Source organism: Esox lucius, chromosome 22, assembly GCF_011004845.1.
Source record: "Esox lucius isolate fEsoLuc1 chromosome 22, fEsoLuc1.pri, whole genome shotgun sequence".
NCBI lineage: Eukaryota > Metazoa > Chordata > Actinopteri > Esociformes > Esocidae > Esox > Esox lucius.
In genome coordinates this window covers 21,733,766-21,805,854 of record NC_047590.1, presented here as the reverse complement: position 1 = coordinate 21,805,854, position 72,089 = coordinate 21,733,766, and the positions used below count along the sequence as shown (strand labels likewise).

The 72,089-nt window shown below is 42.2% G+C and overlaps 2 long non-coding RNA genes across 2 annotated transcripts; one reads left to right on the top strand and one right to left on the bottom strand.

Annotated features, from left to right (window-relative positions):
• Positions 1 to 23,183: 23,183 nt before the first annotated feature.
• LOC105009680 lies at positions 23,184 to 29,808 on the bottom strand. The gene is made up of 4 exons (XR_827835.3): positions 29,577 to 29,808; positions 27,515 to 27,871; positions 27,272 to 27,369; positions 23,184 to 26,985 (listed from the first exon to the last, which is right to left on the bottom strand). It is a non-coding gene; the product is annotated as an uncharacterized LOC105009680 (long non-coding RNA).
• Positions 29,809 to 34,771: 4,963 nt separating this feature from the next.
• On the top strand, positions 34,772 to 46,841 carry LOC117593741. The gene is made up of 3 exons (XR_004575167.1): positions 34,772 to 34,816; positions 34,972 to 34,974; positions 46,760 to 46,841. It is a non-coding gene; the product is annotated as an uncharacterized LOC117593741 (long non-coding RNA).
• The last annotated feature ends 25,248 nt before the right edge of the window (positions 46,842 to 72,089 follow it).

Below are 72,089 nucleotides of genomic sequence, written 5' to 3'. Positions count from 1 at the left end.
GATAACATATCCCGGAAGGCCTCCTTCTTCAGTCGGACGGCTTCCCTGACCACCGGTGTCCACCAGGGTGTTTGAGGGTTACCGCCCCTTGATGCACCTAAGACCTTTAGACCACAGCTCTAAGACCATACAGGACTCACAAACAACCTTATTAAGATAAAGCCTTCCTCCACCTTGGTCAAAAATAAAAATAATTGTATCACCTCGCATCTCAAAATGGGACTCCTAAATATTAGATCTCTTGCTCCAAAGGCAGTTGCGGTAAATTAATTAATCTCTGATCATAAACTAGATGCTATTGGTTTATGTGAAACGTGGCTAAAGCCTAATGAATTCACTGCCTTAAATGAGGCCTCTCCTCCTGGCTATACTAGTGATCATATCCCTCGTGCATCCCGAAAAGGAGGGGGTGTCGCTAATATTTATGACAGTAAATATAAACTTACTCTCAAACATATCACAGAGTTTCATTCTTTCGAAGTTTTACTCATGAAAGTTAACCAGGCCGATAAATCATTTTACATAGCTACTATTTATAGGCCCCCCGGGCCATACACATTGTTCCTCAATGAGTTTCCAGAATTCTTGTCTAACCTTGTAGTCATGGTAGATAGTATTCTAATTTTTGGCGATTTCAATATCCATATGGAAAACCCCAATGATCCTCTTCAAAAAGCCTTTCAAGCCATAATCGACTCAATGGGTTTCATCCAACATGTCTCAGGTCCAACACATTGCCACAATCATACCTTAGATTTAGTCCTGTCACGAGAAATAGATATTGTAGATCTAATAATTTACCCCCAAAATCCTGGATTATCGGATCACTGTCTTATTACATTTACCGTTAATACAAGAAATCCACTTGCCCCCCAAACAATGAGTTTCAAAAGCCGTACTATAAATTCTCGGATTACAAATAAATTCCTTGATATTCTTACTAGTTCGCTCATAAATGACAGAGTAAATAAATCTGTAAACGATCAAATCGAGGATCTAAACTCAATACTGCGAAATACATTAGACATAGTTGCACCACTAAAGACTAAAGAAATACGCAACAAGAAACTTGCTCCTTGGTACACCGACAATACTAGAGCACTTAAGCAAGCCTCCAGAAAATTGGAGCGAAAGTGGCGCTCCACCAAGTTGGAAGTATTTAGACTAGCCTGGATAGACAGTTCACTACAATACCGAAAATCACTCACGTCTGCTCGATCAGCTTATTTCTCCAACCTGATTGAGGCGAACAAAAACAATCCAAAATTTCTCTTTGATACAGTTGCAAAGTTAACAAAAAAGCAAAGCTTAGCAAGTGAAGTGGGTCTTCACTTTAGTTGTAATGAATACATGAACTACTTTGATGAAAAGATCGTCACCATTAGAAAACAAATAAATGAATCCTTAAATAGTTATGGTCCTAAAAATCTCGGTTGTCCGGAAAATTTCCGGAGCCTCCCTGATCAGGTGTCAATGGGGACACTTGAGTTTTTTGATACCGTATCGCTCGACACATTTACAAAATTTGTAATGAGTTCTAAACCCACAAACTCTCAGCTAGACCTGATTCCTACAAAATTACTTAAGGAGTTATTTCCTGTGCTAGGTCAGCCAATGCTGAACATAATAAATTGCTCCCTTTCCTCCGGATGCGTACCAAACTCACAAAAAATTGCGGAAATTAAGCCTCTTCTAAAAAAATCTAATCTAGATCCCGACATATTAAACAATTATAGGCCAATATCGAACCTCCCGTTCCTCTCAAAAATCTTAGAAAAATGTGTTTCCCAACAACTGAATGCCTTCCTAAAGACAAAAAACATTTATGAAATATTCCAGTCTGGTTTTAGATCCCATCATAGTACTGAGACTGCACTCGTGAAGGTAACAAATGACCTTCTAATGGCCTCAGACAAAGGTTCCGCATCTGTCCTGTTGCTTCTTGATCTTAGTGCTGCTTTTGACACTATTGATCACTCCCTTCTCTTAGAGAGACTGGAAACCAATATTGGGCTACGTGGACATGTTCTAGCCTGGTTTAAATCTTATTTATCTGAAAGATATCAGTTCGTTAGTGTGGATGGCATATCCTCTGACAAGTCAAAGGTATGCTTTGGAGTTCCTCAAGGCTCGGTTCTGGGCCCATTACTTTTCTCACTATACATGCTCCCTCTGGGCGATGTAATCCGAAATCACAATATTAACTTTCACTGTTATGCTGATGACACACAGTTATATATTTCAATGAAGCATGGAGAAGCCCCTAAATTAGCTATTTTGGAAGCATGCGTTTCAGATATTAGGAAGTGGATGACAGAGAATTTCTTGCTCTTAAACTCAAATAAAACAGAAATGCTCCTTTTAGGACCCAAAAAACAAAGAGCGTTGTTAGCAGATCTCACTGTGAACCTCGACGGCTGCATGGTCGTATCCCAAAAAACTGTAAAAAACCTTGGCGTTACCCTTGACCCTGAACTCTCCTTTGAAGAACATATAAAATATGTCTCAAGAGTTGCTTATTTTCATCTTCGAAACATCGCAAAAATTAGAAACTTTCTATCAAAAACTGATGCAGAAAAATTAATCCATGCTTTCGTTACTTCTAGATTAGATTACTGCAATGCTCTTCTCTCTGGTTATCCAGACAAATTAATAAATAAACTTCAATTAGTGCTGCACACAGCTGCTAGAATCCTAACTAGAACAAAAACATTTGAACACATTACTCCTGTCCTGGCATCCTTACATTGGCTGCCTGTTAGGGTTAGGGCTGATTTTAAGGTTTTACTCTTAACCTATAAATCAATACATGGACTTGCTCCTACTTACCTTGCTGAAATGATCCAGCCATACATACCTACACGTAACCTTAGATCGCAAGATGCAGGCCTTTTAATTGTACCTAGAATTTCTAAACAAACAGTTGGCGGCAGGGCCTTTTCTCATAGAGCTCCACTCCTGTGGAATGATCTGCCAATTAAGGTTAGAAATGCAAACTCAGTGCAAACTTTCAAGTGGCTACTAAAAACTCATCTCTACAGCACGGTTTATAATTAGGTGTAGCCTGGCCCAGGGGCGTGAAGGTGACCAGTAGGCTTGATACTGTCCACCCTTGCTGTCTTGCCAGGTGGGCTCTCGTCGCCACTGGGATGCCCTCCCTCCAATGCCCTTCGGGGGAAGAGTCACTGGCTTGTTGTTGATTCTCTATTGCGCACTTGTGCAGTTGGGCTGTACGCTGCTAGCAATACTCGGCCCTCATTCAGGGGGGTTGCGGTTGGTGGGTGTCCCTTTGGTTGATGCCTGGCAATGTGGTTGGATTGATTTCCTGCCTGTTGGGCCCTGTCCGGGGCCTCCCCCGGGTAGGGCCACAGTGTCACCGGACCCCCCCGTCTCAGTTTCCAAGGTGTTACGCTGCTATATTATTGTGCTGGGGGACATGAGGGATGTACTACTAACTTTTCTCAGTTTCCTCCAATTTTAAATTTTAGAAGGAGATGAGGTCCTGATCCACACCTGCGGATTACCTGGTTTGGGGGGACCGTTGCTGTTCCTGTCATTGTTCACCTGGTCATACTTCTGACCTAGTCTAAAATCAAATATACTCTGGATTTAGCCAAGAGAAATGTATTTATTATTCCAATTGGACCCTTAATATTTCACCCGGCACAGCCAGAAGAGGACTGGTCACCCCTCTGAGCCTGGGTCCTCTCTAGGTTTCTTCCTAAAATTCGACTGTCTTAGGGAGTTTTTCCTAGCCACTGAAATTCAACACTACTGTTGTTTGCTCCTTGGGGTTTAAGGCCGGGTGTCTCTGTAAAGCACTTTGTGACAACTGCTGTTGTAAAAAGCGCTTTATAAATACATTTTGATTGATTTATTTTTTTTGACTCCATTCAGGGTCTCCAAGAAGGCCAAGTACTCTGAACTGCTGTTCAGGGCATATGCACAAACAACAGTCAACCCGTAGGCGTAGGGAGGCAACCCTCTCATCCACTGGGTTAAACTCCAACATAGCGGCACTCAGCCGGGGGCTTGTGAGTATCCCAACCCCTGCCCGGCGTCTCACACCCTGGGCAACTCCAGAGAAGAATAAAGTCCATCCCCTATCCAGGAGTACGTTTCCAGAACCGAGACTGTGTGTGGATGTAAGCCCCACCAGATCTAACTGATAGCGCTCCACCTCCCTCACAAGTTCCGGCTCCTTCCCCCACAGAGAGGTGACGTTCCACGTCCCCAGAGCCAGCCCCTGCCGCCCGGGTCTGGTCCGTCGAGGCCCCTGGCCTTCACTGCCACCCATATGGCAGCGCACCCGACCACAGCGGTTCCTCCCATGAGTGGTGGGCCCATAGGATGGAGAGGGGGGTGCCACGTTGCTTTTTTGGGCTATGCCCGACTGGGCTCTGTGGCAAGCCCGGCCACCAGGCACTCGCCGGCGTGGCCCTCCCTCTGGGCCTGCCTCCAGACGGGGGCCCCGGGCTTCCTCCAGGCAGGGTAACTCCTCCTCTTCCTCGTTTGTGCTTAGTTGTTTTTTTTAACCATTCTTAGTCTGGCTCCTACCCTGAGACCACTTTGCCATGGGAAACCCTACCAGGAGCACTAAGGCCCGGACAACACAGCCCTCAGGTTCATAGGAACACACAAACCTCTCCACCACGATAAGGTGATGGCTCCCGGAGAGGTATTCATAGAGCCTATGACAGTCATATAGACAACTCTTCTGGCAAGGAAGGTATGGTCAGGAAGTATGGATAGGATGTGTGGGGACCATCAGTAATGGGCCCACACCACGTCCTATCTATTGTCCTTTGTTCAGAGTTGGTCAGCACTTATGTGTTGTGTTAAGTTTCTCTTGCTCATAATCTCTCAGCACTGAGGTGTAGCATGTGTCCAGCTTCAAATTCCTGGGTGTCTACATCTCCAAGGACCTCTCCTGCACAACCGAAAGCATTCTATCAAACAGTGCCACAGTGTGGTTTCATGGCTGACTGGAAGGCCCGCCAATGGGTGATGAAAACAGCCCAGCCATCGTAGACCTCCAGCACGAGTGGTGTCAGCGTAGGGCGCGCATTGAACTGGATTTTGATTAATTTTAGATTCATTCCAAATAGTTAATTAATTAATATAACAAATGGATTTAATATATTAAGAGAGTATTACAATTACATTACAAATATCTAAGATAAAAGTTCTCCAGAGATTCAAGATGTTTGCAAGAGCAAAGATGCAGGCAGAAGCAAGGAAAATGCAAGAGAGAGCTTCCCCAAACCCCTCTCTGGTTTATATCCCCTAACCAAAGGTGTGAGGGTTGGTTTACTGACATAAGGATAACAAAACTAGTCCTGAACAATAGATCCCTTATCAAATAGGGACACATTCTGATCTGTTCTGGGGCATCTCATATGACAGAGTGGTGGTAAAAAGCTGTGATCAGCTCATGTCTGTCTCGGGAACCTCATTGCAGCTATCCCTGCACATGTGATGTTATACCTCCAATTTGCTTGACTACATAGTCAGAATTGTCATTTTGCACTTGCATTTGCCTCATTGCACAACTATTCATTTCCAACTTGTATATACATTATACATAATACTTACACTTTCTGCCCTCCCCTATTCGCCTTCATTGCGCATTTAGATGTGCCATTTGTACTGTATCTGCCTTAATTGCACACTAATATATTCCAGTTGTAACATATGCTATACTCAATACTTGTAAATTTCCTGCCCTCTTCTATTTGCACTTCTGGTTAGATCCTAACTGCCTTTCATTGTACTGTACTCGTACTGTTCAATGACAATATCGTTTAATCTAATCTATAGAAATAAGTATATTAATTTTCATAAAACTTATGTTAATGTCAATTTTGTCTTCCACAGCTTCAATAATACCAAGGATACAGTGTTTCAATGATTGTTGATCAGGGATTTAACTAAATTCTCTGATTGAGGCTTGCTTCGAAATTTCAACCCATTCTAATACATGCAAAAGGACCCACGGATTGCATCAATGTAATACCACGCGATTTATGACATCCAAAGCCTCATTTGATCACATGCTTGATCACATGACACTCTTGCCTTAATAATAAAAAAAATTACAATGGATACAAAGTTGAAAAGTACTACCTGGAAAGGCAAGAATGTGGGTTATGGCCCTGCATGCCTAACCATTGCACCACGAAGTCTTGTAAGATATTAAGGAAAATACTGTCTTTATAAACGTGAAAACGTAATAGTCATTCCTGACCATTGGTGTGACCACGGTGCAGTGAGTTCAAAAGCCTTGAGACAATGAATACTTTTTCATCCCAATATGATGAAAGCCTTGATTTCCAATCACTACCTTACTAACATGCTTTAATTAGCCTATATATCAGGTGTGCCAGTTCATACTGTTCTCTCCTGTCAGGCTGCATCTGGGGGTTGTAGTTTGTTTACTGGAACCATCTTGACTAGTAGTCCCTCAGCCAGCTGGAGGGAATGTAGTGCCCCTCGATTACCATGCAATTTGTAACACCACACCTTGATCACAGCTTTGCACACTCTTCTCTCAAGCTGCTTCATTTGGTAGTAACCTGGTTCCGATTTTCCTTCACTTTGCATTCCAACTTATTTCACACCTTCTCAATTGGTCAAATAGCTGTTATATTCCCTGGAAGTCAGTTTGGGTCATTGTCCTGAGAAAAACAAATGGTAGTCGTACTAACCGCAAACCAAATGGGATAGCATATTGCTGCAGAATGTTGTGGAAGCCATGCTGGTTGAGTGTGCATTGTATTGTGAATGAATCACATATAGTCACCAGTGTAACATCCCCACACCATCACAACTCCTCCATGCTTCACAGTGGGAACCACACATGCAGAGAGGTTTGTTATTGGTCAATGCAACAAAGTGACAGTTACACTAATCGCAAACCAAATAGGATGGCGAATCGCTGCAGAATGCTGTGGTAGCCGTGCTGATCGAGTGTGCCTTGAATTCTAAATAAATCCCTAACCGTGCCACCAGCAAAGCAACCCAATACCATAACACCTACTCCTCCATGATTCATGGTGGGGAGATCATAGAATATGGACTACTACAGTACAGTCATTATGGTCTTCTGTATACCAATCCTACTTTGTCACAACAGCACTGATTGGTTCAAATGAATTAAGAAGAAATTAAATGCCACAAATTACTATTTAACTAGGAACACCTGTTAACTGAAATGGATTCCAGGTTACAACCTCAGGAAACTGCCTGTGAGAATGCAAAGTGTGTGTAAAGCTGTCATCCAGGCAAATGGTCGCTACTTTGAAGAATCTACAATATGCAATGTATTTTTAAGTTTCACACTTTACCTGTTACTACATGATTCCATAGTCTTGATGTCTTCACTGTTATTCTACAATGTGGAAAATATTAAAGATTACGAAATACCTTTGAATGCATAGGTGTGTCAAGATTTTTGATTGGTACTAAATAGTAATGGGCCAAAACATTATGACCGTCTGCCTAATATGCTGTTTGAACTGAGATCTGGGGATTTTTGAGGCCAGGGCAACACCTTCAATTCTTCATCATGTTCCTCAAACCATTCCCAAACAATATGTGGAATGTGAAAGAGTCTTTCTCTGTAGGTCACGCTCTGCCAAACTCAGGAATGTGAAATGTTTACATTGACCATTTAGTTCTTAACCACATAATATTAAAGGCTGAATTCCTACACGTGTCAAAATTCAGAGAGCTCAGAAAAAGATCTCCAAATGCATTTCAGCCGGTAAATGAATCTGAATATAAATTGTTCTAAATCTGAGTATAAAATATGCTTGTAATTCGAGTTGAATTCATACAAATGTTTTCAACTTTGTATAAGCTTGTAAAGTAAAGTTTGCAAGCTCAAACTTAATGTACAAACTTGCAAGATGTAATTACAGATTTGAATATCAGACTTGCAATCACGGCCCTCTATATACAGTGAGGGGAATTAATTTTTAATCCCCTGCTGATTTTGTACGTTTGCCCACTGACAAGGAAATGATCAGTCTATCATTTTAATGACAATGTTTATTTGAACAGTGAGAGACAGAATAACAACAAAAAAATATTTTATGAATTGATTTGCATTTAAATAAGTGAAATAAGTATTCGACCCCTCTGCAAAACATGACTTAGTACATGGTGGCAAAACCCTTGTTGGCAATCACAGAGATCAGACACTTCTTGTAGTTGGTCACCAGGTTTGCACACATCTCAGGAGTGATTTTGTCCCACTCCTCTTTGCAGATCTTCTCCAAGTCAATAAGGTTTCAAAGCTGACGTTTGGCAACTTGGACCTTCAGCTCCCTCCACAGATTTTCTATGGCAGTGTTTTTCAACCCTGCTCCTGGAGGCCCCCTGCCCTGCATGTTTTAGATCTCTCTCTGCCCTCCCATACCTGATGTAGCTTATCAAGGACTTGATAATGAGCTGAACATTTGAATCAGGTGTGATAGAGCAGGGAGAGATCTGAAACATGCAGGGCAGGGGGCCTCCAGCAGCAGGGTTGAAAAACACTGTTCTATGGGATTAAGATCTGAAGATTGGCTAGGCCACTCCAGGACCTTAATGTGCTTCTTCTTGAGCCACTCCTTTGTTGCCTTGGCCGTGTGTTTTGGGTCATTGTCATGCTGGAATATACCCATCCACGACCCATTTTCAATGCCCTAGCTGAGGGAAGGAGGTTCTCACCCAAGATTTGATGGTACATGGCCCCGTCCATCGTCCCTTTGATGCAGTGAAGTTGTCCTGTCCACTTAGCAGAAAAACACCCCCAAAGTATAATGTTTCTACCTCCATGTTTGACGGTGGGGATGGTATTCTTGGGGTCATGGGCAGCATTTCTCCTACTCCAAACAAGGCGAGTTAAATTGATGCCAAAGAGCTCGATTTCTGTCTCATCTGACCACAAAACTTTCACCCAGTTCTCCTCTGAATTATTCAGATGTTATTTGGCAAACATCAGACTGTACATTCTTTCTTGAGAAGGGGGTCCTTGCGGGTGCTGCAGGATTTCAGTCCTTCACGGTGTAGTGTGTTACCAATTGTTTTCTTGGTGACTGGTCCCAGCTGCCTTGATATCATTGACAAGGTTCTCCTGTGTAGTTCTGGGCTGATTCCTCACCGTTCTCATGATCATTGCAACTCCACAAGGTGAGATCTTGCATGGAGCCCCAGACCGAGGGAGATTGACAGTTCTTTTGTGTTTCTTCCATTTGCAAACAATCACACCAACTGTTGTCACCTTCTCACCAAGCTGCTTGGCGATGGTCTTGTAGCCCATTCCAGCCTTGTGTAGGTCTACAATCTTGTTCCTGACATCCTTGGACAGCTCTTTGGTCTTGGCCATGGTGGAGAGTTTGGAATATGATTGATTGATTACTTCTGTGGACAGGTGTCTTTTATACAGGTAACAAGCTGAGATTAGGAGCACTCCCTTTAAGATTGTGCTCCTAATCTCAGCTCGTTACCTGTATAAAAGACACCAGGGAACCAGAAATCTTTATCATTGATCAAATACTTATTTTACTCATTATATTGCAAATCAATTTACTCAATCAAAATACTTTTGACATGGGTTTTTCTGGATTTCTTTGTTGTTATTCTGTCTCTCACTGTTCACATAAACCTACCATTAAAATTACAGACTTATAATTTCTTTGTCAGTAGGCAAACGTACAAAATCAGCAGGGGGTCAAATAATTTTGTCCCTCACTGTATGACCACGGAATTTTAGGTACAAGCGCACAAACATTTAACATGTTTAATATTCCATAATAATCTGCTCAGACCTTGACATGTGCTCTTGTTAGGAGATGATCAACGTTATTCACTTCACCTATGAGTGGTCATAATATTGAGGCTCATTTGTGTACATGGATGTAAGGTTTCTTGTTTTTCCCTTGTTTTGTTTTTCCTGTTGTTATTTCTAGTAGTTTGAATTTCTTTATTTTCAGTTACAGTTCCAGTATCATATACAGCTCCGGAAGAAATTAAGAGACAACTGCACTGTTTTCTTTCCTTTCCAAAAAGGTTAAAAAGGAAAGCTTTGAGTGAGGAACAGAAGCATTCAATTTGCAGTGGTCTCTTAATTTTAACCCTTCTGTTCCTCATTCAAAATCTTGAAAGAAAAAAAAAGGTGCAGTAGTCTCTTAATTCTTTCCGGAGCTATATCTATGCTGGGTCTTCATTTAGTCATGTCTGTTAACATCTCCATTGGTTTCACGTTTTTCCTTCACACCTGTTTGTAGTTAGTGTCTCTACTTAGTTCTGTTCAGCATTCAGTTTCATTGAGGTATTGTTTGTATGTGCAACTCCACTGAGCCTTATTCTTGTCATTTCAAGTATTTACCAGTGTACCAGACCTTTTCTTTCCAATGAGTGTTTTGACATCATATCTTTCCCCTAGTCCTTTTGAACCTTTGCTCCCGCCTATTCTGGCCTTCCTGTGTACCGACCCTTTGCTTGCCCTGCATTATGGTCTTTGTATTGCATTCGTATTAAACATTATAGCACTCTGCGCTTGGATCCACTTCCTTTGTCCGTGAATCGATGACAGTGCAAATACAGTACACACATAAACAGTGCTACTTGAGAGTATGTGAATCCTAGAGGTACGGTAATTATTGTTCTATAAAATATTATCATTATTCGTAATGAAGACATCCAAAAATAAAAGACTCAATCAAAAACATCTTATATATATTTTTTTTTAATTGTGTTAAGTGTTGTTGTCATTATTGAAGCATGCACAGTAAACTTTCCTTTAGCTATTGTGGGTTTTGCGTTATTATTTCAATTGAAAATCATTATTTCTAACATTGTCAATTACTACATTTCCTTTTCAAACTAATTTCATGTACGTGTTAATGGAAAACCAGAACATTTCTAAGTGACCTCACACTTTGGAACGGTAGTATGTGTATACAGCTCCGAAAAAAATTAAGAGACCACTGCACCTTTTTCTTTCCTTTCCAAAAAAGGTGAAAAGGAAAGTTTTGAGTGAGGGACAGAAGCATTCAATTTGCAGTGGTCTATTGTGTTTAACCCTTCTGTTCCTCACTCAAAACCTTCCTTTTCTACTTTGGAAAGAAAAGGTGCATGTGGTCTCTTATTTTTTCCGGAGCTATATATATATATATATATATGTATATATATATATCTGGCACCAAGATGTTAGCAGCAGACCCTTTAACTCCTGTAAGTTGTGAGGTGGGGCCTCATGGATCAGAGGTGTTTGTTCAGCACATCCCACAGATGCTCGATTGAATTGAGATCTGGGGAATTGAGGCCAAGTGAACACCTTGAACATGTTGTGTTCCTCAAATCATTTCTGAACCATTTTTGCTTTTTGGCAGGGCGCATTACCCTGCTGAAAGAGGCCAATGTCATCAGGGAATACAGCTGCCATGAAAGTGTGCACATTGCCTGCAACAATGCTTAGGTAGGTGGTACGTGTCAAAGTAATATCCATATGAATGGCAGGACCCAAGGTTTTCCAGCAGAACATTGCACAAGCCTTCACACTGCCACCGCCGGCTTGCCTTTTTCCCATAGTGCATCCTGGTGCCAGATGTTCTCCAGGTAAGCGACGCACATGCACACGGCCATCAACATGATGTGAAAGAAAACTTGATTCATCAGACCAGACCACCTTCTTTCATTGGTCCATGGTCCAATTCAGATGCTCATGTCCCCATTGCAGGCGCTTTCAGTAGTGGACAGGGGTCAGCATGACTCACTCATCTTTATGCTTGCCCAGTTTTCCTGCTTCTAACACATTAACTTTGAAGACAGAATGTTCAATTGCTGCCTAATATATCCCACCCCTTGACAGGTTCCATGATAACAAAATTATAAGTGTTATTCACTTCACCTGTCCGTTGTCATAATGTTATGGCTGATCGGTATATATATATACATATATATATATATATATATATATATATATATATATATATATATATATATATATATATATATATATATACACATAATGAGGCCCCTGGTGAATGGTCAATACATGTGAATGGTCAATAGTTGAAAGTAACCGCCATCTTCAGGAAAAAATATAAATGAACACTCTTGGCACCATCTGGTGGTTTGTCTTTGTAAACACTGTACTGGAACCAGCACTGAAAAAGTTGAAATTCACAAAGGATGTAAGTTGCATTTTTACATGCCTCCTATTCTGTCTTTCTGTGGCTGCAGTTAATACACTTCATTTACAGTTTTTTTCAGTCACTTTGGTACTATTATCAATAGTATGGTGCAGTGTTTCAAAACTTAGAACAAGTCTCCAAACAGATCTTATTTGTAAATCATTAAATATTGCAGTTGCAAAACAACAGATTTTGGTTTCATTTGGTTTGTAAACATCTTTCACCAGATTGCAGGGATTCAACCACTAAAGTTTTGGTCAAATACAATGAGAACATGCATTAAGTCATCAAAATATAACAGTGCAATACTTTCAGATAAATCATTGTAACAATCATTTAGTCCAATACCAAAAAATGTAAGACATGTGTTTCAAAATGACTCTTTGAAATGCTAAAGGTAATCTGTTACAATTTATTTCTCTATTTTCACATTAGGCATAACTCTAACAATACATTACCCATCACAATTGACAGATTTCAATTGACCATAATTTCTATCCCATAATCAGGCGTGATCATGAATTATCTCGTAGACATGACCTTCAATGTATATAATCGCTAGCAACAATTTTTACAGTGAGATCGATTGAACAAAATTATATCTATTTACAGAGGTTTCATTACAGACAAAAACTGTAGTTTGTCAATTTCTTTTGACTACAATGCATTATGAAAATGTTTCTAAGCTTGTTTTAAAAATCCCTTAAATGCACAAAACAAACCCAAGACAAATGCAGTCTGGATAATGAATGTTTTAAGAAGAAATAAATCACTTTTACAGTAATCCAAATGTGCATTATTTTCTAACTGTAAACAGAAGACTATATCCACAATATATTGAGTATAACTTGAATATCCTTTGAATGTTGAAATGTTGCCCTAATATTCATCTAAATATTCTGTACATCTGCAACAACCAACAAACAGTCCCCAAACGTTCTCATTAGCGTTACGCGTAAACTACACAATGTAGAACCGGTAGTCCACATTGATGGAATCATTCCCACTCACAGTTGTGGCAAGTGTAAAGGTTACTTCAATCAATCAATCAATCAAAATTTATTTATAAAGCGCTTTTTACAACAGCAGTTGTCACAAAGTGCTTTACAGAGACACCCGGCCTTAAACCCCAAGGAGCAAACAACAGTAGTGTTGAATTTCCTTCTATCTGTGCAGTCCTTGTGCGCCAAGGCATTATGGTACCAGCACTGGAGCCAGATATCCCTTGACCGAGAGTAGCTGTAATGCCTGCAAAACTGTTAGAAACAGATTCCATGAGGGTGGCTTAGGGGCCCGACGTCCTCTAGTGAGACCTGTGCTGATAGCCCAGCACTGTGCAGCTCGATTGGCATTCACCAGAGAATACCAGAATTGGCAGGTCTGCCATTGGCACCCTGATCTCTTCACAGATGAGAGCAGGTTCACACAGAGACAGATGTGAAAGAATCTGGAGATGCCGTGGTGAACTTTATGTTGCCTGCAACATCATCCAGCATAATCGGTTTGGTGGTGGGTCAGTGATGGTCTGGGGAGGCATATCCTTGGAGGGTCACACAGACCACCACGTGGTAGCCAATGGTACCTAGACTGCTGTTAGGTACCGGGATGAAATCCTCTGAGCCATCGTCAGACCTTGCACTGATGCAGTGGGACCTGGGTTCCTCCTGGTGCAGGACAATGTCTGGCCTCATGTGGCCAGAGTGTTTAGGCAGTTCTTGGATGACGAAGACATTGATGCCATTGACTGGCCCTCACGTTCCCCAGACCTGAATCCAATTGAGAACCTCTGGGATGTTATGTATCGGTGCATTCGACGCCGCCAAATAGCGTCACATCCTGTCCAGGAGCTCACTTATACCCTGATCCTGGTCTGGGAGGAGATCCTATCTGCTGTTTCATCAGGCGCATGCCCAGACATTGTTGGGAGTGCATACAGGCACTTAGGCCTGTGATTTCAATTGTTTACTTAGATTTTCAGTGTGAGTTTGAATCCAGCCCTCAATTCGTTGGTGATTTTGGTTTCCATTGACTGTTGTTACATCATTTTTCTCTCAACAAATTATACAATGTACTGTATAGATTTTGATCTTTAATATTTCATTCATCCATTTAGGTCTTCCCTTAATTCTTTTTTTTGTCGTTTATTTAGCATGCTGTAAGCAAATGTGTTTCCACTAACTATTAGCATGTAACTGATGATCATTACCTTAGCATTTGATCTAGTTTATGTAGTCCTTTGGGTTTTTCAAATATAAATGAAAGTTCAGGGACGGTTGTAACAAGGCATTACATGGCTGGTGATAACCGTCCCAGCATCACCAGTCATGTTTTCATCTCATGCGTACTAGCCAGACTCCTAGCTTGACACATGTTAGTCATGTCTATTTTTAGCTTACAAAACAGTGATTCTAATAATATTTGTTTGGATTCCTAGATGTTTGATATCAGGACAGTTTACAAAAATTACAATTGATAGAAAAGTAACATTTTGATCTAAAAAAACACTTTTGCTGTCAACTTTCTCATGGAGTTTCAAATGTCACTCCTTTTTTGTAAGCAAGAAGACAATCTAACTGAACATATTCAGAGTGGGTGTAATCACTCAAACATGTTTCTAATTGTAGGAATTCAAGGTGTTACAACCGTCACGTTATAACTGTCCCTGGTCTCCCCTACTCCAAATGTCTTTGTCTTTAATAGCATGTTTCTATTAGACCAAACCTTCAGCACATCCCCTCTACTATCTGGCTGTCTTCCAATCACATAAGTGTATTCTATATCCTAACCTTATATGGCCTAGTATAGTGTCCCCTCTTGAGTTCTTGGCTCCACACACAGTTGAGGTAGTGTGGGGCCCCTCAATAATAGATACCAAAGGTTTGCTATACGATATCTCATATAGCACAAAACAGCAAAGTACCATTCCTCTGTGCTGTGTTCTTCAACAAGAGTATGGAACTAAAATACACCTACATTTTCAGGAAAATACATACTTTCTCACAATGGTATGTCCCATGTTCCTATGATCCATGGGTCTATTCATAGAGTCTATGATAGTCAAATGGACAACTCATATCAGGAGGTACGGACTGGAATTATGGATAGGATATGTGGTGCCCATCAGTTATGGGCCCAGCATGTCCTATCTATTGTCCTTTGTTCAAAATTAGTCAGCACTTGTGTTGTGTTAAGCTTCTCAAAATATTTGATCCCCTGCTGATTTTGTAAATTTGCCCACAGACAAAAGTCTATAATTTTAATGGTAGGTTTATTTGAACCGTGAGAGACAGAATAGCAACAAGAAATTTCCGAAAAACCCTGCAGCACCCGCAATGTTCCCCTGCTCAAGAAAGCACATGTACATCCCCGTCTGAAGCATGCCAATTAACACTTGAATGATTCAGAGGAGAACTGGGTGAAAGTGTTGTGGTCAGATGAGACCAAAATCAAGCTCTTTTGTATCAACTCAATTCGCCGTGTTTGGAGGAGGAATGCTGCCTATGACCCCAAGAACACCATCCCCGCCGTCAAACATCAAGGTGGAAACTCTGCTTTTGGGCGTGTTTTTCTGCTAAGGGGACAGGACAACTTCACTGCATCAAAGGGACGATGGACGGGGCCATGTACCGTCAAATCTTGGGTGAGAACCTCCTTCCCTCAGCCAGGGCATTGAAAATGGGTTGTGGGTGGGTATTCCAGCATGACAATGACCCAAAACACACAGCCAAAGCAGCAAAGGAGTTGCTCAAGAAGAAGTACATTAAGGTCCTGGAGTGGCCTAGCCAGTCTCCAGACCTTAATCCCAAAATCTGTGGAGGGAGCCAAACGTCAGCCTCGAAACCTTAATGATTTGGAGAAGAGCTGCAAAGAGGAGTGAGAGAAAATTCCTCCTGAGATGTGTGCAAACCTGGTGGCCAACTACAAGAAATGTCTGACCTCCGTGATTGCCAACAAGGGTTTTTAGCCATTTCCTTTAAGTTACAATAGGACAGTAGAATTCATGTTTTACCTTCTAGTACTTATGCTAACAATAAAAATGTTTGGTCCCCTTTTAAAAAGCTGCCGTTTGTCATTGTCGGTAAGCTTGTCTGGTGTGATGGTTATTCCATCGATAGACACTCTTAAAGGACTAAGTACAGAGACTACATTTTCTTGGCACAATCAACAATTTATTTGCAAATAGAGAGACGTGTCAAATGCTTACAAATAATCCTCTGAGGAATCTCTGAGGTAGAAACATGAACAGTCCATATTTATGACAGTTAAAAGGGGTGTGCTAAGTTGCTGCACAGCGGACCTAACTCAATAGAACACATTCCCTTTGTTCTATTACTACCTACGTTTTAACCAAGGGGCAGGCTGTCCTTCCACACATGGGTAACTTCTTCAACTCCTAAGAGGTCTTACATCATCCGGACAGACAATAGATGCCCTGATGAGTTATACAGATGTGCAGATTAATGAGTAACCTTATAATTTGCTGATACCAGTCAATGATGCCCCCTAGGCAAATACCAGATCCCCCTCTCCTATATTCCTAAGGAACAAAGGACAGATACCCTTATTGGTCTAGGTAGATGAACAGATGGTCAGAGTGTGTGTCACAACCAAAGACCAGAGTTACATACCAAGTAAAAGAAAAGCAGACATTTCTGAAATGTACATTAGTTCAAGTATTTCCATTACAATCCATCCTCTTGATACCAAATCAAACCTTGGTATCAATCCTTGAACAGTTTACTCATTAAGATGTAGAATGCAACAAAACAGTACTCTTTAACAACATGACCCTGTTGATATCAATTCCCTAATGATTAGAGAACAGAACAAATCTGGAATGTCTGGACCCTCATTTACATGCTTCTTTTATGTTAAAATCATTGGTCAAAAGAAATGAATTCAAGTGATACATATATTGACAGTATGGGGTATGTGTAAACACCTATCACTGAATACATCCTTCAATTTGTTACTGTTAAAATGTCCTCTCATGCCAATTATTCGATTAACTGAAAAGTCCTCTTGTGGTTCCAATTAGATGTACTTCCAAAGTCATCACAAATATTCTGCTCCTCCAAATGTCAGACAGTCAGTTATGAACCATTTCTTGGCAGACTGATGTAACTGAACGTGAAAGTCAGATGTATATTCCAAGATGTTGTCCTTCATAGTTCAAATGCAGGTTACGATGACACAGCTCTTGTCATCTCCATTCTAGCTGCTTTATCAGCCAGGTCAGGAGAATCTGTGTGTTCTCCTTTGTGAATGTCAAGATGACCAGTTTTATCTAAGAACTCTATAGCTGCAGGCCGGGTCGGAAGTGATGGTTACTAGTACCAAAAAACTTTTCCCACAGTGACTTCAATTCACTGTGCCTAATCTTTAAACACCGAAGCCCTCATGTAGTATGTGTGTCTACGACCCCAGGCTCCTCTCTCAGCTACCTGCACAGTAGATGATGGACCCAATCAGTGTGGCATGATGTCGTGCAGTTGGTCTTCCGCGCCCCAATAAACAAGCTTTCCTTAGACTCCCCCCATCAGTTGGAGGTTGCCTTCTTCATCTCATGGCAGAATCAGCAGGACTAGAATTAGTCCAGCTGTCAGGAACCAGGCATTACTGCAGACTCCCTGCACCCTGGGAAGTAGAATCCGCTTGCAGCGGATTCTACTTCCTCCTTGAGAAGATTATTTGCAACTGCAGAGTACACAATCAGAAATATGTCCATTACAATAGCTTGTTGCATTTTGTTAATGCATTAGAACACAGTCCTACCAAACATTTAAACCTGTAGAGCTGAATATCAAATTTCATTCTGTTTCCTTTGTCAAAATAGATTAAAACAGTTGTAAACAGTAACAGTATAGTGGAAAGACTTCTGTTCCACTAGTGTATTCCACTATTTTCTATACCAACCAGTACCAAAACTGCAAGAACACAATTTCCTATTACTGTTCCTGTAGTGAACACCAGGACCAGAGTAGTGTGGGTCCAATTGCAGAAGTGCAATGGTAGGTTTTATTGTTTACGTCGCACAAGGGAGTAGGCAAGCACACAAATGATGAAGACAGGCAGAGAGTCGGAAACCGGGATATCAGTCCTTGAAGGCGAAGGCACAGGCAGGGAGGAGCAGAGACGCGAAACCGAGAAGCAGGCAAGTAGGTCAGGATGCCGGGTGATCAATCCGCGGAGGCTATAGTACAGGACGGGAGAGATGGCAAGGATATCCAGGGGCAGGCAGGGAGGTCGGTATTCCGGGAAGGCAGTCCGTACAGGCAACGACACAGGTAGAGTAGGCAGGGAGATACACGACGGGGCGGACAAGCAGGTCAAGACGCAGGGTTCTGGAAACGAGGAGAGAGGACGGGACAAGAGGGCAGAGAACACAACAGGCTGGGAATCTACTAGTAATGAGCGCGCGATAGAAGGCTTGGCAGGTCCACTGGGAACAATACCTCACGCTGGAGGGGAGGAAGAGCACAGGTTAAATAGAGGGGTAAACAGGGCACAGGTGTTCAATATTCAGGTGATTGGGATCTGGAGTGTTGGGTGCGTTCATGCGTGCTGGGAAGTGGACTGGTGGCAGGTGCAGAGTGTGGCAGGGAGGAATCGGACCGGGAGTGACGGGAAGACCTCACAGTTCCAATCAGTTAAGATAGTTTGCTTACATTGAAGTATCACTCTCAAAGAGTAGTTCATGAACAATTCTCTGTTCATCAGCTAACCAGATCTCAGTTGATATATAATTACATTTGATTGTGTTGTCTCGGAACTACAATCAAATTCACTTTTGTTTAACACAAATTATTAAAAGCCTTATTGCCAATATAAAAAATTAAAACCATCTTGAAGCTCAAATAACAACTTTATTTGAGCATTATTTAACCTAATTTCTCTACAAGATGAAACTCAGTGTGAATTTCTCCAAGCCTCTTATTTATCCTAGCACTTCAAAGACACTCTGTAATCCCTTCATAAATCATGACACCCCCCCTTTTTATGCCCTAGTAGGGGGGGATGGTTTACTTACATTAGGATATGGAACCCTAGTCTTGAAGAATATACCTCATATCAATTAGGGGACACATTCCAATCAGTTCTGGGACCATCTCATATGACAAACCAGCTAGGCAATAGCAAGCAAACATTTTTGTCCCAGCATTCACACCTTAAAGAAACATCTGTTAACCATTAACATTCTAATGATTGCCTAACAGGAGAGAAATTAAGTACATAGGTGTATAAAAAAGAATGAAGAGTCATTGAATATTTAAATAAACATGGAATTGACATTTTCTGGTTCCTTCAAGTCAAAACCAGAATAATGAACACAAAGTATTAAATTAAGCTGAATTAGAATACCCAATTTTTATAATGTCATCAGTAAATCTATTTCTTCTCTAAGGAGTTCAAGCGAGTCAAAAACCCATTTCAAGCAACCCCCCACCCCCCCACACTGGAGTTTGTGTGAGTGAGTAGTGCACTCCAGGGGGTCTGAACCTCTCTTTACAAATGTGACTATGTAAAACTTCTCAACTTGGTTCTTTTCTAATAGAACTTGATGCAGAATTACATTCTCAGTTTCAATTAAAACATGGCAAAAATTAGTAAACATGTAAGGAATAACAAAATTTGCTCCATGCACCTTTTTACCCACTTATTCCATAATGCATGAGATTAATATCACACATTCTCATAGTCACTATTCATCCCAACAAATTTGTTACTTCTTAGTTAAACCAAATCAAAATGGTAAGATGTATTCTACTCAACCATAACCATGTTAGATTTTGTATCAAACAAACAGTTTCCAAAAACCCAAATTAGACAAACACTGTGAATGGACACTAAAGGATGCCGATTTTAACAGATGCCAATTTTCTGTTATTACTATGAAAACAGGAAAATCCAAGTCTTCATGTAACTCTTTAAGTACCTATTTAATTTGCTTTGAACTCTCGGTTCAAGTCCTTTTCATCATAGATAATAAGTTCATACATTCCCCCCTGCATTTCATGTCATAAAGTCACAAAATGACTAATGAGAGGAAGCAGCACACAGAACGGACATGAAAACAGAAAATGTATCAATCAAACATTCATTCAGTAAGGAGTCGCATACTGAATATTCAGCAAAAACAAATGTGAAAATTATAAAAACACAACATCCACAAACAAAAGCAAAAACAACAAATGTACAACTTATTGAAAAAGTTGTCTTACTCTGTGAAATAAAATGTTGCATGTCCCCAGGCAATGGCCAAACTACATTGTGACAACACAAACATCATGTTTCAATTAACCTCCTAAAGTTCAGGGACTTTTTTCCATGTCGTTCAAAATAGTGGCGGTCAGCCAAAACCAAAACCACAAATGTCATGCATATTGCATGCATCTGCCCCCCTTCCTGGAGCCCAGGACTTTGCCCACTTCTGGTAGGCCATAAAGGCCAAATGGACTGTTCATGAAACAGAAGTTTCCACACAAAAATGTGACACGCACTTCAGGCTGTTTGTAGTAAGAGACGTCATGCTTTCAACTTAGCCGATATTCTATGTTAACTGAAGGTGCAGAGTTATTACCCCACTCATCTAATATCATTGCTGTTTGTAAAGATATTGCTTATCTTATAAACACAGTAACAGCATGGAGAAGAACACTCTCAAGAAAGGCCAAGTTAACAGAAAACAGACGCATGATGTCACTAAAACAATCAGGGAGTGATCCCTAGGATACTCCAACGAGACCTGTAAACACTTTTACAACAAAACCCTATTTGTGCATCAGACAATTTACCATTTCAGAATATAAACTCCAATAACGAGTATCAGGCGTTGGTCTTAAAACACAAGTATTATCCAAGTCATCATTGTAAATACAAAGTGAAACTGCATTACTTAACCAAACCCAATTCAACATTTAAAATAGGACATCAAATTTTACGGGCTTTGGCAATTTTACTCTCTGTTGCAGGCTATCACTATATTGGATGGGAATCCAATCTTCATGGAAAACAGTGTGTTTTCTTAACATTGAAGACTATTACCATGTGGTTTATCATTCTACTACTCCATGCAAGAGAGAGAAACAAAATATTTGAACTGGTTCTAATGAAACCACAAGACCATATTTTACCAAATTAGGAATGCATCATTGTACCAATTTCCCATCTATCACTCGGACTAAATTTAGGACATTATTCTCATATAGAATCCTATTATCAGGAGAATATGTCCACGTGTGCCAGCCACCAGCACAACACTGGAAGAAAAATTTCAATTTTGCGGAGTCGGCGCGTAGGCAAAAGCCAAAAGTGTGGGCCTTGCCAGAGAATCACATTAACGACACAATAAATGGGTTCACCAAACAAAGCAAAACCTGGCGAATTCAAAACTTCCAGGTTACCAACAATCTCGGTAAACAAGATCAAATATTCCACGGAATTCCAAGGATTACAAAATGCAACGAATCGGAACCCTTGTGCACAGGGAATACCAAGATGGAAAATGCATTGACTAGGTCAATCACAACATGATATTGACAATTCAACATCCCATTATATACAGGAGCAATCCCTACTCCATCTCACAGTCCAACTATGTAAAATCCGGTACGAATTGCCCTGCAATAGGCTGACAGCATGGAAGTGTTACTTGTCCTATCAGGACATGGAACAATGGCGGTTAACCATACTTTCTCAAATCCATTAATCCTGACATACTGAAACCAACCACCTAGTTTATTAAACCCTACCAAACAGGTATAAATCCTGTATGCTCTAAGTTTCAGAGAAAAACCAGAGTTGTGTTAAGGAATGATCTCACCGGTTGATGCTCTCTGGTCTGTCTCCTCTGACCGTCAGCACCCCTCCCTCAGGTGGTTAAACGTTCCTGCATGTCCCCGTTGGGTCATTCGCGGCGATACCAGCGAGGTAGCCGGAACGGTATCTTGCGGGAACACCTCATCTAAAACAGCTGTTGTCTTGATTTCCATGGGTATCTTCCCAAACCCAATGTCCACTCGAATGACTAGCGGTAGCCATCATAAATTTAAACTTAGCGGTTAGCATAGTCTCTTCCTCAACCCCAGGTCTGTTGTCTTCTTGATCTTAGCCGCTGTAAACACCGGCCAGGCTAACAGAGGTTACGTAACAGGTGTGTTCTTCTTCCCCCTTTCAAATCATTTCTTGACCCGTGTTGTGTGAAGGCAATTTCATCGATCAGAACTCATAAAGGAGTAAGGACAAAGATACAATTTTCTTGAACAATTTAATAGTTTATTTGCAAATAAAGAGATGCATCAAACGCTTACAAAAATAACTTAATACATGAACAGTTCTTATTTATAGTGGAAAAAACGGGGGAAGTTGGGGAAGTTTCTGAAGCCTGATGCATTCTTACTGATTAAAGGACTTGAGTCCCATTGTTTAGATAGGTAGAGGAATGTGGGGGATCTGGTATTTGCATAGGGGGCATCTATTGTCTGTCCAGATGCTGTAAGAACTCTTAGAATTGAAGAAATTATTTATTTCTTCAAAAAAGAGAGAGCTGTCCTTTGTGTGAAGCTTAGGTAAACACTACAGTAAACATTATGTCAGGAAGGATAAGGTGGGGGAAGATAGCATTTAGATAACATGAGACAGATGGCAGCATCTTACCACACCCCATTTTCTATGTGATATATACGGTTGAATGAGCTTTATTGAGTTAGAGACTCCTCAGACGATTATGTGTGTGTAAGCGGTTGACGCGTCTCTCATATGTGCCCAGGGTGTGGTAAGTTGCTGTCCTAACTCAACAGAACACATTCCCTTTATTATATTACTACCTAGTCTTCACACAAGGGGCAGGCTATCCTCCCCCAGATGGGTAACCTCTTCACCCCCCTAAAATGGGTTATATAGAAAGGCAGATTTACGAGTAACCCTTTAATTTGCTGATACCAGTCAATAATGACCCTCTCCTATATTCCTTTTCTTATCCAAACATGGGGATTCAGTACCTTTAACTAGTAACCCATTTATACATGTAAAGGACCAAGTATATATCAGTTCAAGAATTTCCACAACAGCTGATACTCACAACCCGCCTAAAGTGGAGCAAAACGCATCAGGGGCTATCCCAGTCAGCAGCGGGGTTGGGTACGTTGATTGTAGGGAAATGTCCCCCACCGATGCAGTGTCGCCGGGCCGGGAGGGACTATGCAAAAGTCCCAGTCCTCCCAGCCGTCTGCCTGGCGGAACACCGTGGGTGGGCTGGGGCCGTCAGAGGGACGATCCATCCAACCTGAGCAAAATAACTACAACACAGAGATCAATAAACCCCACACAAACTTTCCTAAAGCTTCCATCAAGTCCACACTTTCTACATACCGTAGCCTACGCCTTGCAAACAACTTTATATTATACCTTCTGCAACTTCTGTACATTACCTCGGCCATATTGCTCCAATCTGACCAGTAGGCCAGGCATCCGTCTCCGAACTAAACGCCATTAACCGGAAAACCTAACAACTCCCAGAGCGACAAAAGTTCACATGTCCAGACATCATAAACTTCAGACATAATTTTTGCTGGTCCACCGTAAACACGAAAGACCGGCAAACATTTACTGCCGCACTTGCACATCATTAAACCCAGCAAACCTAAGCGTGGCAAAAACGCCAGATCCAGAGCGAACAATGGTGTGGTCCAACCGTTGCCAGTCACCTTGGTACCTCGATTAACGTGCCCAGCATGCGTTAATAAGCTCGTCAGCCATTCCCGAGATATTCCTTACCACCTTACTGTTAACAGTTTACAATAAGGTCCAACCTTAACTGCAGATTTTAACAATAAGGTCCAACCTTTACTGCAGATTTTTACCCTGTGGTCTAACCGCAACTGTATTGTGCTCTTACCTCCTGAGTTCAACATTTGAGCCTGGGTACCTGTACTGATAAATCCCGAATATAATTTCATCCGGGCGCCCTGACTTTCACCTTTTTCGTAGCCAGCCTACAATCGGGGGAGGAATTAGGCTCCAGAGACCCAGTCTCCAGCTGTGCACGGTTGACCCGCTAGGATATGAGTTCAAGACACCAGGTTAGGTAACCAAAGGATGAGCCTCCAAAATGTGATGGTAATTCCATCGATAGACACTCTTAAATGAGTAAGTATAGAGACAAAATTATCTTGCCACAATCAACATTTTATTTGCAAATAGAGAGACGTGTCAAAAGCTTACAGAATAATCCTCTGAGGAATCTCTGAGGTAGATACATGAACAGTCCATATTTATTACAGTTAAAAGGGGTGTGCTAAGTTGCTGCACAGCTGACCTAACTCAAAAGAACACATTCCCTTTATTCTATTCCTACCTAAGTTGTAACCAAGGGGCATGCTGTCCTCCCCCACATGGGTAACCTCTTCAACTCCTGAAAGGTCTTACATCATCCAGACAGACAATAGATGCCCCAATGAGTTATACAGTAGCGCAGATTAATGAGCAACCTTATAATCTGCCAATACCAGTCAATGATGCCCCCTAGGCAAATACCAGATCCCCCTCTCCTACATTCCTATGGAACAAAGGACAGATACCCTTATTGGTTTAGGCAGATGAACAGATGGTCAGAGTACCTAGTGATCCTCTGATATTATGCATATGTGTGTGTCACAACCAAAGACTAGAGTTACAAATCAGGTAATAGAAAACCAGACATTTCTCAAATGTACATTAGTTCAAGAATTTCCATAACAGTGGCCAAAGCGCTGGGTGGTCCAAGAGAATGACAGCTTCACTCACCATCAGGTCATGCATACATTGTTAATGGAATGATTCAGGAAAGACATGTTCAGCTTCCGATCTAGCCGCTTGGAACATTAGCCGAAAATTGGTGGCGATTTCACAAGGACAAATATTTTGTTTATCATCTGAATTCTTTGCAGTGTTACTTTTTAAGTCGCAAGTGAGCTTCGGCAGAATTCCCTGTCATCTTTAACTTAATCATTTTTAAGCTCCACTAGGATATTCACGTTTCATTTGGCTATTTTCCAATGACTGAACCTGTCTTAGCTAAGCAGTTTGCTAAGGTAGATCAAATGTGTCATGAGCAGTGTTTTATTTTTGAAAAGATATGTTTACAGTTGTTATTTTTATTCTTTATTGCTCATTGTTCCCGAAAATGTGGAGGCACTTGCAATGCAAAATAATTTCTTGATTTACACATGAATCAAAGCACCTATATTCAAATAAAGGCTAAGTAATTTAATGTCTTACTTTTTACAGCAAGTAACTAAGTAAAGTAACTATCTACTTCATGGTAACTGAAACTACTTTTCAAAAAAACTTTTATTAGTTACTTTGAAAAGTAACGTTCCCCAACATTGGTCATGAGGCATGTTGAATATATATATATTTAAATAGGTATATGTGCAAACAGGGTGTGTGAGTTGTATTATATCTACGTAATCATGTATGAAACCGTGTCTTTAAAATATAAAGTGTATATTATAATGGGTGTCAGCTTGCAGTTCTTTTTGTAATACTTGGTACTATGCAGCAACAGGGCCCCCTCCATACAAGGGGCCCCAAATAATTACTTGTTTTGCATGTTGGGAAACACTGCCTTCTGATTCTGGAAATTTGTATAACGTAATTGCTTATATCACCTGGTTCACATGATTCTGCTCAACATAGTAAAAGAAATATGGTAAACATGGTGTGGTTAGCATTAATAACAGAATCTGGCAACACAATAAAATGCTTATCATGAAATTCAAACAAACCCACTTGATAATAGACTAAGATGGATTAATAAAATGGCAGTGTATAAGGTAACATAAACTCACTGGCCTCTTCCATAGGTATATTAGGTATTCCTATATTGTATTGTAGTCATTTTTTATTTTATCTACATCATGCTATTGTTATGTTATCGATAAAAGCACAAATATGTCCTGTTTTGTAGATTTGGACAATGTACCTTCAAAGCATGAAAACAAGCATTGCAGTTGGCAGGTAGTTTTGTAAATGGAATGCAAGTTGTTACAAGGACTTCAATGATAAAGATGTCTCACTGCTTAAAATAGATATCTCTTTTGCAAAAGTTCACAGTTAAAGATCTTTCTCTGATCTCAAACTGAAATGTGTTCATGAAGATCACATGAGAAGCAGACCCCTTCCCCTCCCCACATCCTGTATTCGTTGGTCCAACACGCTGTGTGTGGTTTCCTGTTTCATTCTGTATTTTCACCTATAGACGATAGAGAAAACAGACTCTACCACACAAAAAAGAACAAATTCAAAGAATAAAAAAAGAAATATGGACACATGAAAAATATCCCATAAAATAGCAGCCACATGGAAAATGATTCAAATGCAACAGCTGTGTAAGGACATCTTTCATTTATGTAGAATGTCTTCCTACAAACAGGGCCTTCCACGATTATTGGCACTCTTAGTAAAATTGTTTACTACAGCATCAAGCTTTTGGCCACCTGTGACATTAAATAACCTGTGGGGTAACCTAAAACAAGAGTGCATAATCAAGGTATCTGCAAGATCTGGACGGATTTTAGATTTTGCACCATAAGTGTGGATTGGAATATACATCATGGAAGGCCACTGAAGGCAATTTATAAAACACAATGGACACTTTTCTCAAATGCTGTGTAAACTACCATCCGTTAAATATAAACGATGGGCTCCCCTTAGATATGTGTTGAGTTTGATATAACATGTATCGTTGATGTTCTCATTTTCAGCTTGAAGTGCAGGGCCATTAGCTAACACCATCTCATTGGTCTGATCTATGATGAATCTATGAATCAAAAACACAGTGTTTCAATAAGCAGTCTTAATGCCCAAATCTACCAAAATCACATAATTAAAACAGTGAAGTCTGTTTTCCCAGCCAATTATTAATCCTTGTCCAAAAATGCATGTTCTTATACATTTCTGCATTTAATTCGATTTTTAGTCCAGGAACAGATTTAAATAAAAAAATCTGCCATTGGTGTATAAAAATACAATTACATAACCTACATAATTGCTAATGTTATCCAAATTATATTTGCATGATATACGCATTTATTCATTAACCTTACCTCAAGTAACTCCAATATTACAAAAGAGAATAACATGAGTCCAATGTTGTATGTCCAGTTCGGTCCACTGTTGTTGGCTATTGTTTTAACTGTGGGAGCTGAAGACCAAAATTACATTATTGATTAATTTGTAATTTTTTTGGTTGGTTAGCAATTTGATTGATTGGTCTTATTGCAATGCTTGTGATGTGGGTTAGAGGAAATGTTTGAAATAAACAAACAGAAAAACATATGGACAAATACCATTGACTGTGATATATTTGAAGTGTCCATTGGCAGTTTGGCCATTGATTTCACATTCTGCACGGCACTGATAGTTTCCTTGGTCAGCACTGGTCAGCTGTATAATTTCTACATCAATCTGTCGAAGTCTGAGATGAATGCCCTCCAGAAGCGTCTCATTGACAACGGTAAGGTACTTCTGAGGATCAAAGAGTTCTGGACAGTGTTCAGAAACATTTTGTTGAGAGCACCAAAATGCTTTAATATGACCACACTCTTTTATGTCATATTCTGCTTTACAAATGAGCCTCAAAGACATGCCTTCAGTCCCAATCAAAGTTTCCTTGTGGTACTTCAAATTAACTGCATCTGCAGGAGCTAAGGAGTGGAAATAAAAGAAACGTTATACAACTCAACGGTTCAAAAGATCTAGTTTATTGACTTCTTATGTTGACTTCTGAGTTTTTGTAAGTATATATGGGGTATTTGAAGGTGTAACACATTGGATATGTCCTTTCTAAAGAAAAGTTGAAAAGGAAGGTTTTGAGTGAGGAACAGAAGTGTGAAAATTAAAAGACCACTGCAAGTTGAACAATTCTGTTCCACACTCAAAACTTTCCTTTTCAAATCTGAATATTTTCTGAATGCACTGTAACCTCAAATAGAAACAGATAATTCAATGTAATTAAACTTTGTATTACATTTACAAATCCAATATAGAGCCAATGTTCTTTAATGTCAAATACTGTAAGTAAATTACAGGAACAGTATGCTAAATTCAAGACAGATCTACCTGCCACCGGAGGGGCATTCCAGAAATATGTATTAGTAATTTAGTGAGCTCTGTCAAACAAGAACTTTAGCACACTCTTGTTTTCGGCTAAGCAACAAAAGCTTGAGTCTCATCAGAAACCATAACGACAAATGCACCGAACCAAAATTGCTACCTATTTGGTTAAGTTAATTTTATCCAGTCCAAGTGAATAAAACACAGAGCATATCCACAATTCTGATTCTCTTCCGTCACTAGGGCTTTTCCCTTCGCCAATACATCAGAGCCTAAATTAACCACTGTGCATTACAAAGGAAAAAATATATTGCACCTTGAATAGATCCTTTAGATGATTCACAATAATTGATTTTGGAACGTTGTCATTAATCTGGTCAACCTACTCAGCTCGCCCCATATGTCTAATTTAACCCAACGTGGTTTCACTTTGACTATACAAATTGTGTATTGCTTTGCAAGTAAAAATTTAGGGAACACCACCGTTGATTGGAAAAAAGATTGGAAACCTAGCAGAAAATGAAACTACATCCGTAAGGAAGGCTGATTTGATAATCAAACAGGTCTACACTCAAATAGATAATATAATATATACCACATTATTTTGGAGAAACATATGCATGATTGTTGTAGTAGGTAACAAAGATATGCTCAATGTTTTGACTTGTTTTCTGTCATCATCATAAAGACTCTTTCAAATGTTGTGGGTCCATTATCTGGTTAAGAGAAGCCGAAAAACCTCAGGACACCCTGAATTTGTTCAGCCATCTTTCTGGAATATCACTCTGCTCCTTATCACTGAAGCTGAGTGAAACTATTGTTTTTAAAATAGATATTTTATAGAAAATATATGTTACATTAATTTAGCTGATTCTCTACAATGTTTACTGCATGTTCTCACACACATTATCAAAACAGGTCAGATTTTTTGCAACCAGGAAATGACTGCGATTTCTACACCTGCCTCACACCCCAAATGCAAAATCCATAGCATTTCCATTACGACAGCAATGTGGTCTTTTTGGAGATAAATCAATTGGGCAAGTATAACAATACTGAGGATAATAAGTACTGTGAAACACTATCAACCCAATATTACTGCATATATATTGTGAACAATATCAGCGATAACAAAGCAAAATTCACACAGAAAAAAGTGTAGCACCTTTCAAAGAATTCAAACATTTTGAAATACAACATATTTTAAAAGCATTAACCACACCTAGGGTCTTACCATATCCCATTTTCGATTAAGGTGAGTTCATTACCCACTTATAAAAAAACATTAGTACTCACTTGTGCCGAGAGAAGATAACTGACAGAGACAGACAGTCATTGTCAGCAGGGACAGCAATTTTAAGCCAAGCCTAACCATTCTCAAACACTAGCATGCCAAACTGAAGGTTGCTTAAATAAAAAACTTCCACATGAGCTTGTTACCAGGAGTCCACAAATTAAACAATTTTAATGGACACAAAAAACAAAACTCTCTCCATTCTGCTAGCAATAAAGACTAGGGCAGGCTAGAATGTATATATGTGTCCACTGTGGGCGTATTCTCTGTGTTCCACTCGAGACATGGGGGCTGTCTTTTACCACAAGATGGAAGATAAGAGCGGTATAATGCGTGTGTATTGTATTGTTCAACTCAATAGAGTTTTCAATAGAATAATCTGTCTTTGAAATAACTTGTTGGCTGATGTTATTATCAGTATGTATCTGGGTGTGTACATAAGTGTATTGTAATGTATAATGAAAAATAAAAAGTTATACTGGATTAATTAACAAAATTACAGTTAAACCATCTAATTAAACTTGACAAGCCCATAGTCATTATATCATATAAAATCCATTCCCATTCAAGTGACAATATTTGTGCTGTAACCTTTAATATCAAACAAGTTTTGTATAATTTTTATGTATTCCTGTAATTTATACTATCTGGGTACGATCAAATTTCATAAAAAATATTATCTTAAATCGGACCTTGAAAGGGGCACTTGTGTAGAATCCTGTCTCCTAACAATGGCACGACTTGTCTCCTGCTTGTCTCCCCTTACTGAACAAGACCGGTATAGTCAGGGTTGGGCAGGTTACTTTTTAAATGTAATCCATAACAGTTACAAGTTACATGTCCAAATTTGTAATCAGCAACATAACTTTTTGATTACTCAAATTCAATTACGTAATCTGATTACTTTGAAATACTTTTAGATTACTTTCATATTACGAGGCATTAGAAAACAAATAGGAATAGCCTATAACCAGTTTAACACCTTTTGCAGGATCAATCAATCAAATGTGTTTATAAAGCCCTTTTTACAACAGCAGTTGTCACTAAATGCTTTTACCAACCCACTCTCTTCCTTTTGCGTACATATAACACAGGTTCACACTTCACAATTTCGTGCTATGCATACGCCAAAGTCCTATTATGTATGCAGTTGAGACGCGATCTCCTCCCATGAATAATTATGTTAATAATGTTTATAATATAATATTTTGCTAACAATTCCACTATTTTCTAGAGTTGGTTTAACAACCAACAAATAACAAACCAACACAAAGAACAGAAGAACACAATTTCCCATTTCCCATTACTGTTCCAATTACTCATCAGTTAAGATAGTTTGCTTACATTGAAGTATCACTCTCAAATACCCTATTTCAAATCAAAACATGTCACACCATCTTGAAGGTCAGCTAACATAACTGTTATCTAGCCTAATTTCTCTACAAGATGAAACTTAGTGTGAATTTCTCCAAGTCTCTTCTTATTATCCTAGCACATCCAAGACTCTCTGTAATCCTGTCATAAATCATGACACCCCCCCCCCCTTTATGCCTTATCTCCCCAGAGCTCACCCTGAAGTGGGGGGTGGTCTACTAACCTAAGGATGAATCCAATCTCATATGACAGAGTTGTGTTATCTTGAGGCCAGACAATAGCAAGCAAACCATTTTGTCTCAACATACACCTAAAAGAAACATCTGTTAACCATTAACATTCCAATGATTGCCTACTACGACAGAAATTTAATTAGAATTAGAATACCCAATATTGATAATGTCACCAGTAAGTCTGTTTCTCTTCTAAAGAGTTCAAAACAAGTCAAAAACCCATTTCAAACAGCCCCCCACCCCACACATGGTGTTTGTGTCAGTGAGTTGAGCACTCCAGGGGGTCTGTACTTCTCTTTACAATTTAGACTATGTAAAACTTGTAAAGACTATGTTTTCTATAATAGAACTTGATGCAGAATGACTTTCTCAGTATCAAGTAAAACATAGCAAAACTTAGTAAACATGTAAGGAATAACCAAATGTGCTCCCTGCACCTTTTTACCCACTTATTCCATAATGCATGAGATTAATATGATTACTTCTAATCAAATATCAAACAAACTGAACAGTAGTCACTTATTCATCCCATCAAATTAGTTGTTTCTTAGCTAAACCAAGTCAAAATGGTAAGATGTATTCTACTCAACCATAATCATGTTAGATTTTGTATATATTTCATGTTTAGAAACATGTTCGATTTCTTTAAATACTTATTTAATTCGCTTTGAACTCCAAGTTCAACTCTTGTATCGTAGATAATTTAGCCGACATCCCAAGTTAACTGAAAGTTCAGAGTTATTGTTCTACCCATCTAATATCGTTGCTGTTCGCAAAAAATCACTTATCTTATCAACACAGCAACAGTAGCGGGGGAAAAACTCTCAAGAAAGGGCAAGTTAACAGAAAACAGAAGCATGAAGTCACTAAAATCAAAGAACAATCTGTGAGTGATCCCCAGGATACTCCAGCCTAGATCTGTAAAAAACAGTCACATCAATCTACCCCATTTGTCAGTTTACCAGGCTAGAATTTAAACGGCAGTAACGAGCATAATATTTATTTTAGGGTATTTCATTTGTAGCACGTGTAGTTAGAAAAAATTTGTTTTGTTCTATGTTCTGACAACAATTCCCATGCAGTTAGCCTATTTCGGGGCGATTTGTGTAGGATTTTAAGCAGCTCTCTGTTGGTGGAATTGGTTTCTGTGCAACTGTCTGTGCGAAATGCGAGAAGGTTGTCTCATTTGTTTTGTGCCCCTATGTCTCCTCGTGCAACCTCTACTGAAATCCAACACTTCTGTTGTTTGCTGCTTGGGGTTTAAGGCTGGGTGTCTCTGTAAAGCACTTTGTGACAACTGCAGTTGTAAAAAGGGCTTTATAAATAAATGCGATTGATTGATTGTATTATAGGTAGGGGAGAATCGACCCTGTGGCCTAATGGTGAGCAGGCCTCGGGTTGATTTCCAACCAAGTAGAAAGGGCACTGATGGCTTAGGGGCTATATCTGTTGCGCATCTATGTGGAGGGGTATAACCAACTGCTGTGCTCAGAGGACCTCACTGATTTTGTCAAGCTCTATGTCCACCAATTTAAGTGACTGTTGGAAGGAGTAGGGATTGTTCCTGTAAAATGCCAAAGTTGTTGGTCAGCTTGTGTTTTCAATTAGTAATTGTACTACTGAAGTTGTATATGCGCGTGCCGATTGTGCTTATTCTATGTGAGATTGTGTCCCGAGTAACAGGCATTTGTCAATATCTGGTTATGGTCGACCTTGTAAATGCATTTGTCCATTTTGGTATTCCCTGTGCAAAAGGGTTCCGATTGGTTGCATTGTGTATTCCTTGGTGGAATATTTGATCTCGTATTCCGAGGTTGTTGTTACCTTGGAAGTTTTGAAATCGCAAGGTTTTGCTTTGTTTGGTGTACAGTAGGGTGAACGCATTCATTGTGTCGTTAATGTGGTTCTTTTGCGAGGCCCACTTTTTCAGCTTTTGCCTTAGTGTCGAATCTGCGAAATTAAAATCTGACTTCTAGTGTTGTGCTGGTGGCTGGCATGTGCCAGCCACTTAGGATTGTATACAAGAATAATGTCCTAAATTTAATTAGAGGGATAGATTGGAAATTGGTATAATGATGCTTCTCTAATTTGGTGGAATATGATCTCGTGGTTTTGTTATGAGGGGTTAGAATTGTGTTTCTCTCTCCTTGTATGGAGTAAAATGCAGAACACGGCGATAGTCTTTAATATTAAGATCACATGCTGTTTTCCAGGACGACTGGATTCACAGCCGATATAGTCATAGCCCGCAAAGGGTAACATTGGCCAAAACCTGTTTATTCCCCGAAATGTTCAATTGGATTTGGTTAAGTAATTATTTACTTTCGCTTTGTTTGTGTTTACAATGATAACTGGGATAATACTTGTGTTTTCAGACCTATGCCTGATGCTCGTTACTGGCGTTTAAATTCTAGCCTGGTAAACTGACAAATGGGGTAGATTGATGTGACTGTTTTTTACAGATCTAGGCTGGAGTATCCTGGGGATCACTCACAGATTGTTCTTTGATTTTAGTGACTTCACGCTTCTGTTTTCTTTACCCCATCCTGCTATAGGTTTACGTTTACGTTTACCTCAGCACCTCATACTTCCTTTACCACAGCACAACCAACATTCCTTGTCTTATCTAAACATGGGGACCTAATTCATTAATCAATAAGAATGCATCAGTTCAAGATATTTCCATAACACCCAACAGGCAGGAAATCAATCTACCCACCCACAGGCTGCCTGTGTATGGAGGTCACCAGGCCCTGACCATTGTAAATGTTTCCCATGAGCAGAGTGTGGCCTACACAGTGTTGCCTATTTAGGGGAAGAGAGCCAGGGCATTATCCTGCCTCCTGTAGCCAGGAGAGAGTTGTCCTATGTGGGGAAATTGCAGGCTGCCTGTGTATGGAGGTCACCAGGCTTGCCCTTGCTCTGGTCCCCTATACAGCCATCACTTCTGTAGGCCACACTCTGCTCATGGGAAACAGTTACAAAGCCTGTTGTAGCCCTGACCCCCACATAACACACTCTCTCCTGGGTACAGCAGCCTATGAACTTCCCTTGCTCTGTTCCCCTGTACAGGCAACACACTGACCCAGAGGACCAAAAAAAAGGGGGTCAGGGGCCCTCCATACAGAGGCACCCAGCCCTGACCCCCACATAACAATCATTAGAGGTCTTGGGGCCGAAACAATCTCAAACTATTCTCAAACTTTAAATGGGTAAGAAGCCCGGCTCGCTGGCTGGCGCTGCGGGATGAACCGAAAGCCGGGTTAAGGCGCCCCGATGCCGACGCTCATCAGACCACAGAAAAGGTGTTGGTCGATATAGACAGCAGGACCGAGGCCATGGAAATTGGAATTCGCTAAGGAGTGTGTAACAACTGACCTGCCGAATCAACTAGCCATGAAAATGGATGGCACTGGAGCGTTGGCCCATACCTGGCCGTTGCCGGCCACGGCAGCCTCGAGAGCTACGCTGGGACGAATAGGAGGGCCGCCGCCATGCAGATCTTGGTGGTAGTAGCAAATATTCAAATATTCAAAGCGTTACTTTTCCGGCAGCATCCGGTGAGAGTGTAAATCTGGCATCGGGCCGTACCCATATCCACAGCAGGTCTCCAAGGTAAACAGCCTCTGGCATGTGTAGATGTATTGATTGTATAAGTTAGTGAACTGTTGTAAGCTGTTGTAACCAATCAAGCAAAATATTAATTGTTTGTAACTGTGTTGAAACTGAAGGTGCAAGTAAGAGAATAGGAAACCCTGTTCAAGCGGTTGCCGGGGAAAGAAAGATTTAGTATGTCTGTCTTTTGAGAAACAGGACACAGGTTAGAGACACACACACATAGTCGGACAGACAACACAGAAACCACAAGGGGGGCAAGGGGATACTTGCAGTTATCCTTATAAGGAATAGAACTGGGATTGGGCCAGTGGCACACTTGCTTTGTAGCTTAACGCCTCTATCTTTTGGGCGTAGTAGAAGTATAAAATTATGTTTTGAATGTTGATCCTTAGACATTGTGCGGCGACACCTTGTCTCCAAAAGCTTTTGTAATAAACGGAATATACGATACGATAATTGACCTGACTCCAGGTGTTTTATTCTCCTTTCCAATAAACCAACTCGGGGAAGTGTTGACTTCAACAATTTTGGGGGCTCGGTCCGGGATTGGAAAAAGGAGAAGGAATTCGACCAGGTCCAGACAACCCATGTGAGATTCACAGGTTCCGAGCCGGCTCATGATAAAGGTAAGCAGAGCCTGTTATATCTAAATCTGCATATTGGCTGTGAACTAAATTGTGAACCTGTGGAAAATGTAGTGGGACTGGTTTAAATTCAGGAGGTCAGAGGAACGGTCTGTGAGTTAGAGTCTCACTATAAGTCGGTTTAGAGGCCCGTTACCGGTGTGTGAGTTAGAGTCTCACTGTAAGTCGGGTTAGAGGCCCGTTACCGGTGTGTGAGTTAGAGTCTCACTGTAAGTCAGGTTAGAGGCCCGTTAATCGTTCTGGGGTTGACTACCCCACGCCACTTCCCGACGGGGACGGTGGAGGTTCCGAGTTAGAGTCTTGGCAACCAGTCGGGTTAGAGGCCCGAGGACTTAGGGGCACCTCTAAATATTTATTGTGTATAAAGGTTCACGTTCAGCTGGGTTACAGGCCCGGGGAGTTTGGAACTCCCTGAATTTTTTATAAGAAAACTGGGTTCAAGTCCCAAAAGTGTTGGGTCAGGGACCCGTTAATCATTTGTTAATCATTCTGAGTCTGGGACTCACAGTAACATAAGTCAGGGAGAAATGGACAGGGAGTTTGAGAGAGAAGTTGATGACGATGGGTGGGGTCCAGGTACGGGAAAGTGGAAACAATTGGGGATACAGGTGGCAAATGTAATGACGGTTGTAGGCAGGATGGACCCAATTCAGAAAGAAAAAGAAGGGATAGAAGAGAAATTGCGACAAGTGGTGAGTGAGGCAGGATTAAGGATGGAGGAAAGGAGACCATTACATGTTATTTTGTGGAATAAGGAGAAGGATTGTTCCAAAAATCGAGATACAGTTAGAGACAAGAAGGAAACAGCAAATTTGGTCAAGAGAGGGAGATATAGAGAAAAGGAGAAGGAATGGGAAAAGCACAGAAAAGAATGGTGTTAATTAGCAGTGTGGTGTCAGGGTGTAGAACATTTGAACAAAGAGAAAAAGGAACAGAAAATTAAGGAGGAGAAAAAGGGAGGAGAGATAGAACCCCCAGCATATGAAGATGACCTGGTGCCTGGTACACGGCGTGCACCATTATATCCAGTGTTACGTTTAGAGAGTGGGATGTTGTCTTTAGACCCACAGAAGCAATGAAATACCATAAACCCGACGGTGGCCGCCTGCATCCAAGCTTCAATGACGGTCCTCACCAGACTGGCTGAGAAAGGGTTCAAGGTGTCAAAAGAAAAGCTACAGCTGGTAAGGACGCAGGTCTCCTTTCTGGGCAGAGTAATCTCGCAGAAGGGAGCGGGGCTTTCCCCAGCTCACCACACAACCTTCTTCCACCATCCTAAACCCTCTACTGTTCAGGAAATGTTATCATTCCTGGGGCTCACGGGGTACAGCCGCAATTACATCCCAAACTATTCAGGGCTCACAGAGCCACTTAGAGCGCTAGTTAAGGAGCAGGGAATGCGTAAACTTAAAGCCACTCTCAATTGGACTTGCCCGGCCGACCAGGCCTTCATTTTGCTGAAACAACAACTAGCCACCACAGCTGATCTGGACATACCCGACTACACAAAACCCTTTTTTCTAGATGTTTCTGAAAGTCATGAACGGGGTCCTGTTTCAGAAAAAAGGGGGAGATAGGAACATCCTTATGTACATAAGCGTAGGATTTGACAAAACCGGAAAAAGGCACCCCACCTGCACACAGCATGCAGCGGGGGTAGCGAGACTCATTAAAAAATGCACACACATAGTGATGGGACATCAACTTCAGATACTCACAACACACAGTGTAGTGGCGTATGTAAACTCACAGATGTTCACCATGACTTCACTAAGGCAACAACACCTAAGCAAAATTCTCGGGGCTCCAAATTTGACTTTCACACATGAAGGGATAAATATGGCAGACCGAATGGGGACGGGGCTACCACATAAGTGTGCGCAAGAGGTAGTCAGGGAGAGTAAGACACGAACCGATCTGGAGGCAGAACCCCTCCCAGGGGCAGAGGACTTCTTCACTGATGGGTGCTGTTTCAGACACGAACAAGATGGGCTGAGGGCGGCGTTTGCGGTAGTGAAACTAACACCAGAGGGTTTAGTCACACTGAAAGCAGAGAGGCTCCAGGGGCTGCAGTCAGCCCAGAGAGCAGAAGTGAGAGCAGTGATAGAGGCCCTCATGTGACAACTGCGACCTCTGCTGGTTCACCTCCCCCTGCAGTGGGCGGGCCCCAGCGGTCGACGTCACCGGCCTTCTGACACCACCGTCTCATCATACATTTCACCTGTGTCTCGTTTAGTGCACCTGTTCCTCATCATCGCTGTTTCCCCCGGTATATATGTTCCCTCTGCTCCCCCTGTCTTTGTGTGTGATTGTCTCTACCTACTAAGAGCTGTACGACGCTTCGTCACCTGTTTATACTTATTTTGCATTGGTTCGTGAGGATACCATTAAAAAGATCCTTCCACCACGCCTTCTCCTGCTCCTCCTTGTCCAAACCCCGAAGCCGTGACAGAATCACACACCCAGACAACAAACAAGGATATGGAGCAACAAGGAGCCACAGGCGAGGCCGGTGTTGCGGAGGTGGTAAAAGTACATTCAACCTTGCTGGCCAGCCTAGGCGCCGCGATGGACACTGTGTTGAAAGCGGTGCAGCGCCTAGAGCTGAGCCAGTGGAACCCCGCAGCACCGGCCGTCTCTCCACCTCCCCAAGCCGCATCGCCCAGCATGGGAGCGATGCCCATTCCGCTGCCCAGGGCCTACGACGGGGCGGCGGACCGCTGCCAGGGTTTCCTGCTACAACTGGACATCGCGCTCCAGGCGGTGCATCCTGCGCCGACCGAAGCCCAGAAGATCTCTTCACTCGTCTCCTGCCTGTCTGGGAAAGCCCTGGAGTGGGCCACCGCCGTTTGGAACATCGAGCAGCCCACCCAGGGCAGCTACGCCGAGTTCACCCGCCGCTTCCGAGTCGTGTTTGACCATCCTCACGAAGGGAGAGAGGCGGGTGAACGACTGTTCCACTTACGGCAGGAGACGAGATCGGCGCAGGAGTTCGCTCTGGAGTTCCGGACCCTGGCAGCGGGATCGGGGTGGAACGAGCGGGCTCAGATCGACCACTACCGGTGTAGCCTTCGCGAGGACGTCCGGAGGGAGCTGGCTTGTCGAGACGTGTCCCTCTCCTTTGACCAACTGGCGGACATGTCCATCCGTCTCGACAACCTGCTAGCTGCCCGAGGACGTCCCGGAAGAGGCCCGCCCGTTCCACCCTGCCAACCAGACGCCGCCGTCCCCATGGACCTGGGGACGGCTGCGCTGTCGGGCAGGTGTAGGGGAGGAGAGGTGCGGAGTGCCTCCAAGAGGAAACAAGGCCGTACAACCACGCCGCACCGCACCTCCCTCCCCGAGTCAAGAGGTGACAGGCAGGGCACTTCCGCATCACCCCAGGTAGCACATGCACATTCACCACTAACCTCTTCCCTCTCTATGTGCACTGTCCCTGTTAGGTTCCCCGGCTTTCCGCGGCTCTCCCGGTGTAAGGCGCTGGTAGACTCAGGCGCAGCCGGAAATTTCATGGATAAGTCTTTTGCCCTGCGGTCACGCATACCCCTCCAGGCCCTCGACACCCCCCTGCCCGTGAGAGCTCTAGACAGCCGGCCACTAGGGTCAGGTCTGGTCACGAGTTGCACTGTTCCCCTCCTCCTGGTTACCGACAACCGACACAGTGAAACCATATCCTTTCACATAATCGACTCACCCACTTTCCCAATAGTTTTAGGTTTCCCCTGGTTATCCCTACACGACCCCGTCATCTCCTGGTCTAGTCGACGTCTGTCGGGGTGGTCGCGGAAGTGCCAGGGTAGGTGTTTGGGTGTTTCCGTTGGCTCGACCTCGGTGGAGAGTCCAGACAGTGCGCCAGCCGTGCCCATTCCCCCCGAATACAGGGACTTGGCTACGGTTTTCTCCAAAGCCAAGGCTGCTGTGTTGCCACCACACCGGCTGGGGGATTGTGCGATAGACCTCGTTGACGGAGCCGCACTCCCGAAGGGTCACGTGTATCCACTGTCCCGCACCGAAACGGAGACTATGAACGCCTACGTTACGGAAGCGTTGGAACAGGGATACATTAGGCCCTCCAAGTCACAGGTCTCCTCGAGTTTCTTTTTTGTGAAAAAGAAGGACGGTGGTTTGCGCCCGTGCATTGATTACCGGGCGCTGAACAAGATCACCATTCCGTTCCGCTACCCTCTCCCTTTGATCTCTGCGGAGGTGGAGAGGATGCACGGGGCCCGCTTTTTCACTAAATTAGACCTCAGGAGTGCCTATAACCTGGTGCGTATCCGGGAAGGAGACGAGTGGAAAACCGCTTTTAGTACCACATCTGGCCATTACGAGTATTTAGTGATGCCGTACGGGTTGATGAATGCTCCTTCAGTCTTCCAGTCCTTCGTCAACGACGTATTCCGGGACTTGTTGTGCGAAGGAGTGGTAGTGTATATTGATGACATCTTGATATTCACTGCTACCCGCGCCAAACATGTCTCGTTAGTGCGCAGAGTGCTGGCTCGACTGCTGGAGCATGACCTGTACGTGAAAGCCGAGAAGTGTCTGTTTTTCCAGTCGTCTGTGTCCTTCCTGGGATATCGCTTTTCCAGCACAGGTGTGGCTATGGAGGAGCCTCACATTGACGCCGTGCGTAATTGGCCGACCCCAACCACGGTCAAGGACGTGCAACGTTTCTTAGGCTTCTCTAATTACTACAGGAGGTTTATCCGGGGCTTTAGCCAGGTCGCGGCTCCGATCACCTCCCTTCTGAAGGGGGGGGCGACCCGGTTGAGGTGGACCGTGGACGCGGAGCGGGCGTTTGTGGAACTGAAACACCGTTTCACCACCGCTCCGGTCCTGGCCCATCCCGACCCGTCGCTCCAGTTCATCGTGGAGGTGGACGCGTCCGATTGTGGGCTCGGTGCCATCCTCTCCCAGCGGACGGGGTGTCGTAACACGCTCCGTCCCTGTGCCTTCTTCTCCCAGAAGCTCAGTGCGGCGGAGCGGAACTACGACATCGGTGATCGTGAGCTGCTGGCCGTGGTTCGAGCTCTGTCGGCGTGGAGGCACTGGTTAGAGGGGGCTAAACACCCTTTCCTCGTCTGGACTGACCACCGGAACCTGGAGTACATGCGGGCAGCGAGGAGGCTGACCCCTCGCCAGGCAAGGTGGGCTATGTTCTTCACCCGGTTTGTGTTTACTCTCACTTACAGGCCGGGGAGTAAGAACGTCGGGGCTGACGCGCTGTCCCGCCAGCATGACACGGAGGAGAGGCCTGTGGATGATGCTCCCGTGCTCCCGGAGTCATGCATCGTGGCACCGGTGGTATGGGAACTGGACGCGGACATCGCCCGAGCGCAGCGCGACGAGCCCTCTCCGCCCACATGCCCTGAGGGCCGTACGTATGTGCCGGCGTCTGTCCGCGACCGCCTCATCTACTGGGCGCATACATCTCCCTCCTCCGGTCATCCTGGCATCGGGCCAACAGTGCGCGCCCTGGCCGGTAAGTACTGGTGGCCCACTTTAGCCAAGGACGCGAGGGTATACGTCTCTTCCTGCTCGGTGTGCGCCCAGAGTAAGGCACCCCGGCACCTACCGGTGGGCAAGTTGCACCCCTTGCCCATTCCACAACGACCATGGTCCCACCTTTCTGTTGATTTTTTGACTGATCTCCCCCCTTCCCAGGGCCATACCACCATCCTGGTCGTTGTGGATCGGTTCTCGAAGTCCTGCCGCCTCTTGCCCCTGCCCGGCCTTCCTACTGCCCTACAGACCGCGGAGGCCCTGTTTACACACGTCTTCCGGCACTATGGGGTGCCCGAGGACATCGTGTCTGACCGGGGTCCCCAATTCACGTCTAGGGTGTGGAAGGCATTTATGCAGCACCTGGGGATCTCGGTCAGCCTGACCTCGGGCTACCATCCCCAGTCCAACGGGCAGGTGGAACGGGTCAATCAAGAAGTGGGTAGGTTCCTCCGGTCCTACTGCCAGGACCGGCCGGGGGAGTGGGCAGAGTTTCTGCCGTGGGCGGAATACGCACTGAATTCTCTGCACCACTCCTCCACGGGAGTGACGCCTTTCCAGTGCGTCCTGGGCTACCAGCCGGTCCTGGCGCCGTGGACGCCGAGCCAGACCGGTACCCCTGCGGTGGACGACTGGTTCCGGCGGGCAGCGGGCACATGGGAGGCAGTGCAATCCCGCCTCCGGCTCGCTGTCCGCCGTCAAAAGACCTCCGCAGACCGCCACCGCGGGGAGGCCCCGGTGTATCGGCCGGGCGACCGGGTCTGGCTCTCGTCCAGGGACCTGCCCCTCCGCCTGCCCTGCCGGAAGCTGGCCCCGCGGTTTGTGGGGCCTTTTAAAGTCCTGAGGAGAGTCAACGAGGTAACATATCGGTTACGCCTTCCCCCCGACTACCGTATTAACCCCTCGTTTCATGTGTCTCTCCTCAGGCCGGTGGTGGATGGTCCCCTCCAGGGGTGTGAGGTGCGGGAGGTGCCCCCTCCCCCTCTGGACATCGAGGGGGCCCCGGCGTACTCTGTCCGCTCCATCGTCGACTCGAGGCGCCGGGCGGGGGGCCTCCAGTACCTCGTGGAGTGGGAGGGGTACGGCCCGGAGGAGCGGAGCTGGGTTCCGGTGAAGGACGTCCTGGCTCCCGTCCTTGTCCGCGACTTCCATCAGCGTCGGCCGGACCGCCCTGCTCCGCGCCCCCCGGGTCGGCCCCGAGGCCGGCGTCGTCGCGCGGCTAGGGCCGCGCGTCAGGGGGGGGGTACTGTGACAACTGCGACCTCTGCTGGTTCACCTCCCCCTGCAGTGGGCGGGCCCCAGCGGTCGACGTCACCGGCCTTCTGACACCACCGTCTCATCATACATTTCACCTGTGTCTCGTTTAGTGCACCTGTTCCTCATCATCGCTGTTTCCCCCGGTATATATGTTCCCTCTGCTCCCCCTGTCTTTGTGTGTGATTGTCTCTACCTACTAAGAGCTGTACGACGCTTCGTCACCTGTTTATACTTATTTTGCATTGGTTCGTGAGGATACCATTAAAAAGATCCTTCCACCACGCCTTCTCCTGCTCCTCCTTGTCCAAACCCCGAAGCCGTGACACCTCAGGCAGGCCAAGGGGAAGAGAGTAAACATTTACACAGATTCGGCATACGCAGTAGGCGCAGCGCACGTGGAGCTAGGACAGTGGTTAAAAGCGGGGTTTAGAACAGCAGGAGACAAACCGATTAAACACGAGGCAGAGATGAGAGAACTAGCCGAGGCCCCAGACCTGCCCGAAAAGGTAGCCATCATAAAATGCAAAGGACACGATAATTCAAATAGTGTAGTAGCTCAGGAAAATGAAGCGGCAGACACAGCAGCAAAACAGGCAGCAGGGTACACTCCGCGAGTGATGGTGGTAAGAGCAGAAGAGGAAGTGGGGTGGGGAGAAGTCCCTGAGAGAGACGAGCTAGTGAGACATCAAAAGGGGACTTCCCCACAAGAGAAAACAATTTGGCAACAGAGAGGAGCAACAGAGACGAGCGGGCTCTGGAGAGGGCCAGACGGTAGAGCAATACTTCCACCAGCCATGCGGGGAGAATCATTTGCAGAAGCCCACGGGTTGGGCCATGTAGGGCCAGCACAGATGTTGAGGAACTTGTGCCATTGGTGGCACCCGTTTATGGTAGACATGGTACGTAACTACACTAGGACATGCACCATCTGCACTCACCACAATCCAAAACCGACGATCAAACCTGAGATGGGGGCGTTCCCCATGACGACGAGACCTGGACAAGAGATAGTGATAGACTACACGGACATGGGGGAAACTGTACGGGGGTGCCGCTACATGTTAGTGTGTGTGGACATGTTCACAGGGTGGCCAGAAGCCTGGCCGGCAAGAAGGGAGGACAGTCAGACAGTGACAAGTGTTTAGTGAACCAGTACATTCCCAGACACGGCTTCCCAGAGAAAATTAGGTCAGACAATGGGACTCACAGAACAGTGATTTACAGAAGGTAGAGAGCTTATTGGGCCTAAAACATGCTTTTGGCACTGTATACCATCCACAGTCCCAGGGAAAGGTAGAAAGGATGAACCAAAACTTAAAAAAACAAGTTGGCTAAGATATGTGCACAGACTAAATTGAACTGGGTGGATGCACTGCCACTGGCACTCATGATGATTCGATGCTTGTTAAATCAGACCACTGGGTTCACCCCACATACGAGCTGCTGACGGGGAGACAGTTTCCAGGACCAGCCGCGGGGCCTGCGGTCCCGGAAGGGGAAAAGTCGCCCAAAGATCACAGTGTAGTTTGATGAATTGCGAGCTCTTGTTTCAGAATTCACCAACAGAGTCGGAGAACAGGGGGACCTGCACGGGGGTGTTGCTGAAGGTCATCAAGCGAAAGTGGTCGGAGCCAAGGTGGACGGGTCCTCATCAGGTGGTGGAGAGAACGAGTCATGCGGTCCGCCTGAGGGACAAAGGAGAGACCTGGTACCATTGGAGCCAGTGTTCACCAGCGCAGGAGCCAGGAAGGTCGCTAACGGACCTCATCCAAACCGGGAAGGAGGAGCTTTCCCCAGCGTGGACGGAAGAAGGACCAGCACCAGCCGGACCGGTGCCAGGAGCGGACCCCAGGACACGGCGGGACTACGAGCGAGTGAAGGAGATAAAGGACGGCGTCAGGGGAATAGACTCTTAGGGGAAAGAACCGAAGATTACTGTAACAAAAGGGGGTATAGGACACCGAGTGGCTCCTACCACTCGTACCAAGATGACAGGGTCACAGAGGAAGGTCTGGGGAGATGATAGTAGAATGAAATGGTATATGGGAATTGGGGGAATAATGATATGTGTGTTGTATGTTGCTACAGGTTTTCTTGGCTGGCGTCGAGTCTCCATTTCCACAGCGAGAAGGCAGGTGACACAAAAAGAGGACGCCTGCCTGATGCAGGGAGGGGGTATTGAATTGGATTATATCAGGGTCACATACTGCTTTCACGTTTGACTTATGCTCGGTCATAGCTTGCGGGAGATATAATGGCTCGTGGAGGGATTACAACCTGTATGTGTGTCACACTCCAGATGTAGATAGGATGTGTGGCCTGATGGGACGTCTGCCGGGTGAGAGGTGGTGCCCGGGATGGGACGAGGTCCGAGCGTATACGGGACAGTGGCAGCCCGGACTCCCGTGGGGACCAAATGCCACTATGTGGAGCTCGTTTAAGTTCCAACGAGATTTCAGCTCCTCCCAGAATCCACTTACCTTGTTTGTCGGAGGTTGGGACACCTCTCCATACAGAGGCGTGGACAAAACATATTTGGTTCTCGGAGTGGAGCATGCAGGAACTGACACCAAAGCGTTTATTAAGATTAAAATTAGGGTGCCGACCACTAGCTCTCCAGTTGTGGCAGTCACAGGGACTGTGGACACCTCAGCAGGTAAGGTGCAACCTGGGGAAGTGGTAGGGGTTGACTATACCAAATTGAAACCGTTAGAGGTGATCGAGAAAGCCACGGGGTATCACGAGAGTAATATCTGGCTTGATTGGATGTTGCAAAATGCCAAAGAACAAGATTTAGGGGACTGTGTGGCATGTGCCGCCGCCCGACCTCAACTATACACTGAGCCGGCTCCTTTGTATTCAGAGGACCCTTGGGGATATCAGTGCATGTTAGCTCTTACACATAGCGCTTCCCCTGTGAACTGCATCACCCTGGCAAGGGTGTTTCCTCCGATAGCTAACGACACCAGGACGGGGCCGTTCACTCCCCATAAAGGGGGAGGGGGATATACCTGTTTCCACTTCACCAGTCAGAAACCCGTGGTGAACGTTGGAGAGATCCCCTCGCAGTGGTGTAATGTTACGATTCAGAGCAGATCTATTATCGGACCCTGGGCCCGGTCTGGCATGTATTACTATTGTGGGGGCACCCGACTCCTGGTAAGAATCCCAAAAGGCACCCAGGGGGTATGTGCGATGGTACGGTTATCAGCACCCTTAGTGCTGATAGGTGAAAGCATTCCAGGCAAAAAGGAGCGACGCTCTTACCCGCGCCGGCATAGACATGTAATAGGCCGTCGTTCACGTGATACATTCGACCTCACTGTGGACTCCCCAACCTATATAGATATGATAGGGGTCCCTAGAGGGGTCCCCAAAGAATTCAAACTCGCAGACCAAGTCGCGGCAGGATTTGAAAATATTCCTATTCTGTCCGCTTTGTTCCCCGTCACTCCAAACAAGAATGTAGACCGCATTAACTATGTACATTATAATGTCTTACGTCTCCCTAATTTGACCCGTGATGCGGTTGAGGGCCTGTCAGAACAGTTGGGCCCCACCTCGTTGATGGCGGTGAAGAATCGCATAGCCCTCGATATGTTATTGGCAGAGAAGGGCGGGTTTGTGCGATGTTTGGGGACATGTGTTGTACTTTTATTCCTAACAATACAGCTCCGGACGGGTCGGTTGCTAAGGCGCTGCAGGGCCTTAGGACTCTCTCGCGAACTATGCACAAGCATTCTGGGATAGATAATCCGCTGGAGGAATGGATGACCTCGATGTTCGGCCAGTGGAAAGGTTTGATAATGTCTGTTCTTTTATCGCTTGCTACATTTTGTGCTATAATGGTTACTTGTGGTTGTTGTTGTATCCCATGCATAAGAGGGCTTGCCATGAGAGTGATCTCTACAGCCATTGAGAAGGCTCCAGGACCGCCACCAGGGATGCTGATGCCTCTACTGGAGCAGCATGACCTGGGAGAACTGGAGCTTGGCGAATAGGGGTGATCTCTCTGGGGAGAGATCAAAAGGGCGAATTGTAGATGTATTGATTGTATAAGTTAGTGAACTGTTGTAAGCTGCTGTAACCAATGAAGCAAAATATTAATTGTTTGTAACTGTGTTGAAACTGAAGGTGCAAGTAGGAGAATAGGAAACCCTGTTCAAGCGGTTGCCGGGGAGAGAAAGATTTAGTATGTCTGTCTTTTGAGAAACAGGACACAGGTTAGAGACACACACACATAGTCGGACAGACAACATAGAAACCACAAGGGGGGCAAGGGGATACTTGCAGTTATCCTTATAAGGAATAGAACTGGGATTGGGCCAATGGCACACTTGCTTTGTAACTTAACGCCTCTATCTTTTGGGCGTAGTGGAAGTATAAAATGATGTTTTGACTGTTGATCCTTAGACATTGTGCGGCGACACCTTGTCTCCAAAAGCTTTTATAATAAACGGAATATATACAATATGATAATTGACCTGACTCCTGGTGTTTTATTCTCCTTTCCAATAAACCAACTCGGGGAAGTGTTAGACTTCAACACGTTAGAACAATGCAGGTAAGGGAAGTCGGCAAATCAGATCCGTAACTTCGGGATAAGGATTGGCTCTAAGGGCTGGATTGGTCGGGCTTGTGAGCGAAGCTGTGCTGGGAACGCGCCGCGTCCTCGTCGCACCACCGCCACTAGGTTTGCCAGGAAGCCAGCCTCATGGGGGGGTCCGTCGGGGCAGTGTCCGACCGGCGTTCTGAAGGGCGGACCGGCCGGCGGCAGCGATTCAGGACATGCGCTGGGCCCTTCCCGTGATTCTCCTAAGCTATGGGCGCTCGTCGGTCCCGTTAGCGCGGGCCCCGGCGGGTCGCCTCGTCCGGCGTCTAGCAACCGACTTAGAACTGGTGCGGACCAGGGGAATTCGACTGTTTAATTAAAACAAAGCATCACGAAGGCCTGTGGTGGGTGATGACGCAATGTGATTTCTGCCCAGTGCTCTGAATGTCAAAGTGAAGAAATTCAATGAAGCGCGGGTAAACAGCGAGAGTAACTATGACTCTCATAAGGTAGCCAATTGCCTCGTCATCTAATTAGTGATGCGCATGAATGGATGAATGAGATTCCCACTGTCCCTACATACTATCTAGCGAAACCACATTCAAGGGAATGGGCTTGGCAGAATCTGCGGGGAAAGACGACCCTGTTGAGCTTGACTCTAGTCTGGCACTGTGAAGAGACATGAGAGGTGTAGAATAAGTGGGAGGTTGTTGTGGAAATTTCTCTAACCAATGTATTCTTACTGATTAAAGGACTGAGTCCCATTGTTTGGATAGCTAGAGGAGTGTGAGAGAGGGGAGCTGGTATTTGCATAGGGGCCATCTATTGTCTGTCCAGATGCTGTAAGAACTCTTAGAATTGAAGAAGTTACTTATGGCAGAAAGGAGAGCTGTCCTTTGTGTGGAGTTTAGGTAAACACAACAGTAAACATTATGGCAGGAAGGATGAGGTGGGGGAGGATAGCATTTGATTTGTGTGATAGAACAAAGGGAATGTGTTTTATTGACATGAGACAGATGGCAGCATCTTACCACACCCCTTTTCCTCCCTTATATACTGTTGAAATGACATGTATCGAGTCAGAGACTCCTCGGATGATTATGTTTGTAAGCGTTTGACACGTCTCTCATATTTGCAAATATTAACAAAACTGTTAATTGTGCTGTATTATCCCTTGAAACATCTAATTGTGGAGACATGGGTATAGAGTAACATGAATCTTTATTACCAGGTGCAGAGAGGAACACGTGCATCTCATCCCCTGACCCCGCTTCCGGAACCACAACAGTCTGCTTCAGTCTAAAAGAGGAAAGGTAACCTAGCAACCCCATGCCGCCCTCTACTGGCCCCCTTGTCTATTACATCCCATTTACTACAGTGCCCAGAGAATTTCGTCTCTGTACTTCCTTCTGATCGATACAATTGCCATCACAAGGTCTCGGCCGCCCGTGAAATACCACTACTCTAATCATTTTTTTTAACTGAATGAGGGCCGAGTATTGTCAGCAGAGTACAGCCCAATTGCACAAGTGCGCAACAGAGAAACAACAACAAGCTAGTGACTCTTCCCCCAAAAGGCATTGGAGGGAGGGCATCCTAGTGGTGACGAGAGCCCACCTGGCAAGACAGCAAGGGTGGACCGTATCAAGCCTTTTGGTCACCTTCACGCCCCTGGGCCAGGCTACACCTAATCATAAACCGTGCTGTAGAGATTTGTTTTTAGTAGACACTTGAAAGTTTGCACTGAGTTTGCATTTCTAACCTTAATTGGCAGATCATTCCACAGTAGTGGAGCTCTATGAGAAAAGGCCCTGCCTCCGGCTGTTTAGAAATTCTAGGTACAATTAATAGGCCTGCATCTTGCGATCGTAGGTTACGTGTAAGTATGTATGGCTCGATCATTTCAGCAAGGTAAGTAGGAGCAAGTCCATGTATTGATTTATACACTCACCTAAAGGATTATTAGGAACACCATACTAATACTGTGTTTGACCCCCTTTCGCCTTCAGAACTGCCTTAATTCTACGTGGGATTGATTCAACAAGGTGCTGAAAGCATTCTTTAATAATGTAGGCCCATATTGATAGGTTAGCATCTTGCAGTTGATGGAGATTTGTGGGATGCACATCCAGGGCACGAAGCTCCCATTCCACCACATCCCAAAGATGCTCTATTGGGTTGAGATCTGGTGACTGTGGGGGCTATTTCAGTACAGTGAACTCATTGTTATCTTCAAGAAACCAATTTGAAATGATTCGAGCTTTGTGACATGGTGCAATATCCTGCTGGAAGTAGCCATCAGAGGATGGGTACATGGTGGTCATAAAAAGATGGACATGGTCAGAAACAATGCTCAGGAAGGCCGTGGCATTTAAACGATGCCCAATTGGCACAAACATCCACCACACCATTACACCACCACCACCACCAGCCTGCACAGTGGTAACAAGGCATGATGGATCCATGTTCTCATTCTGTTCACGCCAAATTCTACCATCTGAATGTCGCAACAGAAATCGAGACTCATCAGACCAGGCAATATTCTTCCAGTCTTCAACTGTCCAATTTTGGTGAGCTTGTGCAAATTGTAGTCTCTTTTTCCTATTTGTAGTGGAGATGAGTGGTACCTGGTGGGGTCTTCTGCTGTTGTAGCCCATCCGCCTCAAGGTTGTGCGTGTTGTGGCTTCACAAATGCTTTGCTGCATACCTCGGTTGTAACGAGTGGTTATTTCAGTCAAAGTTGCTCTTCTATCAGCTTGAATCAGTTGGCCCATTCTCCTCTGACCTCTAGCATCAACAAGGCATTTTCGCCCACAGGACTGCCGCATACTCATTGTTTTTCCCTTTTCACACCATTCTTTATAAACCCTAGAAATGGTTGTGTGTGAAAATCCCAGTAACTGAGCAGATTGTGAAATACTCAGACCGGCCAGTCTGGCACCAACAACCATGCCACGCTCAGAATTGCTTAAATCAGCTTTCTTTCCCATTCTGACATTCAGTTTGGAGTTCAGGAGATTGTCTTGGCCAGGACCACACCCCTAAATGCATTGAAGCAACTGCCATGTGATTGGTTGATTAGATAATTGCATTATTGAGAAATTGAACAGGTATTCCTAATAATCCTTTAGGTGAGTGTAGGTTAACAGTAAAACCTTAAAATCAGCCCTAAAAATAACAGGCAGCCAGTGTAAGGACGCTAGGGCAGGAGTAATGTGTTCAAATAATTTTGTCCTAGTTATGATTCTAGGAGCCATGTGCAGCACTAATTGGAGTTTATTTATTGATTAATCAGGGTAACCAGAAAGAAGAGCATTGCTGTAATCTAGTCTAGAAGTAACGAAAGCATGGATTTGTTTTTCTGCATCAGTTTTTGATAGCATGTTTCTTATTTTTGCAATGTTTAGAAGATGAACATAAGCAACTCTTGAGACATATTTTATATGTTCATCAAAGTAGAGGTCAGGGTCAAGGGTAATGCCGAGGTTTCTTACAGTTTTTTGGGATACGACCATGCAGCCGTCGAGGTTCACAGTGAGATCTGCTAACAATGCTCTTTGTTTCTTGGGTCCTAAAACGAGAATTTCGGTTTTTCTTGAGTTTAAGAGCAAGAGGTTCACTGTCATCCACTTCCTAATATCTGAAACCCATGCTTCCAAAGTAGCTAATTTTGGGGCTTCTCCATGCTTCATTGAAATATATAACTGTGTGTCATCAGCATAACAGTGAAAATTTACACTGTGATTTCGGATTACATCGCCCAGAGGCAGCATATATAGTGAGAACAATAATGGGCCCAGAACCGAGCCTTGAGGAACACCAAAACATACCTTTGACTTATGCCATCCACACTAACAAACTGATATCTTTCAGATAAATAAGATTTAAATGAAGCTACAACATGTCCACGTAGCCCAATTTCCAGTTTCGAGTCTCTCTAAGAGAAGGGAGTGATCAATAGTGTCAAAAGCAGCACTAAGATCCAGAAGCAACAGGACGGATGCAGAATCTTTGTTGGAGGCCATTAGAACGTCATTTATTACCTTCACGAGGGCAGTTTCAGTACTATGATGGGGTCTGAAACCAGACTGGAGCATTTCATAAATGTTATTGTCTTCAGGAAGGCATTAAGTTGTTGGGAAACACAATTTTCTAATATTTTTGAGAGGAACGGGAGGTTCGATATTGGCCTGTAATTGTTTAATATGTCAGATTTTTTTTAGAAGAGGCTTAATTTGGTACACATCCGGAAGAAAGGGAGCAATTTATTATCTTCAACATTGGCTGACCTAGCACAGGAAATAGCTCCTTCAGTTATTTTGTTGGAATCGTTTTGTGGATTTAGAACTAATTTCAAATTTTGTGATTGTGACGAGCAATACGGTATCAAGAAATTCAAGAGTCCCCATTGACACCTGGTCAGGGAGGTTCAGGACATTCTCAGGACAACTGTGATTTTGAGGAACATAACTATTTAAGGAGGGCAGTTAATTGTTTTCTAACGGGGATGATCTTTTCATCAAAGTAGTTCATGTATTCATTACAACTAAAGTGAAGACCCACTTCACTTGTTGAGCTTTGCTTTTTTGTTAACTTTGCAACTGTATCGAAGAGAAATTTTGGATTGTTTTTGTTTACCTCAATCAGGTTGGAGAAATAAGCTGATCGAGCAGACATGAGTGATATTCGGTATTGTACTGTACTGTCTATCCAGGCTAGCCTAAATACTTCCAACTTGGTGGAGCGCCACTTTCGCTCCAATTTTCTGGAGGCTTGCTCAACTGCTGTAGTATTGTCTGTGTACCAGGGAGCAAGTTTCTTGTTGCGTATTTCTTTTGTTTTTAGTGGTGCAACTGTGTCTAATGTATTTCCTAGTGTTGAGTTTAGATCCTCGATTTGATCATTTACAGATTTATTTACTCTCTTGTTGATGAGCGAACTTGTTAGAATATCAAGGAATGTATTTGTAGTCTGAAAATTTATAGTACAGCTTTTGAAACTCATTGTTTGCGGTGCAAGTGGATTTCTTGTTTTACAGTTAATGTAATAAGACAGTTATCCGATAATCCAGGAAATGATTAGATCTACAATATCTATTTCTCGTGACAGGACTCAATCTTAAGTGTGATTGTGGCGGTGTGTTGGACCTGAGACATGTAGGATAAAACCCATTGAGTCAATTATGGCTTCAAAGGCTTTTTGAAGAGGATCCTTGGAAATTTCCATATGAATATTGAAATTGCCAAAATTTGGCCAAAATTGCCAAAATATTGAAATCTGCCATAACTACAAGGTTAGACAAGAATTCTAGAAACTCATTGAGGAACATTGTGTATGGCCTGGGCGGCCTGTAAATAGTTGCTATGTAAAACGATTTATCGGCCTGGTTAACTTTCCTGGGTAAAACTTCAAAAGAAAGAAAAATAGTGATATGTTTGAGAGTAAATGTATATTTACTCTCATAAATATTAGCAACCCCCCCCCTTTTTTGGGATGCATGAGGGCTATGATCACTAGTATAGCCAGGAGGAGAGGCCTCTTTTAAGGCAATGAATTCATTAGGCTTTAGCCACGTTTCACATAAACCAATAACATCTAGTTTATGATCAGAGATGAAGTAATTTACTGCAACTGCCTTTGGGGCAAGGGATCTAACATTTAGCAGTCCCATTTTGAGATGCAAGGTGATTTGGTCATTTATATTTTTATTTGTGACAGAAGTGGAGGAAGGCTTTATCATAATATGGTTGTTTTGGTTAGCACTACCTTGTTTAACTTTTCTCAGCCTGGAACTATTCACAGTGGCAATAGGTAAAGCTGTACTAACTACTCTGGCTATACTATCGACAGACTCCACTATGCTAGCAGGCTGGCTAACAGCCTGCGGCCACCTATCTCATGGTGAGGCTGTAGGACTGAGACTCCTGTCAATGTTCTTGAATAAAAGAAGAGCACCACTCCAGCTAGGATGGAGTCTGTCGCTCCTCAGTAGATCAGACCTGGCCCTATTTCTGGGAGACTCCCATAAAGAGAGCCAGTTATCTATGAACTCCTGCGACAAGCGGCAGAAATAAATAAATAATAAATAATGACGACAGAGTTCACCCGACTAGGAGGCGGTGGCCTCGCGCATTCCCGCCAGAGGAATGGTCGGTTGATGGCGGTCAGATACCGAGTGGTCGTGTTCGGCCTGGTATCATGTCAAAACACTGTCAGTTCTGGATATATCTCAGCATTGTGGAAACACAAACATGAACCAAAGAGGGAGGTTTGTGCAAGTTTGTGCTGGAATAGTTCAGATGGTGGAAAGGCGGCATTTGAACACTAAAATAATGTCCAATGCAAACCCCTACTGAGAACTGTGTAACTAGTTGTCTGGCCATTGTTGTAGTATGTTTGAGCAATTTCTGGTATGAGTGAAAATAAAACAGTTATCACCACAGATTTGTCTCAAGGGGATAATAAACTCACATTCTAATTTTCCTTTTCAATGGGCACACCCAGAAAACCATTGTGCCACAATGTTTTTGTTACATTGTAAAATGTCTCATATTTATTGCTAACCTGCAGATCTGTCAAGTGTTAAGTATTTTGACAATTTCATAAAGCTTCAACACAGATGTTTTGATTGTCTCCTTGTTTTGGAAAGCCTCTTTCTGCCCATCGCTAGTGGTTACATGGAGGTAGCCTCTCAGGTGTGAGGGGGAAAACTCAGTCTCTTTTGGTAATATTGATGGTTTTAATCTCCTTTTCTCCAGCAGTTGAGAAGGATCAGAGACATTCAAGTCCATGATTGAGTGTCTGGAGACAATGTCTACCTAGGTCAATATCCATTGTTTGGGGATGCGATTGACAATCAGTTTAGGGAAGGAATGTTTGGGAATTGACAGCAGACGTCTGTAGTCCACATAGCCCAATGCCAAATATGTGGATTTGGTAGAACTGGATTTTAACCTGTTTCATACGTATATTTCCAACAGAGTCAGCTAATTAACTTGACAGATTTAATTTAATATGTAAAAAGAGTATACAATTTAATTACAAGTATCAAAGATATCAGTTCTTTGGAGATTTGAGATTTTGCAAGAACTTAGATTCATACATAGATGATGAAAGGAAGAAGAAACCATTTCCACAACCCGATCTGGCTCATGTTGTGGGGGTTGGACAGATAACCTAAGGGAGGTTTATGGGACTAGTCCTGAAGAACAGTGGCCCTTACTACGGGCATATTCCGATCTGTTCTTCCTGGCACCCTATCATATAACAGTAATCCACTCGTGGCATGACCATTAGTCCTGTATTCAGACCCAAGACAGACATTTGTAACACAGATACTCCAATATTAGCATTTGAGGAGACACATAGGGTGAAGGCTAGGATAGACAGTTAGAATTGCAGAAAAGATCATTGGTGCCAACCTGCCCTCCATCCAGGACTTATACAAAACCAGAGTCAGTAAAAGGGCAGGAAATGTCACTGCAGATCCATCACACACTGGATACAACCTGTTCCAGCCCCTCCCCTCTGGTAGGCACTACAGAGCACTGTACGCCAAAACGAACAGACACAGGAAAAGTTTCGACCCACAGGCCATCACTCTGATGAACAGTCAACTTCAAACACTTAGTACCAGGCACAATCCCTGTATAACAACCCAGTAACTCTGACCCTAACATCCACCTGTCTACTACTTATTTGCTTTGTCATCCTTTAATTCAGTGCTGTTCATACTGTATATATACTGTATTTATCATATCCACCTACCTCATGTACATCACACCTGCACAAAAATTACTCAGCATCCTTTGCACTCTGCTCTATTACACTAGATATATATATAGACTACATCCACCGTCATTATGTAAATAATAATACCTGTACAAAAATATCTATTTCCAGCACCCTGCTCATTGCACTTTTGTCTCATCAGTCTTACTATGTTGTTGTTTTGGTTTATTATGTGTATTTATGTGTACTGTATATTGTCTCATCAGTCTTACTATGTTGTTGTTTTGGTTTATTATGTGTATTTATGTGTACTATATATTGTCTCATCAGTCTTACTATGTTGTTGTTTTAGTTTATTATGTGTATGTACGTGTACTGTATATTGTCTCATCAGTCTTACTATGTTGTTGTTTTGGTTTATTATGTGTATTTATGTGTACAGTATATTGTCTCATCAGTCTTACTATGTTATTGTTTTAGTTTATTATGTGTATTTATGTGTACTGTATATTGTCTCATCAGTCTTACTATGTTTTTGTTTTTGTTTATTATGTGTATTTATGTGTCCTGTATATTGTCTCATCAGTCTTACTATGTTGTTGTTTTAGTTTATTATGTGTATTTGTGTGTACTGTATAATGTCTTAGACTCACTATGTTGTTGTTTTGGTTTATTATGTGTATTTATGTGTACTGTATATTGTCTCATCAGTTTTTCTATGTTATTGTTTTGGTTTATTATGTGTATGTATGTGTAGTGGATATTGTCTCATCAGTTTTACTATGTTATTGTTTTAGTTTATTATGTGCACGCATGTGTACTGGATATTGTCTCATCCATTTTACTATGATATTGTTTTGGTTTATTATGTGTATTTATGTGTACTGGATATTGTCTCATCAGTCTTACTATGTTGTTGTTTTGGTTTATTATGTGTATTTATGTGTACTGTATATTGTCTCATCAGTCTTACTATGTTGTTGTTTTAGTTTATTATGTGTATTTATGTGTACTATATATTGTCTCATCAGTCTTACTATGTTGTTGTTTTAGTTTATTATGTGCACGCATGTGTACTGGATATTGTCTCATCAGTCTTACTATGTTGTTGTTTTAGTTTATTATGTGTATTTATGTGTACTGTATATTGTCTCAGTCGTACTATGTTGTTGTTTTGGTTTATTATGTGAATTTATGTGTACTGTATATTGTCTCATCAGTCTTACTATGTTATTGTTTTGGTTTATTATGTGTATTTATGTGTACTGTATATTGTCTCATCAGTTTTACTATGTTATTGTTTTGGTTTATTATGTGTATTTATGTGTACTGTATATTGCAGTTGGTGACTCTTGTAGAGTGTCCTTTGTTTTTTTTATTAGTAAGCACATCATGAGCCTGTATAATCCAGAGTCAAAATACTTGTATGTGTACACATGCCTTGTGAATAAAGCTGAATCTGATTCTGAATATGAATTGTAAATGGGTATACTAAATAATTAAGAATCATTTAATATGCATATACAAATAGATCTGATATTTTTCAGTTCTTTCAGGTTCACAGTGTGGAAGATGGAAAATGTTTGCGATTTATTACAATAAAAACGTATCCGAGTCTGGTATAACAGTTGATTATTTCAAGTTTAATTACGTGGCACCACGGGAACAAGCATCATGACAAAAAGAGTACAAGTACAGAGACCTACACAGAGTAAGTCATGATAGTTCTGATTATGCTTTTGACAGAATTAGCATTTGCAGAATGTACATACAAGGCATAGTAGCAACTACGGTGTAGTCTAAAAATGCAAGTTTGCACAAATAGCTCCAGGTGACAGAAAATCATAGAATGTTGGTTGCCCAGACAACCTGATCAAAGGCTGAGATATATCACCCTGGACAGTTACTATATGGGGACTTAAGTTAACAATGCTCTTCCCAATAAGGAATAGAGCTCTGTTCACCTGTAGGATGTAAGTAATAATAACCTCCTACTGTTCAAGAGCTTCCTCCAAGAGAAGTTTCTTATGGCGGTTTTATGGCACAGGCAGAGGCCTGTTTTTCTTACTGCTAAAAGGAGCCAAGTACCTGCTCAGCCGAAATTCCATTCATCACTGCCCCTGAACACAAGACACTGGCCTTATAAGTTGGAGAGAGAGAGACTAGCTTTTCAGCATATGTGTAATTGACATAATTGACAAACATACAGAGTACAAAACCCTTTTATAAAATAATGAATAAATAAGCATGCCAATGCATTAATTTTCTACAACAGCACATCAACAATTGGCAACCACACATGTAATGAACAGTTACTCAATAAGAGACACACGCAGGTAAAATCATTAACAAATGGCAACGTCTAATATGGAGTCAGTGCCACTTGTGAAACTTGTGAGGCATTCTGACTTCATAAATCCACATTGTACAGCTTGAATACACTAGCTCAGATTTTGATTCCATATGTCCTAGTCATGTGTTCTAGGGCATGTCAAATTTAACATTTAGTATTCACATATCTTCACAGATATCCCCCTATCCACAGTGTGCACATGGTCCTCTAGTACCGCAGTCATCACATACATTATTAAAAACAGTGATCTGGTCTCATTCTGCTGTGGGAGACAAGAACAGTCAGTCAAATGCAGAAATTAGGGAATGTGAGGGAAGTGAGGGAATGCACACATGCACCCACATGCATGTCCAAAATTGGCCTTTTCAACTTCAACTATTACTTCAAATGTATAATGGGTACTAATTATGCACAATGGGTAATAATCATACTATGTACAATTTAAAGCATGTTTAAAAAGAATGCAGTTGTAATGTTGAACTTGTAGGTAAAGGAGTTTTTGACTTCTAATTCCAAGGATGGCAGTTTAAAATTTCCCCACTGACTTCCAAGTCTTATGCTTTGACATTGAAACCAGTAAGGATTGTATTCAGCCCAACTCATTAATCACAACTCAGTGATCCTAAGCAACCCAGTTACCTAGATACACAGCTGCAGAATCTAACTCCTGCATTTGGTCTCAGCTGATTTTGAGTTGAATGATCTCTTCTGTCAGAGTTGAATTATTCCCAAAGTTCCTTGTTAAATCCAACAGTAAAATTCAATGGAAGAGACCAGCATAGTTGGATTTCATCAAAATTATCATTACACAGTGAGAATGCTTATAACACCCTTCAGTAAATTTGTTTCAAGGGTCTTCCATTTGCAATAAGCATAGGACCAGAGATATTCCAATGAAAAATGGGTATTGTTATAACTTAATGGGGAGAGCTGGAAACCAGATGCAAACACTGTGAGCGTTTCCAAAAGTACCTTATTAAATGTATTCAAACTAATATCAGATCATAAACCCTGTGTTCTTCTAATAAATACCAAAAAAATAGATGCAGTGCTGTAGTAGAATGATAATTACTCAAATAACTGTTTATCATATTGAATGCCTTATAGAACTATGCAAAACATATTCACAAGCCTATTTTCTTACCTACTCTATTAAACAAGAAATACTGCAAGCAGCAAATATTAGTCATGGCAAGAAGGATGCTGAGAATTATCCTTAAAATTATAGATGAAAATGTTGAACAATGCATTATTGCTTATTATAAGAAATACTTAATGAACAAAGCATTTATCCAAACATGAAAGAAAATAGAGAAAATATCAAAAGGGAGAAAAAGAGAGGAGAGTACAGGTGCTGGTCATATAATTAGAATATCATCAAAAAGTTGATTTATTTCAGTAATTCCATTCAAAAAGTGAAACTTGTATAATGTATACATTCATTCGACCCAGACTGATATATTTAAAGTGTTTATTTCTTTTAATTTTGATGATTATAACCCCATATTCAGTAGCTCGAAAATGTGAATATTGTGAAAAGGTTCAATATTGAAGACACCTGGTGCCACACTCTAATAAGCTAATTGCCTCCTGTAAAGGCCTTTAAATGGTCTCTCAGTCTAGTTCTGTAGGCAACACAGTTCTGCTGACTTGACAGCTGTCCAAAAGACGACCATTGACACCATGCACATTGAGGACAAGACACAAAAGGTCATTGCTAAAGAAGCTGGCTGTTCACAGAGCTCTGTGTCCAAGCACATTAATAGAGAGGTGAAGGGATGGAAAAGATGTGGTAGAAAAATATGTACAAGCAATAGGGATAACCGCACCGTGGAGAGGACTGTGAAACAAAACCCATTCAAAAATGTGGGGGAGATTCATAAAGAGTGGACTGCAGCTGGAGTCAGTGCTTCAAGAACCACCACGCACAGACGTATGCAAGACATGGGTTTCAGCTGTTGCATTCCTTGTGTCAAGCCACTCTTGAAAAAGACACAGCGTCAGAAGCGTCTCGCCTGGGCTAAAGACAAAAAGGACTGGACTGCTGCTGAGTGGTCCAATGTTATGTTATGTTTTTTTACATTTTGCATTTCCTTTGGAAATCAAGGTCCCAGAGTCTGAAGAAAGAGAGGAGGCACATAATCCACGTTGCTTGAAGTCCAGTGTAAAGTTTCCACAGTCAGTGATGGTTTGGGGTGCCATGTCATCTCCTGGTGTTGGTCCACTGTGTTTTCTGAGGTCCAAGGTGCACTTCGTGCTTCCTGCTGCTGACCAACTTTATGGAGATGCAGATTTCATTTTCCAACAGGACTTGGCACCTGCACACAGTGCCAAAGCTACCAGTACCTGGTTTAAGGACCATGGTATCCCTGTTCTTAATTGGCCGGCAAACTCGCCTGACCTTAACCCTATAGAAAATCTGTGGGATATTGTGAAGAGAAAGATGCGATACGCCAGACCCAACAATGCAGAAGAGCTTAAGGCCACTATCAGAGCAACCTGGGGTCTCATAACACCTGAGCAGTGCCACAGAATGATCGACTCCATGCCACGCCGCATTGCTGCAGTAATTCAGGCAATAGGAGCCCCAACTAAGTATTGAGTGCTGTACATGCTCATACTTTTCATGTTCATACTTTTCAGTTGGCCAACATTTCTAAAAATATTTTTTTTGTATTGGTCTTAAGTAATTTTCGGAGATACTGAATTTTGGGATTTTCATTAGTGGTCAGTTATAATCATCACAATTAAAAGGAATAAACATTTGAAATATATCAGTCTGTGTGTAATGAATGAATATAATATACAAGTTTCACTTTTTAAATGGAATTAGTGACATAAATCTACTTTTTGATGATATTCTAATTATATGACCAGCACCTGTATAGTTACCACATGAGAATGACCAGTGACCTGGTCATGTATTTATAACCATCAGGTAAATATTCATATTCAAACTGGGTTGTCAGACCAATCATTCCTATTGGACACTCAACCTATGCATGTGATGCCACACATCACTTCTTTAGAGAGGTGATAGAATGAGGTATGGCCATTTCCTATGCAACCCCAAAAGAAAACCTTGAATACAGTGTTGATGTAAGTCTGGGGGTTCACTCCCCTCTCAACAGTGCAAATCAAATGTCAGAGACTTTTTAATTAGGTGGATTCAGTTTGGAGCAAAAGAAGAATATGTGCTTGATAAAACACTGGTAGTGGCATACACACTATCGTGAAGCCCACTGAGTGAGGAGTGGACTACAACAATAACAGAAATTGATTGGTATGTCACTGTAGGGATTAATAGCCCACCGGACGAGGCTGCGGTAACTAATAAAACAAGGCGGGCTGGAACATGCTAAAGATCTACCAGCAACAGTGAAAGATTAATATAAGATATAATTTACTAATTGATTGATTACACTAGGAAATCGTTTTGTTTAAGGAAATGAGATGGAATATTAGTTTTTTTCATGACAATGTTAGATTCAAGCTAGATTTGTTATACACTACAGTTCTAAAGTTTTTGGTCACATAGAAAAATCCTTGTTTTTGGAAGATAAGCAATTGTTTGTCCATTAAAATAACATCAAATTGACCCGCAATATAGTGTAAACATTGTTAATGTTGTAAATGACTTTATTATCTGGACACGGTTGATTTTAAATTAAATTTCTACATAGGCATATGTTTTAATCACAATCCAAAACAGGCAAAACAGGGCAGGCAAGGGTCGGTACCCAGGTCAGTCAGAATCAGGCAGAGGCACAGAAGGACGAGAGCGAGAATCAAGGTGTACATACAACGGGCTGGTAAAGGTCTGGAAACAATACTAGAATGGAATGCAACGAAGGGCTCAGTAGGGTGGCGAAACCTAATACCTCACAAAGGACGCCACAAACAGGACTGAACTAAAAAGGAACAGAGATTTGGTGGATGAACAGAAACACAGGTGAAACTAATAGGGACTAATACAGTTAATTAGGCTATGTTCAAGACAGCACAGAAACAACGTAACAATACAAAAACAAAACCACTCAGGCAAACCCAGCCCTCCCACAGAGTCTCATTATCATAGGCAACCATCACTCCTGTGTTCCAATCACAATTTGCTAATCAAAGTTTGTCAGTTTTTAAAAGGCTAATATATCATTAGATAAACCTTTTGCGATTATGTTACAGTAGCACTGCTGAAAACTACTGTGCTGACTGAAGAAGAAAAAAAACTGGCCTTCTTTAGACTTTTTCAGTATCTTAAGCATCAGCATTTGTGGGTTTGGTTACAGGTTCAAAATGGGTAGAAACAAATAACTTTCTTCTGAATATCTATCATTGTTCTGAGAAATGAAGGCTACTCCATGAGAGAATTGCCAATAAACTACAAATCCTGTACAACAATGTTAACTACTCCCTTCACAGAATAGCACAAATTAACTCTTACTAAAATAGTTGGAGGCCCTAGTGCACAACTGAGCAAGAAGGCAAATACATCAGAATGTCTAGTTTGAGAAACATATGTCTCACAGTTTCTCATCTGGCAGCTTCATTAAATAGTACCCAAACACCAGTCTTAACATCTACATTGAAGAGGCAACGCCGGGATACTGGCCTTGGATAGTAGTGTACAACTGTTAGAATTGATATGAAGATGTGTTGCACATTTGGTCATTCCCTTATCTAAACAAACAATGTTTTATCTCAGAAGTTTGTATAGTGGGGAAATAATGATTGTGTATACAGTCGTCAAGGGAGAGAGAAATTCAATTATTTATTGCAGCATTTGATAGTTTATTATTCATGATGTAACAGACTCTGTCTTACAAACTCAATCTCAAAGAAACCTCCGGTCATCCTCTGATTTATAGACATCGCAGTCCAGAATACAAAAAACAGTTTACTGTAAGAATACAGAGTACTGTAAGCACATTGGCTGATTATTGTCGCGCTTTTACTGAATGTGACTTCCTGTGTAAGGATAAACAGAGGTTTTGTTGTCATCTAAACATAACAAACATACAGTCATACAATTCTACAACATGTATCTGCATTTCTGCAACATGTATCTGCGTGTGAATAATAATGCCCATCTGGCCTGGTGGATTCAGTCCTTTTGCTGTTCTTATGTATTCCAGGATACGGTGGTCTGTCCACACAAAGAAGGGGTGTTTAGACCCCTTGAGTTAGTGCCTCCAATCTTTCAGTGTTTTTTTTTTGTCTCCCACATCATAATTCTGCTCCACTGCGAACAGGTTCCGGAAATTGTAGCTTAGAAGGGGTACCCAAGCGTTGAAGGAACTGGAAATGATACTGCTTCCATGGATTCTCTTTTGGATGGTGTTGCCCATTAGCTGAGTTCTGTCCCTAATGTGCTATGTGGTATATTTGGAATGGTATCTATAAATCAGGGATATTTGACGAACTGGTTGCATACCGTTTGGCCAAAGAGACATAGTCTTACAATTAATTGATACATGTTAAATAGTTTAGTAGAAACCCATGGGAGATGTGGAAACTCATGGATGCAGCAAAGTGGGATGATATGTGTGGCCTCTAAATTCAGAATCAGAAAGTGCTTTATTGCCAAGTAAGTTTCACAACAACCTAGGAATTTGTTCTGGTCCATTGGTGCAGCAATTTTGTGCAAAAGAAATAAAAACAGTGGACGGAGCATAAAAACAGTAGACTGAGCATTAACAAATAAAATAAAAATATACAACAAAATATTTAAGGTGCAAGAATTGTCCAGTTGAGTGTTATGTGTGTATATGTGGGGAGGGGTTATAGATTTGTCCATTTGAGCGTTGTGTGTGTACAGTATGTGTGTGTACAGCTGTAGGAAATAATCTGTTCTTGTGGCAGGAGAACAGATTATTTTGGTCCTGATAGACCTCAGCCTTCTTCCAGATGGGAGAGTTCTGAATAGTCCATTTCCAGGGTGAAAGGGATCAGCCCCAATCTTTGCCTCTCGTTTGCGCGTCCCGGAGGTGTGTTGGTCTTGTAGGGAAGGCAGATTACATTACCCTCTCTTCAGAGTGGATGATGCGCTGCAACCTGCCCTAGTTCTTGGCAGTGGCTGCAGCGTACCAGACGGTGATGGTGGAGGTCATGATGGACTCTGTGTAGGCAGTGTAGAAATGCACCATCATAGTCTTTGGCAGGTTTAACCTTTTCAGCTGCTGCAAGAAATACATCCTCTGCCGAGCTTTCTTTCTAAGCAAGGTGATGTTCAAGTCCACTTGAGGTCCTGGGTGAGGGCGGTGCCCAGAAAGTGAAAGTACTCCACAGAGTTGACTGGGGAGCCAGCCAGGGTAATGGGGGCAAGGCAGCCGGGTTTCTCATGAGGTCCACTATCATCTCCACTGTCTTTAGGCCGTTCAGCCCCAAGTTTTTCTGACTGTACCAGGACAACAGATGTTCAATGTCCCACCTGTAGGTGGAGTCGTCTCCATCAGGAATAAGTCAGATGAGGGTGGTGTCATCCATTAACGTCAGGTGCTTGACAGAGTGATGACTGGAGATGCAGCTGTTGGTATACAGGGAGAAGCCTTGAGGGGAGCCGGTGTTGATGGTCAGGGGGCCAGACAATTGCTTCCCCAGCCTCATGTGCTGTCTCCTGTTGGACAGAAAGTCTGTTATCCACAAACATGTTGCCTCAGGCTCACCCAGCTGGGAGAACTTGTCTTGGTGTAAAGTGGGATTATGGTGTTGAATGCAGAACTGAAGTCCACAAACAGGATTCTTGCATGGGTTCCAGGGGAGTCCAGATGCTGGACGATGAAGTGAAGAGCCATGTTGACGACGTCATCCACAGACTTGTTAGCTCTATTAGCAAACAGCAGTGAGTCTAATAGAGGATCCGTGATGGTCTTGAGGTGGGACAGTACAAGGTGCTCAAATGCCTTCATAACCAGATGTTAAGACAATGGGTCTACAAATTAACCAGTTACTTGGTTATCCATCTTTCCGCACATCAGATATCAGATGACTAATTTATATCACATAGTGTATCTCATCAATATGGTGCTAGCATGCATGTTTATTTATATTGCACAGTTCATACATAGAAGCAATTCAATGTGCTTTACAAATAAAAATAAATAAATACAATGGCATCAAAAAGAAATACTCAAATGAAAACATCAAAACAATAAGAGGGGGCCTGATCAATCCTTCACAAACGTTTAGTGATATTTGATGACATTTTATTGCAATTCGTGAACATTGATGTGATTATGACCTAATCCAATTTGGTCCCATATAGAAAGAAAGGAATATAGGTAAAATTTTCCGATACGGATAAATGAACTACCATTAACGAATACAGTAGTTAACATGGACGAAGGATGAGCAATGACATGAACAAACAGGTAATAATGATAACCCTTCATTTAATAATGATTTACAAATGCATTAACAACCATTTGACAACCATAAACTCATGTCGTTTTTTGCCGGAACAAACAGTTTGTACTGAAATTGTTTAATGTTGATGCAGGACATGCATTCATGTAGCTAGTTGTTTACATGAATAGGTTAAGGAATATACATTATTAATAATTCAATATGTTAATTTGATAACAGTGCAGCAACCGTTATAACTAAGGTAGGCTGGCTACTTGCGTCTTCAAATAGGTGTGACGCGCACAAAATGTGTGGTCACATTTAGGGTTATGTATTGTATGAAATTGGGATGCATTACATAAACTCACCTAAAAGATTATTAGGAACACCTGTTCAATTTCTCATTAATGCAATTATCTAATCAACCAATCACATGGCAGTTGCTTCAATGCATTTACGGGTGTGGTCCTGGTCAAGACAATCTCCTGAACTCCAAACTGAATGTCAGAATGGGAAAGAAAGGTGATTTAAGCAATTTTGAGCGTGGCAGGGTTGTTGGTACCAGACGGGCTGGTCTGGGTATTTCACACTCTGCTCAGTTACTGGGATTTTCACACACAACCATTTCTAGGGTTTACAAAGAATTGTGTGAAAAGGGAAAAACATCCAGTATGCGGCAGTCCTGTGGGCGAAAATGCTTTGTTGATGCTAGAGGTCAGAGGAGAATGGGCCGACTGATTCAAGCTGATAGAAGAGCAACTTTGACTGAAATAACTACTCGTCACAAACCGAGGTATGCAGCAAAGCATTTGTGAAGCCACAACACGCACAACCTTGAGGCGGATGGGCTACAACAGCAGAAGACCCCACCGGGTACCACTCATCTCCACTACAAATAGGAAAAAGAGGCTACAATTTGCACAAGCTCACCAAAATTGGACAGTTGAAGACTGGAAGAATGTTGCCTGGTCTGATGAGTCTCGATTTCTGTTGAGACATTCAGATAGTAGAGTCAGAATTTGGCGTAAACAGAATGAGAACATGGATCCATCATGCCTTGTTACCACTGTGCAGGCTGGTGGTGGTGTAATGGTGTGGGGGATGTTTTCTTGGCACACTTTGGGCCCCTTAGTACCAATTGGGCATTGTTTAAATGCCACGGCCTACCTGAGCATTGTTTCTGACCATGTCCATCCCTTTATGACCACCATGTACCCATCCTCTGATGGCTACTTCCAGCAGGATAATGCACCATGTCACAAAGCTCGAATCATTTCAAATTGGTTTCATGAATATGACAATGAGTTCACTGTACTGAAATGGCCCCCACAGTCACCAGATCTCAACCGAAATAGAGCATCTTTGGGAAGTGGTGGAACGGGAGCTTCGTGCCCTGGATGTGCATCCCACAAATCTCCATCAACTGCAAGATGCTATGCTATCAAAATGGGCCAACATTTCTAAAGAATGCTTTCAGCACCTTGTTGAATCAGTGCAACGTAGAATTAAAGCAGTTCTGAAGGTGAAAGGGGGTCAAACACAGTATTAGTATGGTGTTCCTAATAATCTTTTAGGTGAGTGTATATTAAAAGACACTTACTATGGTTGGCCAGTAGGGGGCAGAGAGACATGGTTGCTTTGCGTTGGGACTGAATTCGATCTAAACAAACACGTGAGTGTTCTGGGAGCTCTTGAATGAAAAGCCATGTTTTATTTCTCATAATGTATCCTGTTTTCCAGGTCGGTAATGTACAAAAGTACACTGGACATTTCGATGCTTGCTTGTTTAGGTGTATGTAGAGAGTTGGAAAAGCATAGTAATTTTATAACTATGAGCTAGACAGAAAACAGTGTTGACTGTAAAATGCCATGATGCTGGTGCCTTCCTTTGAAAAAAAATGTGTTACAGTACTGAATGGACATTTTATTTTCTAAAACAATTCTCCTGACATTATCCCTAGGATTAATATAATTGAATTTTGTAATTGTATTGTTTTCAGTTGTTGCACTGTAAGGGTTACTGATTAGCTAGTTCCAGTTAGCTGTATGCTAGCTCCAGTCAAGTGTTTGTTAGTTTCGGTTAGCACTTTGCTAGCTTGCTCAGCCATATTATATTTCTGTTAACATTAAGGTCATTTGCAATTGTTTAATCCTTTTACCAGATTTTAGTACACTAGCTGAACATGAAGGTGATTTATACACATAAGTATAACATTACTGCTCTATAAGAACTGATGTAAAAAGGGCTTACATTTGATTGACTGATTAATGTGACTGTTTATTTTTTTTGCATAAGCCTTGCCTGTTTACATTTCTACTAAAAATACATTACTAATCTCTTCCTTCATGATGTCCAACCAGTGTGGTTGTTTTACAAATTGTCTTTATAGCCTACACTTAGTTAATCCTGTCATTCTTGAAGGGAGGATTATGTGCTATCACTATTATTCTAACACCAAACCATTAGTTCATACTCTTTTGGCCGGAATAAAGCATTAATAAAGGGTACCTCACTATTAGGTAATTATTTTAAGTGATGAATTATTCTACCTTAACAATCACTAACTAATGACCCATGGATAGCTATAAACCTTTAATAACTGATACTTCACCATTAGTTAATTATTTTGTGGCCCCTTAAGTAAAGTGATGAATTCTCATACATTAATAATCACTAACAAACGACATGAGTCTCCACATAATCAAATGACAATACACTCTGTTAGTTAATGCATTTATAAGTCATTAATAAAGTAGGGGTTATCATTATTAACCATTTGTTTATGTCTTTGTTATCATTCGTCTATGTTAACTACTGTATTCGTTAATGATAGTTCATGTAACCTAATCAGGAAGTGTTATATAGCTTTAAGAATCAGCTATCTTCAAAATTTTATATTCTGGGAAAAACAAACATGGGATTTAACATAATAGTAAAAGGGGAAGTTTTGCAGTTTTTGGACAGTAGATATGACGAACCATTCTTAGTAATGCACATGATGTCAACCTCCACTCTTATCAAGTTTGGACCTGAGCAAACTTGATGGCAGCACCATTTTCCACTAACACGGTTTCCTTGTGTTGGCCATACTAGGCTTCATTATTGTTCTTCTGGCAGCAAGATATTATATTAGCAGCCCTAACTGCGTGTACTAGATTTCATTTTCAAAATAAAAGCCATCATTGAACTATACTTTTATCCTGATAAAGAAAATTGAGTGCTGCCAGCATAATATCCTGCTTCTATAATAACACTAATGAAGCCTTGTTTGGCCATCACTACCCTTTCCTGCTTGCTCTACTAATCACCAGGTGTATTTTGTTTAATAATGTAACTTATGAATGTGATATTTAAAGTATGTAACAATCTTGTATTTTGTTTGTGTTGTCCTCACCCTCTCTATTAATCGGGGCTTAAAGGAATAGTTCATCCAAAAATCATTACGGTGACAGTTCCCTTACTCCGAATTTGTCCATCAGGCAAATAGTAATTTTTTAAAACAACCCATTATTCAGCTCGGTTTCAGTCAGTAAATTGCTTTAGTAGCATTGCACAAATTCATGAATTTAAACCATACATACCCCAATCGCAAAGCTAAATTGCAAGGGGAAAACTACTCTAAAAAACTCTAAACCATGACAACTGGTGTTGTATTCCTCAAAATGAAGTTACACTTTTTGAAATATAAATCTGTGTTTACCGGTCAGTTTTGTTCACAATTGTATTAATCCACGCGTTCGTTCGGGAAGAGTAAGTGCATACACAATAAATGAAAGTTAGTATTCGCTAGCTAGAAAGCAAGTTACCTATTTAGTTTTTTCTCATCTCAGACAGTCAAACTTTATTTGCTTGAGAGAGAAAGGAAAATACATATATATTATGATGAATACCAGCAGGAATAATTGGGATAGAGCCTTACTTGTTCTAAACATAATACATAGATGATGAATTGACCGAATAGAAGCTTGGGTAGCAGCTAAAGGGGGGCTATGGTGAACACGTTAATCCCCAACACTTGCCCAGAAAATCTTGAGGCAATGTCTACTTTGTGTGTTATAACATAGCAATCAGAAGTATTACTTACGATCTGTCTTGTCTCCACGGGTTGAACAGGGTAAGTGCACCGAATAACACAGTCTCATCCTGCACAATTCAATTCTTGTGACATCTACGTAGTCAGAATTAATAAATATATAAACAGGGATGCACATACATTTTTCAGGGAGTTACTCAGGTGAGTACCAGCAGATGGTGTCTGGTACTCACCCCATATGTAGCGTGGTCTTAATAAGTGCAGTCTTCCTCACTGTCCTCCTCAGTGCCGACACTACTGTCCTCTTCAGTGTCGCCCCCACTGTCATCTGATTCAGCTTCCTGCATGGTAGCAGGCTTTGGGTCAAATGTCTCTGTGGTCTGCTTTGACAGTTGAATGTGCATCAGGGCTGAGAGACAAGCATGTGACAGACGAGATCTGTACTTGGTTTTTATTATGTTGAGATGTGAGAATCCCCTCTCACAAGCTGCACTGCTTAAAGGCAGTGTAAGAGACAGCTTAACCACCGTGTTGATGTTGGAGTAAGCATCTGGGTTACTTGTATTTACTATTTGGACCAAATCATACACAGAAGAGGCTCCCAGGCGTTTTCTTGCCTGCTTTAAGCGCATCCATTCTGTCACAGTGGTATCTTTGTCAAGTTGCAAGGTGGCCTCATATTTCTTGAGAATGCTGCAAACTGTTGTGTTTCCAAATCTGTTGAGGTCTTGCATTTCCTGAGGCCATGTTGAAAGATCAAATACTAAGAAATGATCACATAACTTTAGGGAGTCATATCTGATTTCAAACTCTTCAATTAACCCCCTGAGTAAATGTGCCTTGTCTCTGTCAGCATTTGAAAAAGTGTGAGCCCTGTGGCTTTCACCATCAAGCAGAAGTGTGAACTGTCCAATGGCCACCATGAGATCATGCTTACATTCTCCAATGGTTAGCTTTTCCTTCTAAAACCTAATAGATGTGGTCTTCAAAATGTTGCCAATGTCAAGCATATCTGACAGAAATCAGTGAAAACGCTCTGTGCAGATATGCTGCAAGTCACTGTTATCACTCGTAGCCTGTTACATTTTAATGGCCGGCAATAGTCTTGATATTTCTAACAGTGTTTCATGCCTCCATGCAGACCATCTGATATTATGAAATGTACCCAGTTTCACAAAGGAGATCCCATTTTCTTCAAATAGCTTCTTCAATGCAGCAGTTTTTTTTGCTCCACCTTTTTGTAAATAAAACTGCAGCAGTTTGACCACAGAACGATTAAATGTCTCACAGTAAGAACGTTGCGATCAGCTGATTTTGCACAATTCTCCAATGTGTGTGCGGTGCACAGAATGTGCACAAGGGAGTCTCCAACCGCAGCAAGTTGCCGGAGCTTTGGCACAACACTGTTGTAGATACTGAGATTGACAGCAGCCCCATCTGTGCACACAGCGACCAACTTTGTTGTCCAATCATCCAAGCCTGTGTCCTGGAAAAGTCTCACAAGTCCGTTTGTTATGGCCTGCGCGGTTCGGTCAGCACCCAATTCAATCAGTCCAATAAAGTCAGAAGTAAACGTTGCTGGACACAGACACAATGCTGTTCTTCATTCAGCTTGTCTCGCCATCTGGTAAGTGGGCGACTGGACATTTCTTCTCGGCTAACTTGTTTATTAGCAATGACTTGCGCCACATTCGTGTGCTCCTTGCTCTTTTCATGTTTGTCAAATAAAGGACAGTTGAAATTCTTTGAGCCTTTATAAAACGCACCTGTTTTGTCTGCTAGATATGGATTTGAGCTGCAAATCTTGCACCACATTTCAGTGCGCTCATTGTTAGCTTCAAGTCACTGCACATCTTGGAGCCACTTTTCAGAAAAAAGTATTTTCTTCGGCTCTGGCTCCAGTTGGCATTTCTTTGTAGGTGGCGAAACGCCAAAGAGGCTGCTTAATGTCTGTCGCTTTTTGGCAGTAGTTGACAAGCAACATGTCATGTGTAAGGTTAGATGAGAAGATCGGTCAAGTACGCAAAGGCGCGTAGTAACACAAGTGGCATTACGCATTCCTGATTTTTGTCGCACATGCGTACCAGTTATGTGCACCCCTGTATATAAAGCAAAAATACAGCAAAAATATATATCAGAAATATACTTAAGTTTAAACTAGCAGCAATTTTGAAAAGCTAGGTGAAGCCACCTATCTTCACACATCTTTTAGAGGTTAAATTTCACTCACCTCGATTACATTACTGCGAAACAACAGAATCTGTGTATGGTGGCTTTAGGAAATAGTTCGCTAGTGCCCGTTTGAATTCAGCCAATTCTGTTTCGTCAGTGTAAAAACTTTGAAAAACTGATGCTACCACGACAGATTACTGAATATAGTTTGAGCGTTTTTGATTAGTTTTATGCTCAAAAATGCTCAAACTATACAAAAACACTCATTTTGAAATTCACTTGCCTTCATGAATATCTCTAGGTAAGTGAACTTTGAGAAAAATATGAATTTTAGACAAACTTTCACTTTAATGAATACTTTAATGGATCTGAGAGTCAGAGAGCTATGAATATACGTTTTTTCTTACTTTTTCTTCTCTTTTGCCCCTCTTCTTTTGCTCCTCTTCCTCTGTCTACTCTGTAGGTATGAAAATGGTTAGGAGAAATGCCTCCAGCTCCATCCAATGGCTTCAAGACTCATCTGCACAATCGTCATCAATTGAAACCCCTTTGTTGGAATTCTTCAGTGTTTATTTCTACAACCTCACCGCCTTCGTTCTATGAGGATTCCACAATGAAGACTTTTCAACACGCATTCACACTTCCTCATACATTCATATACTGCTAGTCAATCATGTTTCTAGACCATATTAAAAACCTTTCCTATCAAGATCAGTGATGCTAATAATGTTAATTTTACTCCTATTATTCCACTGATATGGAATTATAGACATATTTGTGTTCTAGTTGTCTGTTGCATAGTTTCAATTTACTTGGTGGCCTTATTCCACGCTTGACAAAATCTATATTTACAATCATACCACATGATTATTCTAAAAGAACTGTGCTGCCTTCACTCCAATAATATGGATCACTGATCTTTGGTTTTTGGTAGTTTATGATATGTCATAAAATCCTTTATTTTGAATTCACTTTCCTTGCTTTAGGCTTCTTTTTATTTCTCTTCCGTTGTCATTGCTTTAGTTTCTGTCAGTGTGTAACTGTCTTTCCTCTGAGTGATCTTACTTTAATGTGAATGGTTACTATGTGTCCTTATTGCCACTAGTAAAGGGGGACAGAAGAAACCAAAAGATGTCAATGTTAATTTACATATTAAATTATTCTTCATTATTTAGTATAGACATTTATACGAATTGGACTTAATTTCTGCCCTAGTAGGCTATCATTGGCATGTTAATGGTTAACAGATGTTTCTGTAAGGTATGAATGCAGGGACAAAAGTGTTGCTTTCATATACCTGTCTTGCTTGATCCTTGAGAGAACACCACTCTCTCATAGGATGGCCCCAGAAACATATCTCAATGTGACCTTAATTGATAAGGTGTCTATTTTTTAGGACTAGTTTGTAATCCTTTGGTCAGTAAACCAAACCCACAACTTCAGTTTGGGATATAAACCAGAGTGAGGTTTTGGAAAGCTCTCTTGCATTTTATCTTTCATACTTGTACTGTAATTGTAATACTCTCTTTATATATTCAATTAATTTGATACATTAATTCATTGACTATTTTGAATTAATCTTAATCGGTTCAAAATCCAGTTCCTTCCGCGTTGAGTAAGCACTGCTTCTACGCACTCATCCACCTCCACGATGAAAGGCAGTGACGGCTCATTGCACTAGCTTCACCGATGTGGGGACGG